General features: G+C 33.5%; 8 protein-coding genes across 10 annotated transcripts in view; 5 read left to right on the top strand and 3 right to left on the bottom strand.

The window, feature by feature from the left end:
* Window positions 1-2,160, top strand: part of LOC120278998 (formin-like protein 3) — a 13,806-nt gene extending 11,646 nt beyond the window's left edge. The window contains 5 exon segments of the mRNA XM_039285811.1: window positions 948-1,016; window positions 1,109-1,175; window positions 1,378-1,591; window positions 1,685-1,763; window positions 1,862-2,160. Of these exon segments, the coding sequence (XP_039141745.1) occupies window positions 948-1,016; window positions 1,109-1,175; window positions 1,378-1,547 (306 nt within the window). The 3' untranslated portion in view covers window positions 1,548-1,591; window positions 1,685-1,763; window positions 1,862-2,160.
* A 556-nt stretch (window positions 2,161-2,716) lies between these two features.
* LOC120278600 (protein MEI2-like 6) lies at window positions 2,717-4,784 on the top strand. Its single transcript, XM_039285345.1, has 5 exons — window positions 2,717-2,746; window positions 3,543-3,943; window positions 4,049-4,180; window positions 4,344-4,488; window positions 4,632-4,784. Exons 1-5 carry the CDS (start codon window positions 2,717-2,719, stop codon window positions 4,782-4,784), a joined length of 861 nt encoding a protein of 286 aa, XP_039141279.1.
* Window positions 4,785-26,241: 21,457 nt separating this feature from the next.
* Window positions 26,242-27,582, top strand: LOC120278599 (protein ANTAGONIST OF LIKE HETEROCHROMATIN PROTEIN 1-like). The gene is made up of 3 exons (XM_039285344.1): window positions 26,242-26,748; window positions 26,832-27,042; window positions 27,131-27,582. The coding sequence occupies exons 1-3, from the start codon at window positions 26,242-26,244 to the stop codon at window positions 27,580-27,582; spliced, it is 1,170 nt and encodes a 389-aa protein (XP_039141278.1).
* A 2,407-nt stretch (window positions 27,583-29,989) lies between these two features.
* LOC120278598 lies at window positions 29,990-31,010 on the top strand. Its single transcript, XM_039285343.1, has 2 exons — window positions 29,990-30,394; window positions 30,480-31,010. Exons 1-2 carry the CDS (start codon window positions 29,990-29,992, stop codon window positions 31,008-31,010), a joined length of 936 nt encoding a protein of 311 aa, XP_039141277.1.
* Window positions 31,011-35,525: 4,515 nt separating this feature from the next.
* Window positions 35,526-36,740, bottom strand: LOC120278597 (protein terminal ear1 homolog). Its single transcript, XM_039285342.1, has 4 exons — window positions 36,514-36,740; window positions 36,303-36,419; window positions 36,067-36,211; window positions 35,526-35,943 (listed from the first exon to the last, which is right to left on the bottom strand). The coding sequence occupies exons 1-4, from the start codon at window positions 36,738-36,740 to the stop codon at window positions 35,797-35,799; spliced, it is 636 nt and encodes a 211-aa protein (XP_039141276.1). The 3' UTR covers window positions 35,526-35,796.
* A 1,940-nt stretch (window positions 36,741-38,680) lies between these two features.
* Window positions 38,681-45,173, bottom strand: LOC120279315 (D-ribulose kinase). 3 transcript variants are annotated; one of them, XM_039286228.1, is made up of 9 exons: window positions 45,029-45,173; window positions 44,476-44,687; window positions 43,766-43,899; window positions 43,398-43,650; window positions 42,924-43,056; window positions 40,063-40,151; window positions 39,686-39,963; window positions 39,054-39,123; window positions 38,681-38,982 (listed from the first exon to the last, which is right to left on the bottom strand). In XM_039286228.1, the coding sequence occupies exons 1-9, from the start codon at window positions 45,081-45,083 to the stop codon at window positions 38,788-38,790; spliced, it is 1,419 nt and encodes a 472-aa protein (XP_039142162.1). In that variant the 5' UTR covers window positions 45,084-45,173; the 3' UTR covers window positions 38,681-38,787. The 3 variants fall into 3 exon arrangements, with proteins under 3 accessions (XP_039142162.1, XP_039142164.1, XP_039142163.1); XM_039286230.1 differs by lacking the exon at window positions 45,029-45,173 and having other exon boundaries at window positions 43,766-43,934; window positions 44,476-44,585; XM_039286229.1 differs by lacking the exon at window positions 45,029-45,173 and having other exon boundaries at window positions 43,766-43,903; window positions 44,476-44,576.
* A 2,117-nt stretch (window positions 45,174-47,290) lies between these two features.
* On the top strand, window positions 47,291-48,426 carry LOC120278596. The gene is made up of 2 exons (XM_039285341.1): window positions 47,291-47,722; window positions 47,860-48,426. The coding sequence occupies exons 1-2, from the start codon at window positions 47,291-47,293 to the stop codon at window positions 48,424-48,426; spliced, it is 999 nt and encodes a 332-aa protein (XP_039141275.1).
* Window positions 48,427-71,519: 23,093 nt separating this feature from the next.
* Window positions 71,520-71,601, bottom strand: part of LOC120278866 (protein SHORT INTERNODES-like) — a 1,125-nt gene continuing 1,043 nt past the window's right edge. The window contains exon 2 of the mRNA XM_039285610.1: window positions 71,520-71,601. This exon is cut by the window's right edge and continues 314 nt beyond it. Coding sequence (XP_039141544.1) covers window positions 71,593-71,601 — 9 coding nt within the window. The 3' untranslated portion in view covers window positions 71,520-71,592.

The raw sequence follows: 71,601 nt of genomic DNA, 5'->3' as shown, positions 1-71,601 counted from the left end.
ATCTGAATTTCTGCATGGTTTAATGGATATGCAATTTTAATTATAATTCAGTTACCAAGTTTAAGTGTGTCTTCGTCTGCAGAAGATTTTGATGGAGGAGTTCCTTCTGAGATGAAATGCACTTTAATTTTGTTGTTTTCTTGTAGCCTTTTTAACTCATAAATGTTTGCAAGAGTAAGTCCCATTATTGTAGGGGTTCCTATCATAAATTTGCAGTAATCTGGATGCTTCCTTTCATAGAATATCCAGTTTTTTACCATTGATGGTTCAAGGGGAGAAAGCTTTGCTGAAAGCTAGATAGTGGAGGGGGAGTGCTTGTAGAAGTGGAAGCTTCCTACAATATATAATTATTCGAGAGTTTAATCATGAAATAAGCTTTTTCACTGGATCTATTGCTTTAAGGTTGATCAAGAAAAGATTTGGGAATTTATTATATGCATGAAGGAAGAAAGGTGGATCTACTATACAAACTATAATAAGGCCTTTCAAGAAACAATCTGTTACTCCACAAAATTCATAATCACTTACCTGTAGACTCAATCTTCCCCAAATCCTACAACCCTGCTCAAAAATAGGCGAGCCTTCACTTTTTGAGTTTCTTGGGTGTTTGACAATCAAAACTCCATCTAAAGTGCAGGGAGCTTGATGGCTGCTTTACTGGTTAAGTGCGTGTTAGGATCCAATGTGGTTACTATTATACCCCCATTTGCTTACAGAACCTTTTTGTCACTTGATTTACGTTGGTGCTTCTAACGCTCTTATTTGCTATTGGAAAAGGTTCTGCATTCTCTGACAAACTGATTCTTGGATATCTTTCTGTGCCCGTGATTTTTTTTGCTAATTAGCTGTTTGGTGATGCACATTTCTTTTTTACTTGTTAGAGATTCTATGGGCCTTTGTTTTTTTTCTTTTTTGACAAAGTTGTGTTTGGACTATGCAATTTTTAGGCCTTGAAAAGTTTCCTTCATACAGCAGAGGCTGATGTTAGGTCTCTTATATCACTCTACTCTGAAGTGGTGAGTTTTGTCTTTTATTTATCACTGTTTAAACATTGTCTGGTCTGAATGCATCGGCTGCCATTTAAACTGAAAGCATTGTTGCCTTGCAGGGGAGGAATGCTGATTCTTTAGCTCAGTATTTTGGGGAAGACCCTGCACGATGTCCATTTGAGCAAGGTAGAGGTTCTTTTCTATGTTCTTTGTTTTGAATGTGTAGCCAGCTCCTTATGGTTTATAACTTTCATGATTTAGTTCCTTGGTATTTGTTAGCAATCTATCTATATGCTCCTATTATGGCAGTTTGGGAACTGCCCATTAATTCCTATTGATGGATGTTGTCTTTATTTGTTAATACGCTTTTTAACTGTGTATTCTGCAGTGACATCAATTTTGATCAATTTCGTGAATATGTTCAAAAAATCACGTGAAGAAAATGAGCGGCTTGCTGAAGCTGAGAAAAAGAAGTTGGAAAAAGAAGCCATGAAAGAAAAAGCAAACCCTTCTCTTAAAAAAGACAATGCTGATGCAAATTCAAATTTTCCAAGCTAGAAACCAGTACCATTTTCCAACTCAATTTGAGATAGCAACTCCAGGTATATGATAACGGCAAAAATAAGATGCTGTTTTTATACTGCCATTCATGTTGTTCCTTTACTGCATATTCCACCACCTTCATCTTTATTCAGAAAGCAGCAAAGTTTTGGCTTCGGTGGCTTGAGAACAAGTTGCATTGAATTAGAGTATGGAGGCTTCCTTTTAATGCTGGTACAATAATCTAAAAAAACCTTTTCTCCCTTAAGCTGATTGATTAGTGGAAATCATGACATTGAGAAATTATTGTTTCTATTTAACTTTGTTTGCAGGAAGGTTGGCCAAAGATAACCAAATTAGTCTAAAAGCCAATTCAACTGCTCAAAAGTTTATTCGTCAGCATCATATGTAAAAATTTTTATTTGTAGTTGTGATTTTGTATTCAGAATTAAAACATTCCCAAAAAAATTCATGTTGTTGTATATATTTCTATTATTGGCCTGATGCAGGTGGCCCCCTGTTTATTGGAGGGCTTCTTGTAAGCCAGGGAAAACAGAACAAGAACACAATTGCACTTTTTTTTTTTAATAATAAGTATAGGAATATATATTATACGACTATTTTAGTGAAAGTTGTAAATATATCTGTGAATTGGCCTGTAAATTTTTAGATTTAGTGGCGCCATGTGATAATTAAATGAGACAGAAAATTGCAAGATTTATCCTTTTCTGGATATTTTGTTTCCACTGTATGTTTTCTTGCAATCCATCTAGTGGTCCTATATTAGTTATTTACCTTGTCCTGCTTGCTTTATTTGCTTCAGGGATTTCAAAAAATTAAATTAAATTAAATTTAAAAATGGTTGTAAATTAGAACTCCAACAAATAAGTAATTCACACTTATTTATCATATTATTCAGAACAACCATATAATGGAGGACTATCATTTAAAGACGTCTATAGTTGTTGAATGACTATAATCTATTTATAAACAATATTAAATAGTACTAAATAATATTATATAGTATTGCACAATATCATATGTTTTACCTCTATATAATATAATATATAATATATAATATAGAGGAAAACTTTGGACTCAATTGTATTAAAAGATATTTTCACTTATACCCATCCATCTTCAAAATTTTTAAATACTTAAATTTATTTTTATTTCTAAATACAAACATGGAAAGACGTTCTTGGGGTCAAGCACAGGTGATATTGATACGATTATAGCTTGTCAGAAATTTTAAGTAATTTTTCTTATAATTTACTCCATAATTAATGGATAACCCAAAAAATAAAAACAATTAGAAAATATATATATATATTTGTTTTCATTATGAAATGCAACATACATGTGTCAAGTGTAGATTAAAATATTATTAATAAAATATTAAAATATTAAATTAAAATTAAAATTAAAAAAAAAATAGAAAATCAATACATAATCCACCATAAACCCAAATAGATTTCACTCTTGAGGGGTTGTCAAACACACAAAGGCAAAACCTGTGCTGAAAAGCCACAAATTGGTACAAGAAAGTCCCTTGCAATGATTCATCCACTCACCTACGGAAACCCTGCATGCCTTCCCATATCCAAGCATTCAATGGCAGAGCCAGGTGGAAGATCCTAAATCCTAATGATGGGATCTGCCGCCCTTCCCTTTCTCCTCTTGTCCCATCTCTCCCTTCCTCCATTTAATGCTTCTATATAACCTCTTCTCTTCTCTTCTCCCTCTGTCCAAGAAAAAAAAACATTCTCCACCTCCTCTGCTTCTTCTTCTTTTGTCTTCTTGTTTTTAATGGCTCCTTTAAACCCAAATGCTCCTTTTTACTTTCCATGCTACTACTACTCCTGCTACTCTTCTGCTCCATCACCACCACCTCCTCCTTTTCCTTTCTATTTTGATCACTCTCCTCCTCCTTTTACTGCCACTGCCACTGCCACTTCGGCTGCTTTCTTTTACTCTTATAGTTCTCTTCCAAATGTTTCTACTAACCTGCAGTGTTACTATGAAGCTCCTATTTATACAGTTCAGTCTCAAGTTAAGACTAAGCAGTGGATGTCCATGCCAGCTGCTTCTGGGTTTGAGGGGAGGGGGGAACCTTGGCTGCAGTTCCCTATCATTGAAAAGTATGAGCAAGATCATGCTGTGGAGAATTATGAAGGGAAGGAGAGTCATGCTGGGTTCTGTTATCCTAACCCTAAAGCAGTTATGAAAGGTGGTGATAATAATAGTTCTAGTGATTTGGTGAGTCTTAGAAGAGTTTGGATTCCCAAACATAGGTGGCAGAATAGGATGTTTGCTCTTCCTGCTGCTGATGTGTTTGAGTTCAAAGATAATGTTGATGTTGAGGATGAGGATAGGACCACTGTGATGATGAAAAACCTTCCCAACAAGCTCTTGTAATATTAGCTTCTCTTTCTTTAAGATTAATTCTCTAACCCTCTCTCTCTCTCTCTCTCTCTATATATATATATATATATATATGAACCTGATTGTTGTGACAGGAGGAACAAGCTATTGGAAATGCTTGATGAGCATTGTTGCCAAGAGAACCAGAAGATTAAAGAAGATGGTGGAGATGGCCATGACTCTATCCTCTCTGAGTTTGACTTCCTTTATCTTCCTATGGACTTTGAGTAAGCTTTCTTTCTTAATTAAGTTCAACATGAACCATGCATTCATGAGAACTAATGAATCAATATAGAAAAGAAATTCAAGTTTTTGTATCTATCTATGCATGAGATGTATTTGTGTGTATGTACACTGGTATGATGTATTGTTTTTGTATTGAATGAGTAGCAGTGGGAGCAACTTAGGCTATGCCTTTGTGAACTTCACAAGTGCGGCGGCAGCTCGCAGGCTGTACAGAGCGTACCAAAATAAAGCATGGGACACTGTGCTTGGCTCTCGCAAGATCTGTGAGGTTACCTACGCCCGGATTCAGGTACACTTTAGGGTTACAGTCCATACCTTCTGTACCAACTTTTGTTATATGAACCCTTTATTATATATATATATATATATATCAAGCTATTAATGATTGGATTTCACTTTCTGTTAATGATGTATGATCATGATGATAACCAGGGACTCTTACCACTTCAAAAGCGTTTCAAGAACTCAATATTCATTTGTGACAGTGATGACTACTTGCCGGTTTATTTCACACCATCTCGCAATGGAGACCGCCATTGTCAAACAGAAGAACATTTCATTGGGAGGAGAGTTTCTAGATGCTAAAATGTATATGTTTTTAGTTGTTTTATGCTGTTGCTGCTGATGATGATGATGATTAGCTTTCTCTTCTTCTATCTGTTTGCATTGCATGCATGCATGGGTGGATAGAATGAGAGAGAGTGTGTAACAAAGCTTATCTTGTAATGGAGAACTTTGTTTTGAACGAAATGAAACTTGGTGAATGCTTAAATGGTGTATATGATGATGGGTAGGGAGTGAGAGGTAGGGTGGGAGTAGGGACAGGATGGGGGTGTTGGAAAAAGGAGTGAGATGGTGGTCTGACATGAGTTGATGGAAACCTGGAGGCTGTTTAAGGACATTCCCTTAAATAGGAAGCAAAAGGTTGTGCTCTAGCACAGTACGTTTTAGCTGCCTTACTGCTATCTTGTTCTCTGAACCTTGACAATAGAGAAAAAGGTTGAAACTTGTTTGGATTTGAGAAAGCGGTGACGTGAGAAGATGGGACAATAAACATTCATGAGATCTATTATATATTTATATATGTCTTGATATGAGAGCGGTGTGCATACCCTTCATATATTATGTTTATACATGTATATTCTTCGGGTAGATGACCTATTATGCTTGAGAGTTCTTACTTATCTCAAGAATATCATTAAGAACATGAAGTGAGGGAAAAACAACGCCCAGCATCTTGTATGTTTACAATCATCATACCCTTATATGTTGTTTCAATGTGTGTGACTACTATATAAACATTGTTTTACTTGAGACTATAAGAATGGTGAGCCATTTTCTTATGTAAATGAAAAGGACCTGTTATGATTGGGAGCTTACTTAAGTATATATAATGCATTTCATTGAAAACATGAGGCAAGTGGAAATGACAAGCTCTTTTTGTATGTTTGCAATCGTCATATTCTATTTCTGTTGTTTTAATGGAAGTACCTAACTAAAGAGACCTAATATTTACGTGTCAGTTAACACAATTGTAAATATACTAATGATCAGTGAAAGCCTATGCAACCTAGAATTTGATTTAAGGTTAACTCATTGATTTGTGGGATTTCTTAATTATGTAACATTTATATAGGAAATATGTGTTGGGACCATTTGAACTCACAGGTCTCTCAATGAATCACAAGATGAAGTTGTTTATTTGAGTCTGGTCATACAAATGAAGTTGTTTATTTGAGTTCATTGGAGTTGCCACTGATATGCAATTCTCCATTCCAGATTTGTATAGCAAGTCAATTGCATGCTTGTGCTGAGAAACAAATAGACAATTATTGAATTGAGTTACCCCCAAACCAAAGATGTACTTCAATTGACTAAGATCAGTCATTTCAAATGTTCCATCATCTCCTCTTTGAATTCTCTTAACATCTTCTCAGATGAGCCCATATAAACAATATCATCGACGTATAAACACAACAACAGTATGTCAGCACTTTCTTGTGGCTTCTTATACACTGTTGGTTCATTGGCACTTCGTACCAGGCCCATCTGAGTGAATTGAGAATCAATGCGACTATACCAAGCTTTGGGAGCTTGGTGAAGTCCATATAAAGCTTTTCGAAGTTTGTATACATAGCTTTCTTTTCCTGTGATGATGCAACCTTCTGGTTGTTCAACGAACACATCTTCCTTTAATTCTTCATTCATAAATGTTGTCTTAATATCTAGTTGATATAATCTCCATCTTCTCTGTGTTCCTAGTGCCATGAAGAGACGTATGGTCTCAATTCGAGCAATGGGAGAGAAGATCTCATCAAAGTTTTCACCTTCACGTTGAGCATAGCCTTTTGCTACAATACGAGCCTTCCTTTTTAGCAAAGAAACATCTGGCTTAAATTTTGACTTAAATACCCATTTCAAACCAATTACTCTCTTCCCTTCTGGTAAAGAGGTGAGCTCCCAGGTTCGGTTTTTATGAACAACTTCCATCTCTTCGTTCATAGCTACAATTCACTCAGAATTTGTCTTTGCTTCTTTGAAAGTCATGGGATCTGTAGCTGTCAATGCAAAGGAACAAAAAGAGTATATTTCATTGAGATTTCGATACCTCGCCGGAGCTTCATCGTCTGAGGTTGTTTCAGTTGATATTCTGGGAGATGAGATGTTTTGAGGGTGAAGAATCTCTAATCGTTCATTCATTTCATATAACGGTGAGTATTTACTGATTTCATCACTTTCCATGTCAACAGCTGGCAAAAAGACTGATGCTGCTGAGTTGGATGATTTTGACCAATAAAAAAATTTGTCTTCAAAACATCGTACATTCCTGTTGATATGTACGCGCTTCGTATCTGGATCTATCACCCGATATGCCCTTGAACGAGTGCAGTAGTCAATCAAAACCCAGAGTTTGGATTTGGTGTCAAACTTTGTTCGATGTTGTGGGTCAACGAGACGATATGAGATGCATCCGAATACTCTGAGAAAGTCCACTCTCGGCCTTGACCCGATCAACGCTTCCGCTGGAGTTTTAGATTCAAGTGTATGAGTCAACGAGCGATTGAGGATGAATACGGCACTCGCCACCGCTTTTCCCCAGGACTTCGATGACATCCTGGCTTCTTGCAACATGGTATGAGCCATCTCAGTGATTGTTCTGTTCTTCCTCTCAGCCACCCCGTTTTGCTGAGGTGAACGAGAGGTTGTCAGTTGATGTAGAATGCCGGTGAGGTTGCAGTATTCTTTGAATTCTCTGGACACGAACTCACCTCCCTTATAAGTCCGGAGAGTTTTCAATGGAAGGGACAGCTGATTTTCAACTGAGGATTTGAAGGCCTTGAAATTTTGCAGTGCTTCAAACTTCTTTTGCAAAAAATAAACCCAGTTGTATCTAGAGTAGTCATCGGTGAGAAGAAAGAAATAAAGATTATCGCCAATGGTCGGAGTCTTCATAGGTCCCACTAAATCCGCATGGATCAATTCAAGTGGAGCTTTTGCACGAACTGAGTGTCATCTTGGAAACTCTTAATGTGATTGCTTTCCAAGTGAACAAGCTTCACAAGGAGCAACACTTCTAATGGATGGTGGTCCAAGCACCAGATGTTCTTCATTCATGTAAATGCTTCAGAGTTTTAAAGTTTACATTACCAAATCTCTTGTGCCAGAGATTTGTAACAGCTTCATCATCTTGAGCTACATGAGTATGGAGTACATCTTCAGCAGTTAATGGAAAGAGTTTATGCTTAGTCATACCAATTTGAGCTATTTTTTATTTTGTTATGGCATCCTTGATAATGCAATCTCCACCTAAAAATTCTACATCAAACCCAGAGTTCATTAGTTGTCCCACACTTAGCAAATTGTGTGCTAAGTTGGGAACAAATTGCACATTAGTTAGGATAGTTATCTTCCCAATTTGTGAGCCCAGGGACACTGATCCAATTCCTTCAACTTGGAGAGATTTTCTATCTCCAAGTCTTATGATCTGATTTGATGTAGGTTTTATAGACTAAAACATGGATTTATCTCCTGACATGTGGTTTGAACATCCACTGTCAATAAGACATGTCCTTCCTTCTTCTTTCATTGCACCATCTTTTGCCATAAAAACAACTCCTTCTTCATCTTTAACATCTTTCACTTCTTCTATTACATTGGCTTCTTTATTTCGAAACCAACACTGAACCTTGACATGTCCAAACCTTTTGCAGATAAAGCATTGAACTCCCTTGTAACTCTTGCTTCCTTCACTTGATCGGCCAGCTTTAGCAGTTATTCCGCGGCCTCTACCTCTTCCACGACCTCTAAAAGCTCCTCTCCCTCGACCTCTTGTGAGATTTGAAGAACTGCTTCCTGCTATTACTTCATATTTCACCTGGAGAGCTTTTATTTCTACATTATTTGCATACATGTCAAGTCGACCTTCATGACCTTTCAAAGAGCTACTTAGCTCATCAACTGCCATCTTGGACAGGTCTTTAGCTTCAACAATTGTGGACACAACATGAGAGTATCTAGATGTTAGGCTTCTTAATATTTTGTCAACGATTTTTTGCTCTTTGAACTTTTCGCCAAGTAACTATATTTGATACACTACAGTCAAGACACGGCTGATGTAGTCCTGCATAAACTCACCCTCCTTCATGCGAGTGTTCTCAAGTTCTTTCTTGTGAGTGTGAAACTTGGCTGTTGTGCTCTTTGAACATCCTTGGAACTCATTCTTCAAGATGTCCCATGCTTTCTTTGCATTCCTGGTTTGTGAGATGCGAATCAACACCTTCTTGTCTAAAGCTTTGTTGAATAAAGGACAAAGCTTTAGCATTCCTTTTGATGTTCTCGTCCAACTTGTGTCCATCTTCTTCATCCTCTTTATACCCTTTTTCAACTATGTTCCAAAGATCTTTGGATAGGAGCATAGTCTCCATCTTTAGACCCCAAAGGCTATAATCTTCACCATCAAAATAAGGAACATTTGAAGAAGAGCTTCCAGAGCTTCCACTGATTGCCATTGTTCTCTGATACCACTGTTAGGACTGTTTGAACTCACAAGTCTCTCAATGAATCACAAGATGATTTTCAGAGTTGAGATAACACTTAGATCATTGTTCTCATTCATAAATATTCAAGATCACTGATACATCATATAATAGAAGCATACACACCATAATAGTTTATTAAAGACACACTAACAAAACAAAAGCAATACAATAAGATTCAACTAGAACATTTCCAACTTGCTCTCAAACAAACATTGGCCTCTTCTCAGTCAATCAAGTTACTGTCCATGAAGTAACTAGACTCTATTGCCAACCAATATTCTGATCAAACTCCAACAATATGTTCATTAGTTTGATGTCATTTTTATTTATTGATCAACCATCAACAGAAATGTACAGCCTATATGTACTTGGAAAGCTTAAGATTAATTAGTCCCTGGAAAATTGAAGGAACAATTAGAGGAAAAAATGAGCCGATGTCGATTTCTTGTGTAATTTTGTGTCCACATGTTTTGACGACAATCACATGTTTTAAATAAATTCTAACTCAAATGTCACAATGGTACATTCGTGTGGAGAAATAATATAATTAAAAAAGCATGGCAAAGCTGGGTAAGGATATAACATCTTTTTGACAATTTGAGCGGGAATCATTAAATGAGAATCATCAAAGATACAACTTAAGAGGAGATGCTCACGCCATGGGATATCACTATGGCTCCAATTTAAGAATTTCGATAATAGTAAAGTAATGCCAATATTATGTGTCAGTTGCCATTATTTGTATGAGTTGGCATTAATTGACCATGTTTAGTAGGTGCCAAAGTTTTTCTTGGAGGATTATTGATGAAGTAGCAGAGTTTCCAAGTTGAAGAAATCATGTGGAGGCTTGACCAAATTAAAATCATGGGCTTTTCTGAGCAAAGGTTATATGTATATAGAATGGTTGCAAATCAAGCTGGAGACTATCTTTAAGAAGAGCTTAAATTGGCAGGTGGTAGCCTAGTTTGAAGTAATGAATATTTAAATGAAATCATCGTTGGTAAGTTAGTGAAGGCTACTTTTGGAAGGAGCTTCAAATTGTCAAACGGATCTCAAGTTTAAGTCATTTGCTATATGTGGAGGAGAATTTGAAGTTAAGGCTTAATTGAAGATTTGTATAAAGAGAAAGTTAAGTTTGGATTGAAGATTGATTATATAGAATGGTGATGATATTTATGGAAGAGATTTACAAAAGGCTAAATTAAGCGAGACTCAAATTACTCGAAGACCAAAGATTAATTGAAGATTAATTTAGATGACTAGATATTTTGTGAAGCCATCATTGGAATGCATTGGATATTTTTGAAGTTTGATTAAAACCAAATATGGTATGATTGAAGAGCGTTATGTTTGGGCATATGAGTAAAGATCTTGGTGAGGTTGTCACTTAATGGCGTAGGTGTTCTATTGGTTGTTGATTTGTCTGAGATCAAGAGGATTTGACAGTGTTAGACTCTAACTCAATCTGGAGGTTATAGAAGTGTCTTGAGGTTGTGTTACGACTTGAAGTTGTAACTCAGACCGTGTTAACAAGTGGACGAGGTTGCAAGTTGATTGCAACCTAGACCACTAGTTAACATTGGCTGAGTTATAATGCTAGATTTTGTATGTGCTAGGGTTGGAAACTGTGGAGAATCAAGACAAAAAAGAAAAGTTCAAGAGGCAGTACGGCGTGAAAGATTATATAAGTCTCAATCAAGGGTATAGAATGCAAAAGAGAGGCCTAAAGAGATAGGCTTGTGAGCATCGGTCAATCCTATGGGAGAAAACTTATTCTTTGAGGTATTCATGATACGATCTTGGATTTCATCGACGAGAGGTCGTATTGACGGGAGATTGGTTTAGGTGATCATTCAAAGGTAGGATCTTCGTTCACCATTGTCACTTGGTGAGGGTGTTTGTGTCACAGTTATATTGTTGTTATCTTTTCTAGTACGTTTAATCTTCGGGCTTGGCCCCGTAGATGTTGGCATATATTTGTGCCTTTTCTCTTGATTGTTGTGGATATATGTGATTGACTATTGAAAAATTACCAACCCACAACCCCTAATGAAACTAACAAAGAATAAATTTCAGATCTTGTTGGAAACCAGAATGAAGAAGTAAAGATTGAGAATTCAATTATATTTAAATTAATACATTTATAGACTTATACAGACTTGTTGCACGCATTCATGAAGGGTTCAATAGACACAATATTTCATTATATAACTAACACAATACTTCATGATTTAACTAACCAATAATTAACTCAGATACTAATTGTCAAATGCCACATCAGCTTACTCCAATAAAGTGAAAGGTTGCTATTCTTGAGATCTTTCAATCACATCCTTCAACATTCCCCCTTGATTGAAAGTCATAGAAACCCGCATTGATAAAAAAAGAATTTGCTTTTGAATTGTGTGGCATGCTTTCTCTCTTTTTCTTCTTGTTTTTCTCACACCTTTGTCTTTTTCTTCTTCCATCCTCATCATGATATTCTTCTGTACATTTTGTCTTAGAAGGCATTTGGCATGGTTGCTTCTTCAGTTTCATGTTGCATCTCCTCTAACTCTTCTTGAAAAGAACTCATTTTTGCTTGTTCATGAGGAATCTTGTTCAAACTAATCTCTTGACCCTGTGTTTATTTAGCATGCAAATCCCCCAAATCCTTAGCAGTTGAGAAATTGAGACTTTCCATGTTGGAAGCTTTAATGGAAAATACTCTATTTGTAGTCATTGGTACCTTAAATATTTGATTCCCATATTTTAACTCCTTGATATAGCATGCATCATTTGAAAACAATACTGAATAGCTATTGAGGATCAACTGTCTAACACTCAGTAAATTGTATGCAAGATTTGGTACAAATTGAACATGATGCAGAAGCTTTATCTTGCCGGGAGAAGTTGTAATTGCCACATTTTTTTCTCCTTTACTCTGTATTTCTTTATTATCACCTAATTTTATCGTCAACCCTTTGTTTTATCCAAATCTTTAAACAAATCATTGTTGCATGTCCTATGAATTGAACACCCACTATCAATTATCCATGCACTGTTTGTTGCTTCATCTGAGCCATATGAGCCATAAATAGATTAGCTTCTTTAGTTTCTTCATAATCTTCTGCCATATTGATTGCCTTGTTTTTATACCAACATTTCAGACTTAAGATGCCCAAATATTTTCTAGTTATAACACTGAATGCTCCTATTTTGATGTCTTTGATTAGTGAACTCCCTCCTTTGTAAATGCTTCTTTCACTTCTCATACCTCATCCTTTTCCTATCACATCAGTAAAGCCTTTGCCTTATCTTCTGCCAAATATCTTCTCAAGAGCTTTCAAATTAGATGCCTCTATCTTTACTTGAAATGCCTTTTCATCCATCGTCTCTGCAGAACGATTCATCCTTACTTCATGGGCTTGAAAAGAGCTACTAAATTCAGCAATTATCAACTTTGACAGGCCTTTAGATTCCTCAGTGCCTACCACAACATGATCAAAATGAGTGGATAAACTTCACAGTACCTTTTCAACCACCTTTTGATCTAAAATATCATCACCAAATGGCCACATCTGATTGATAATAGCAACCATTCTTGATATATAATCCTGCACCAATTCATTTTGTTTCATGTTCATAGTTTCAAACTCTTGCCTTAGATTTTGTAATTTCACTGTTATCACTTGAGAAGTCCCTTGATACTCATTCTGCAGAATGGTCCAAGCTTATTTGGAAGTTGTGGCAGCAGCAATTCTGGAGAAGATTACTTCATTCACTGCTTGTTGAATAAAAAATAATGCCTTTGAATCCATCTTCCGATTCTCCCTCAACCGAGTATCTTCATATGGGTTTTGATAGCCTTTCTCTACAAGTTCCCACAAATCTTGAGAAATGAATAAAGTTATCATTTTTATACTCCAATACTCATAGTGCTCTCCTTTGAAAATGGGAAGAGTGGGTAGAGAAACACCATTTGAAGCCATGAAATCTTAAACTTAACATGTAGCTCTGATACCACAATGTTGGAAACCAGAATGAAGAAGTAAAGATTGAAAATTCAATTATATTTAAATCAGTATATTTACAAACTTATATAGACTTGCTGCATCCATTCATGAAGTGGCCAATAGACATAATACAATAGACACAACACTACATGATCTATCTAACCAAAAACTAACTCAGTAATTAACTGTCAAATGCCACATTAGCTTACTCCACTAAAGTGAAAGGTTGCTATACTTGAAATCTTTTAATCATATCCTTCAACAGATCTATAATAAATGCAACATCTGATGGAACATTAAGATGAAGCATATGAGCTGGTTGAAAAGATGACATTAAACATGTAGAACTGGCAATAAAAAAAAAGCTATGCTATATAGACTACTATAATTTATGATACTAACACCAATGCACAATTGACTGTGCAAGCTATTGTCTTGACCACTAGGTAGGTAAACTGACATCTCCTAATTTAAAAAAATTAAAAAAGGACAAAAAATCTTGATTTGCTGAATGGCTTGGATCTTGATCATGATATTTTTTCCCATTAATTGTTTGCTCACTCTTGAGCATCTTCAATGGCTTTTTCTTTCTCTTACCTAGCCACACATTCCCCAGTTTTCTTATGACTTTTTTGTTAATATGATTATTTATTTATTTTTTCAATTCAAATTCAAACTTATCTTTTCTCTTTTCATTAACTCTTACTATTCAATGGATTTCTTCAAATCAACAGTGAAAAAAATTAGTTTATTTGGACTTATCCTAATCCAAGTCTTTTTGCCAAAATATTTTTTCCCTAAATTGTGCTATATTACTTTTTATCTTGAAAAATAAAATAAACTCATAATAAAGTATTATCTTTGACAAAAATGATTAAAATTGCATAAAAATATGAACCTATGCAACTTATTACAAAATCACATCTATCTTACTAATGACTTTGACATTATATAAGATTATTTTTTGTATGTATTTTTTATGTCTCATATTAAAGATTTTGTAATAAAAACAATCTACCAATTCTTTTTAGATTAGAAGATATTAGATTTCCTCTTATAATCAATTTTTAAAAAAAAAACTTAATTTTGAAAAAGAAAATAAAAATGATTTTGAGACAAAATCAAATATTGGATTATATTAGAAATAATATAAAGGAATTATTTGGATTAATGAATTTCTTAAACATTCTAGTGTTAAGCATTTAAATGTGTAATTTTAAATAGTTGTATGTTTGGATGAATCATTAGCAGGCGTGGTTGTGTTATTTGTTTGAGGTGTGTGCATAGTAAATCATTCATAAGTGGTAATTGGCACTAAGTGTTTAAGCTTAAAAACGAGTAATAAATCTTTTGGTACTATTAACAATTTGTGAAACATCAAAATTCCAAAGAACCCCAATAACTTATTCAGTGATGCTTGAAGGAGACCACTAGCTGTGAAGCTTCAAGCAAATTGAGAGATTCAAAGTCGAAGAAAAACTAAATAAAGACATCGTAATTTTATATAAGAATTTGTTAGAAAATTTTTTTCCCTCCAAGAGTATTTTGTCACAAAATTTTAATCAAAATGTGTTTCACCCAATGCTACAAAGTGCTCAACCTTCATGATATATATATATACAAGTTTTCTTCAAAAACGCTTTTTGTAAAATTAAAAAAAATCCAATGGAAACACTTTTGAAAACATAAATTTAATGTAAATTGAATAAATAAATTCAAACTTACAATGAAATGTGGATGCCGAATTCATAAGTGAATGCAAGTGGTGAAAAATATTAGAGTGAAAAGTCATCAATGATTTGCACTTACTTTATATGAATTTTAGCATCGGGATAATATTTTATCTCCCTCGCCATTTTTGGTTTTGAAAATTCTTGAAAATACAATCAAATATATATAAAATAATTTTGTAATCTTCTCACTAATTTGAGGGTTTGGTGGCCTAAGTTGATTCATTTCCCATGCAACCCAATTTGACACTAAGAAAATTAAAAGAAAAACTGGTCAATAGGTGACCATGATCAATATAAACTCTTCTTTAGTAATATAAAATGGTTTCTTATAATAGAATTATTTTAAACTAATAATTATTATGAATATAAACATTTGTAGCATAACCAATCACATTAAATTGAAATTATTTTTATACATTAAAATACAAAAAATATTTTTTTCATTCCCCTTGGCTCATTGTGCATAGAAGATAAACCATGAGTTTATAATTCTTTAAAAATATCTATACAATCAAAGACAAAATTATGAGCCAACAAATGTTAATAATAATGAACAAAATACGAAGATGAGAAGAATCTGATATATTAACATAATAAACCTGCAAAAATAAAATCAACCTATTTTTTTTTAGAAATAATAGGGAAAAGTTAGAAATCAAAATAATTGATTATCTTATTTCAAGAAAGTTGGGGAAAGCTTAGAGAAACCATCCCTTATCTTATTCATAAAGATAAAAAATTATGTACAAAAAAAATCGTGAAAAGTTCCATAGAGAAATGCTATATGTATACATAAATATGTTGCAATAGTTGAATTTTGCCAAGATATGAGAAAGACATGAAAAGACATTGATGCATGATAGGTATGAAGACTTAGTTTTGGAGAAAAGCAGCAAGGTGTGTAGCAACATAGAGGTACAAGGACGGAGATAATGTGTATGGTTTTGGTCCAATGACATTAATTAGGATTCACCAAAATTAAGAAACCCATTGCTTTGATACCATGTGAAAAATAAAATAAAGAGCAAAAATTAACCCATTGTTTATTAAAAAAATTGAATCATGGGTGAATAAGAAAAAAAAACTAATATACTAAATAAATCTTATTATTATACTTTATCATCATCCCTAACTGCAAATTTCTAAACTTTTTCTTTTTTCCCAATTTCTATCTTTCTTCATTACTTTTAATAGTAGTTTAAAGCAAAGATATGCTTAAATATTTAATCTCTTTTGAGAGGTGATATATGTCCATATTTTTAGGAATTGGGACCTCTTGACAACCTACTAATACAAGGAGTATATACTAGTTGCAACCATTTAATCCAAGAAAGCCATAATGCCTTCTATAGTCAAATTCTAATTCAAAATTTATTATCAAATCACGACCATGAAACATCAATGTAATAAATGCTCTATATGAATATCTTTAGAGAAAAGATAAGGCATGAGAAACATGTGTAAATTATATCTAATATCTTTAGCGTTCTATTTGATCCTGTTTGTAACTCTATTTTGAGCATCAACACTTGCTTTTGATGACAAAGTTGCCATCATATCCTTTTTTACCCTCTATTACAACTACATATACCTTTTTTCATTATCATTTTGTTCTTGCTCATGTGTAACACCATTTTTCCTAAAAGTTCAAAGAAAGCAAGGAAACAAATATCTATTCAAGAGATTCAATAATGGTTTTGAGAAGACTAGAGTTTTTAATTTCTAATTTGTTACTAATTTATATCTTTTTCCTCCTCTCTATATCAAAATTAATAGAATATGAATAAAAAATTATGTTAATCTATTAATGATGGTTAGGAGTTGCTTAGATCAATAATCCATAGCTTTGATACCATGTAAATAATAGAAGTAAAGGCCACTGAGTCCTTGTGATATATGCGTTGGACTTGATGGCCCTAAGAAAATTCTAGATGATTTGAACATCCTTACTTTATGGATAAATTCCTTTTGTTTATTGCCTTTTTTTTTGTTTAAAAAATATTATAGTTTAGCCGATGATATAAAATATAATCTTTTTAATTAGATGGCCAAAAAGAAAGCTTGTGAAAAAATAGTTTGTAAGATGATCAAGATGCTTAGCTCTGTTAAAGGTGATTAGTGTGTTGGTGTAGGAACATAATGTTGGGGGTGCTTATTAACTAGATCTAGATGCTAGCTTGATTGCCTTAGTTGTCAGCAACATTGACTACTTGCTTTAGTGTGTGTGCTAGAAAAGAGCTATAGAGTTGCTATTTATTAAAATCATATAAACAAAGTAACAAAAGAGAAGAACAAAGGCAACAAGATAAGAAGCTAAAGAAAAACAAAAACCAGGATATCTAAGAAAAGGTAGATTTAGAAATTAGAACCAGCATCTTTAATGGCTATCATCAACCATCTAGAAAGATCAAGGCCTTGATAATAGAGACAAAGACAATGATAATTTTTACCTTTAATAGCCAAGCAATTGGCCAATCTATTCCAAGCGTGAGGGATTACGATAAAGGTTGAATTGCTTATGTTATAATAATTTTTCATGGAAGTAACACTATCTGCATCTCCAGCTGATGTCGTTGTTGTTATGATCAAAGACTTGTTGAAGATATCTGCAATCTGCGAAAATTGAGCATATCCTAAAGCCCCAGGTTTCAGCAACTTTGAGCGCTATTTCTACAGCTCCAACTTCGGCTTCTAAAGCAGATCTGACTTCAATTATAATACAACCTGCAACAAGAATCTTCTGGTTTGAATTGATAATTACAAACCCAACTCCAATAAAATGATTAGAATGGACCCAAGAACCATCAGTAAAAAGATAAAAATCAGCGGAATTGGTGTTAAAGTGATTAAGAAGGAAGATCTCCCTTTGATAGCAAGCAGATTTGTTAAACTCCTGAACATGATCAAAGGCTTGTAAAGCAATCCGATGAGGATCCCTAAGATAACCTTTAAAGATGATGTTGCACCTTGATTTCCAAATGAACCAAGAAGCAGCAGTAATTAAAGAGGCAATACAATGATGTTTAGCATAAGAAGTATTATGTAGCCAAATTCCTGTGGAAATATTATCAAAATAATCATTTTGAGAATGTGTCCTCTCCTTGATGATATCGCAAACAATTTTAGTTTGGGTACATAAGTTGTAAATGTGGTTTATGTGCTTCCCTGCCAGCATCACACAAAGCACAATTTTCTTCAAAAATCAGATTATCGAATGAAGAAAACAACTGGTTTTCAACTTGTTGCGTAACAGAAGCCACATAAAAACTTTGATCTTGGAGAGGCTCTTAACCTCCAAAGATTGCTCTAACCTTGCCACTGATCATTAACATCATGACAAGAATTAATAGTATGATAAATTGAAGAGATCAAAGTGGCTTTACCAGAATTTGGTATCCAGACCCAAGAGTTAGAAGAATAAGGATTCACCTGGCCAGCTTGCCAATTGGAGAATTAAAATTGGAGCCAAAGAGATCATGAAGAGCTTTGAAATTCCAATTACCATCAATTAAGAAATCAGAAACTTGAAAATTAGAATCAACATAATCCACATTAAAGAAGGTAGGTTTAAAATTAATTGGAATTTCAAAGAACCAAGAATCATGTAAAACTGAGATGCAATTGGGATCAATGAAATTGAGCTAGAGCTGGGATTTGACCATGCTCATATTTTTGCAAAGAAACTTGAAAAACAAAGAGCATTTAGAGGGGATTTTAATATTCCAAGGATGAAAAAAGACATATTTGAAAATTAAAATATAAGTCCAAAGAGCATTCTCACAATTCAGAAATCCCAGTACATTTTTGGCCATGAAAGCAGCTTGCACACATTTCAAGTTTTTAATAGCCAAACCACCCTTAGCTTTACCAGTAGTAACTTTGTTCCAAGCGACAAGCTGAATGCCACTACGATTGCTATCTTTAGACCAAAGAAAATTTATGGCTGGCTTGTTAATGGAGTCAATCACTACAAGAGTTAAGATTTTTATAGACAACTTTTTTGTGTCACCCGGTTATTTTGCCACAGATATTAGGTATTTTGTGTCAAAAAAGGTAACATATACTATTGTTTAGCTTAATTGTGATAACTTATGTTTTTGTCACTATTATAGTGATAATTGTGACGATTTAGTATATATCACAATTAAATTGTCACTATTAATAAATTAACAGTGACAATTTCTTTTGCGTCCAATGTTCGTTTTTAAAAGCACACAAGATTTATGTCAAAAATTTCTTGATAAAAACAATGTGTAATTGTGACAAGAAATATCTTCATCACTATAATTTTTTATTTATTATGACGAAAGTGTTCTCTGTCACTTAACATATATTTTTTGTTACAACAATTTTGTCACAAAAAATTCAACCATTTAGTGTCTGCTAAATATTGCCACAAAAATTAAATTTCTTGATCATGTTATTGAGTTTTTTATGCTAAAAAAGTTAATTGACACAATAGTTTAGATTAGTTGAGACATCTAATTATTTTGTTACTATTACAATTTCGATTGTGACAATTTAGTATCCATCACAATTATACATCTTACCTTTTGTGTCAATAATTTCAGATACAAAAAAATTCAAATACGTAGTATATATAGTTGTAAAATTATATTGTTAATAAAATATTAAAAAGTCTATTTTATCCTACCCAATGTCAAATGCTATGTATAGATTTTTTAAGCAATTATATATAAAATTTAAAAGGTTTTTAAAATTAAAATTTAACATAACTTTATCGATCAAACAAAATTATTATTTATAAATACTTCAAAATAACCTATTGGATACTAAAAGATTTTGTTCTATTAAGCCAAAATATTAACCTATTAGAACATTTAAAAGTAACTATGCCAAAATACTAAATCATCATCATCGCATTGGTGTAGCCCCCCGTATCTACAATGCGAAGAAGAATATTCCATATACATATATATTCATCAATAATTTACCAAATAAAAAACTATTTTGCACATAAAATTACCAAAAGTAACCAAAAAAAATATTAAAAAACAGTAAAAGTATAGGCTTGGCTTTCTCCAATCTAGTTTTAATATACTAAGTAAATTATGCTTGTACTACAAGAATTACGACAATATGATATTTTTTTTCTGTAACTATCAATCATTTTGTCACAAATATGAAGTTTTTTGGGATAAAAAAAATTTAATTAACATTATTGTTTTAGTTAATTGTGATGATCTTTTTGTCACTAAAACTATTATAATTGCGATGATTTAGGATTTCTTACAATTACGTTGTCACTATTAATATACCTATAGTGCCATGAATGATATTTTCATTTGTTGTGATGAAAGTGTTCTTTGCCGCTGGTCATTGATCACATTTTTTATCACAAAAAATTCAACTATTAATATATAGTAAATATTGTCACAAAAAACCCTTAAGTATGTTTAACATATTTTAGGATCAAATTCGATATGTGTGTGTCTATATATATAAACATTTTTTTTAAAAAAAAACTATTCAAATTTTAAAAATATTTGTAAAAATATGAGATAAAAATCGATGTAAGAAAATATTCTCCAAATTCATTGTTTTGCAAGTTGTTATTGTTTACCCAATCCTCAAAATTGATATTTTAAAGGATAGAAAACAAGCTTTTATTTTAGTTTATACATAGGATTTATAGTATTAGAGAAGGATTTTAAAAATTAAAATTATATAGAGATTTACCAAATCTCACAAAACAAAATTTGGATAATATAATTTTTTTGAAAAATTAAAATTTAAAAAGTTATATGTCCTCAATGAAATCCTCCGAATCAAATGAAAGAGAACCGTTGCCATAGATCTCCGTAGGCACATAATTACTCGAGGAGGATTAAGGTGCCTTAACTAGCTCTTGATGTAAAGGCACATGTTATTGATGTCCACAAGATTTGCTTATTTTTCTTTTCTTAAATTCTTTTGCTTAGTTTATGCAATGGATAAGAGAATTATTTTTTTGTTTTATCTTTTTTAATCTTTGAAGCTAGGTTTATTGAATTTTTTTTTTTTCAATGATGATTGTTTATTAGTGTTTACTTTTTCGATACTTTGAATGTTAGGTTCAGGTTCATCATAGGAATATGTTATTTAGATTTTGATTATTTGATTTTTTTAATGATTTTTTATCTATTGAAAATCACAAAAGCAAAATGCAACATGGAACTTGTCTCAATTGAAAAGAAATAATGATATGAGAGGGTAATTAAATTAGAATTTTTTTAATTTTTAAAATTATTTCATTAGATTCATTTCCCCCCTAAATATGCAGAATAAGCATTAAGAAAAAGGAATAACATTAAATTCTCAACAAAGGAGTCAAATTCTAGCAGAAGTTGAGGCTAAAAAGCAAAAGAGAAGATTCAAATGCATAAAGGAGTACTTCATCTCCAAATTTAGGATAATTCTATAATCTTTTTATTTTTTTTAAAGGATAATTTTATAATTGTATTTTAATTATTAAAATTTTTGATTTTATATATTTAAATTTTAAATTTTGTATATTTTGATGATATTTATTTATTTATTTTTATATAATATTAGTTATTTTATTTTCTTGTGTGACAATATTTTTGCTACTAAAAATTTGTCTTGATGAAAGCATCTAAAATATAACTTTATATTAATCACAAATAATTTATTGTATTAGTGACGAAATTAGCGTAACATAATTTTTATTTTAGTGGCAATATTATTTTAAATTAATAATTTTATTTGTGACAATATAAACACATAACAATATCTCAAAGTAACATTACTGACGAAGTATTGGTCACCAATAAAAATATTTCTATTGACAAAAACATTTTGTCACTATTGTATTTTTTTCTATGTCAATAATATTGTCACAATAAAATAGATTATTGTGATGGCTTATTTGTCACAATTTAGAAATTTTCTTGTGTTGACAAAATTGACACAACATAATAAATTATTGTGACCACTTTATTCGTCACAATTAAATTTTTTTGTGTCAACAAAATTGACATAAATAAATAAGGTTATTGTAGCCATATCGCTTTATCACAATTATTAAATTTGTTAGTGTCGTAAAATTGGTCACAAAAATATAGAGTAAATGTGACCATTTGTCTAAAATGGTAACTCTTGTATTAGTATTGGAGGTATTTGTGACTGGAGGTGACGACTTCTAAAATTTGCTACTATTACTAATTATGACTAAAACTATTGCTTTTAGTGATAACTTTTGTTATCACTAAAAATAAAATTTGTTGTAGTGAATAATAGAATCAGGGATATGCTGGATAGCAAGAGTATAAGAAGGGATAGACATTAAAACATAATTAATGAGAATGACCCTTCCAGGCGTTGAAATATGTTGTTGCTTCCAAAAAGAGGTGATTCATAAAGTTTTAGAGACCATATGATTGAAGTTGTGAATGAAAAGTGTCCCAGGTGAAATTGCTACACCTAGATAGGTAAAATGGAAAGTTCTAGGATTGAAGTTGAGGGCTTTATAGATGCCCCTGGATTTCCTATTATGTAGCCAAAAAGGAAGGTAAACAGCAGACTTGTTATAATTGGGGTTTTGGCCTGTGAGATTGGAGTAAATGGAAAGACAAAGTTTGATATTTTTAGCAGTAGTAATGGAGGCTTTAGAAATAAGAATGAGATTGTATGCGTACATCAAATGGTTGAAATTATGAGTTAACCTATGATCAAAGCCAGGAATGAGTCTAAGGCCAAGAGCATGATTAAGGAAGAAACCGAAATAAAAAGATAGGAAGAAAGGAGGTCGCCTTGCCTAACACCCCTATAAGTAGTAATGAACCTAGAAGGATGACCATTAATAAGAAAGACAAAGGAAGAAGAGGAAATGAAAGCATAAATCCAAGACAACTAGATTGTGGGAATTTTCATTTTGGCTAAAGTAGCAAGAATAACTTTCCAGCTTATGGTATCATACGCTTTCTCTATGTTAACTTTGTGTGGTATTTCACCTGTTTAGTGTGTTGTTGCATGCAATTGCTTAAAGTCCATCATCATCCTTATTGTAAGTACTTGCGGAACCTTATACACAGTAACATCCCTAGCTAACATGTTATAGATGATGGAACTTATGTGCAATTGTATGAACACTTAAGCAAAAACCTAACAAACAACTTGAGCAAGAATTGAAGTAATAACCCAAGCAAGAAGCTGACCAAAGGCAACAAGAAGAAAAGTTAATAACCAAAGAAGTAAGGAAGCTTTCACAATAATTAGTATGTAAAATTCTGAAAATAGCAAAATAAAAATAAAAATAAAAATAATAAATAATAAATAATAAAAAAATAAAAAAATAATCCTAAACAAAAGGCTATCTAGCATGAGCTCATTTCACATAATGGTAAAGAAGTCACAAAATTATTTAGACAAAACTAAACAAGTGTCCTTTAAAAACAAATCAATTAGGAACTAAGATAAATAGATGCCTTCTAAAGTGATGGAAGGGTATAAATGATAGCAATAAATAACTGATTAAGTTTATAGGATGATGTATGTCAATATAATTAACTATTGAGGGGTATTAAAAAAATGACTGAGACAATAATATAAACAAGAAGGTGAAAATTACCATCTTCAAAAAATAATTTGACCAATAAGCAGAATGAGTTAAATATGTATAGATAGAAAACCAATCATGCATATCTTGGATACGTACAAAGTCACTCACGTTGAGTGGATAGATACCATAATAAGAGGAATATGTTGTTACACGTAGCGACGAAGTCCCGTAAGTAACATATAGGGCGTGTTTGGTTCGCCGAAGTGGAAGCTGAAGTGACTGAACTGGTGAGTTCCCAATGACTTCCTTGTGTTTGGTTCGCCGAAGTGGATTCCGAAATGTTGATTTCCCGACTTCCAAAACCAGCAACTTCCCCATATGACTTCGGCGAGAAAAATCCTGAAGTCAGGTTTGAACCATCTGACTTCCGTCACGTGGTCCCAAGTGCTTTTGCTTACAATCACCCTGCCTTTTCCCATTTCCCAGGCCACTTCACCCTGTCTTTTTCCCATCGACCCGTCTAGGGTTTGCTTCGCCATCTCTCCATCTTCCCTCTTCGGCCGCAACCCGGCCTCTTTCTCGTCGTCTACTTCGCCCCTTCATCTCCTCCGGGTGATTCCCCTCTTTTACTTCACCGTCTACAGGTCTCTCTCTCGCCGTCTACCAGTCTCTCTACCACCATCTACTTGGTAGCCATCTCTCTTCCCAACGGTTGTGAACGATGATGTTTATGTGGTTTTTTTTTCAGTTTTTCCCTTTCGTTTTCCTCGTGGTTTGTTGTAGTTTGTATTCAAGCTTCCATTCTTGTTATTTGGTACAGATCTGCATGAACATCATTTTTTTTTGGGTTTTATCATGCAATCTCCATACCATCGTTTTTCTCAATTGGTTTTCCGTTTAGTTTTTCTGAGGATGCGAACGTATCTGTATTTTTTCCTAGGTTTTATCTTCTGTCGTTCTTCTTGTTCCTTATAGATCTGCAAGAACATCAAAGGATTTTTTATTTTTTATTGCTTCTGGTCATCAAGTAATCACCTTACCATGGTTTTTTCCTCAGTTTTTTCTTTAAGTTTTTCTAAGGATGCGAATGTGTGTGTGTGTATTTTTTTAAGGGGGTTGTCTTGCCCCATTCTTTTGTTTTATAGATCTACAAGAACATCAATTTTTTCTGTTGTTCGATTCTAGGTTATTTATCATGTTACCTTCTTACCTTACCATCGTTTTTGCTCGTTTTGTTTTTTCTTTGATATGCCGTGTGTGTATTTTTCCAGGGTTTCATTCAACCGTTCTTCTTTTTCCTTAAAGATATACAACAACAATATTTTTTTTTTCTATTGATTCTAGTTTATTTGATATTGAAACCTCTGTATCATCATTTTAAATTTTGATTCAATTCTCTGTTGATCTTGATATGGCATAAATTTTCTACTTAGTTTTCTTATTTTACTAACTTGCAGTTGTTCACGGCATGTAATTTGCCATGTTTGATTTTGATTCAATTCTCTGTTTGATTTTCTACTTAGTTTTCTTATTTATCATGCTCTTATTTTTGTATGCCAATCATACCATGTTATTTCATTGTTGGCTTTTATTTTCATCTTCCTGATGTAACCATAGCATGTTCTAGCTTTGGTTTGAATTTTATTCTCAGCCTTTGTTTAATTTTGAAGATGCATTACATATTATCTAATTTATGCTCTTGTTTCTGTATGCCAATCACAGCATGTTATTTCATTGTTGGCTTTTATTTTTTCTTTCCTGATGTAACCATAGCATGTTCTAGCTTTGGTTTGAATTTTATTTTCAGCCTTTGTTTAATTTTGAAGATGCATTACATATTATCTGATTTATGCTCTTGTTTCTGTATGCCAATCATAGCATGTTATTTCATTATTGCCTTTTATTTTTTCTTTCCTAATGTAACCATAGCATGTTCTAGCTTTGGTTTGAATTTTATTCTCAGCCTTTGTTTAATTTTGAAGATGCATTACCTATTATCTGATTTATGCTCTTATTTTTGTATGCCAATCATAGCATGTTATTTCATTGTTGGCTTTTATTTTCATCTTCCTGATGTAACCATAGCATGTTCTAGCTTTGGTTTGAATTTTTATTCTCGACCTTTTGTTTAATTTTGAAGATACATTACATATTATCTGATTTATGCTCTTATTTTTGTATGCCAATCATAGCATGTTATTTCATTGTTGGCTTTTATTTTTATTTCCTGATGTAACCATAGCATGTTATAGCTTTGGTTTGAATTTTATTCTCAGCCTTTGTTAATTTTGAAGATGCATTACCTATTATCATATTTATGTTCTTATTTTTGTATGCCAATCATAGCATGTTATTTCATTGTTGGCTTTTATTTTCATCTTCCTGATGTAACCATAGCATGTTCTAGCTTTGGTTTGAATTTTATTCTCAGCCTTTGTTAATTTTGAAGATGCATTACCTATTATCTGATTTATGATCTTATTTTTGTATGCCAATCATACCATTTTAGTTTGTTCAAGAATTATTACTGTTTCCTGCTATATGTATCTTGATGCTAATACTTCTGAATTTTTTTCTCCCTTTCGAGTATCTCATGAATTGAATACTATGTGTCTGATCCATTGCATTAGGTATATACAATTACACTAAACTAGCCTTTTGCTTATTTTAGTAGCCACCAATTTATGAGTTCTATTTACTGAATTAAGTTAGTAGGTTAATGCCGAAATCAATAATGTCATCCTTATTACATAGATGGCTAGCTGGATTGATAACGAACGTGTGAGGCCATTGGTTGCGGCGTTCACTACCATTGTTGTGGTTGTCGCCTGCCTAATTGAGGAAATGAATCAAACTAGACGAGGGAGAAGTAAAGAACCATCTATATTTCGGGACCTAACTAGAAAAAATCATATAGAACGTGTTTTAAGGAGTGGCCGCGACTATTGTGTGAGTTACCTTAGGATGGATGTAGGTCCTTTTATGCATCTAGCGTCGATCATGCGTGACAAGCACCTCCTTCTCGACACACGTTATGTATCTGTCGAGGAACAGTTATCCATGTTCTTGCATATTGTTGGTCACAATACAAAAAATAGGACCATGAGGGTTGAATATGTCCGATCGGGTGAAACAATAAGTCGATATTTCAATAACGTACTCAAAGCTATTTGTGCCATTCGAGATGATTTCGTACATCCCCCTTGCGGAAATTGTCACTCGGAAATCGAATGTAACCCGAACTGGTACCCTTTTTTCAAAGTGAGTAAGCTTGACATATAAAATTTAATAATTTCCCCTTGAATCATTCGTTCCATGTTCCTTCATAAACTTTTGTCCTGTAGGACTGTATAGGTTTGCTAGACGGGACGCATATTGATGCGTCCATCTCCCCTCAAGAACTACCTTGGTTTCGTGGTCGAAAAGGCCCAACACAAAATGTCTTGGCTGTAGTGAACCCTGACTTGCAGTTCACTTATGTGTTGGCGGGTTGGGAAGGATCAGCCAATGACTTCACTGTCCTAAAAGATGCACTATCACGACCACAACCTGAAGGTTTAAAAATGATAAAAGGTAGGAAACCTTGCATTCTAGCAATTAAACTATTTCAAGATAGTCCACTTGACGAATACCATTCTTGTAGGAAAATATTATCTTGTAGACGCCGGTTATACCACAATGCAGGGTTTCATAGCACCTTATCGAGGTGTTAGGTACCACTTAAAAGAGCATAGTGGACGCGCTCCAACAAACCTCAAGGAATTGTTCAATCTTCAACACTCGATGCTTCGATCTCGAGTAGAGCGTGCTTTCGCAATCTTGAAGAACCATTTCAAAATCCTTACATCACATCCATTCTTCCCATTCAGGACACAAGTTAGGTTAGTTATTGCATGTTGCATATTGCATAACTACATAGCAGGTGTCGACCCAAATGATATACTCTTGGATGAAGGAATCACTCAACATGATGACCAAATTATGTCATCACAACCCCGATCACAACGAGAACAGCGAGAAGAAAATCGACAATGGATTGAACTTAGAGACAAGATAGCACATGACATGTGGGATCGATATAGTGGATTTGTGTGATCATTACTTATAGCTTATTATGGGTACTAGTAAGGACATCTTTATCGTTGCATGCTTTCTTGTTGCCAATTTGTTTTTTTCCCTTAACGTACAATGTCTGGACTACATGTTCTATTTAAATGCTTCACTTTTCCTTTCGTAGTTTATTTTGTTTATTCCTTGTATGTGTTTTTTCCTTTGAATCACTTGATATGTCTTGCTCTTTTTTTCAATGAATAATAATATCATAGGTGTGTTCTTTTCATGTTTCACTCGATTGCTGTTAATCATAGGTCTATTCTTTTCATGTTTCACTTGTTTGCTGTTAATCAATTCTGTAAACTATCATTATTTTCTTTTCATTAAACTTGATTTCTGAAATCTTATTTCATTGTGTTGTTAATATTGACCTATTGAGATGGTGCATTCTTTTTCATGTTTCACTCGATTGCACAATATCATAGGTGTGTTCTTTGCATGTTATTTCATTGTTTATCATGTTAATCAATTCTGTGAACTGTCATTATATTCTTCTCATTAAACTTGATTTCTGAAATCTTATTTGTTTATGTTGTTAATATTGACCTCTAGATTTCTTGATTCCTTGTATCCTCATTTTTTTCCCTGGATTCAGATGATGCATTCTTATTCATGTTTCACTCGATTGCACAATATCATAGGTATGTTCTTTGCATGGTATTTCATTGTTTATCATGTTAATCAATTCTGTGAACTGTCATTATATTCTTCTCATTAAACTTGAATTCTGAAATCTTATTTGTTTATGTTGTTAATATTGACCTCTAGATTTCTTGATTCCTTGTATCCTCATTTTTTTCCCTGGATTCAGATGATGCATTCTTTTTCATGTTTCACTCGATTGCACAATATCATAGGTATGTTCTTTGCATGGTATTTCATTGTTTATCATGTTAATCAATTCTGTGAACTGTCATTATATTCTTCTCATTAAACTTGAATTCGAAATCTTATTTGTTTATGTTGTTAATATTGACCTCTAGATTTCTTGATTCCTTGTATCCTCATTTTTTTCCCTCGGATTCGGATGATGCATTCTTTTTCATGTTTCACTCGATTGCACAATATCATAGGTATGTTCTTTGCATGGTATTTCATTGTTTATCATGTTAACAATTCTGTGAACTGTCATTATATTCTTCTCATTAAACTTGATTTCTGAAATCTTATTTGTTTATGTTGTTAATATTGACCTCTAGATTTCTTGATTCCTTGTATCCTCATTTTTTTCCCTGGATTCAAATGATGCATTCTTTTTCATGTTTCACTCGATTGCACAATATCATAGGTATGTTCTTTGCATGGTATTTCATTGTTTATCATGTTAATCAATTCTGTGAACTGTCATTATATTCTTCTCATTAAACTTGATTCTGAAATCTTATTTGTTTCTGTTGTTAATATTGACCTGTTGATTTCTTGATTCCTTGTATCCTCATTTTTTTCCCTGGATTCAGATGATGCATTCTTTTCATGTTTCACTCGATTGCACAATATCATAGGTCCGTTTCTTTTGCATGGTATTTCATTGTTTATCATGTTAATCAATTATGTGAACTGTCATTATATTCTTCTCATTAAACTTGATTTTTGAAATCTTATTTGTTTCTGTTGTTAATATTGACCTGTTGATTTCTTCATTCCTTGCATCCTCATTTTTTTCCCTAGATTCAGATGATGCATTCTTTTTCATGTTTCACTCGATTGCACAATATCATAGGTCTGTTCTTTGCATGTTATTCTTCTCATTAAACTTGATTTTTGAAATCTTGTTTGTTTCTGTTGTTAATATTGACTTGTTGATTTCTTGATTCCTTGTATACTCATATTTTTCCCTGGATTCAGATGATGCATTCTTTTTCATGTATAACAATATCATAGGTTTGTTCTTATCATGTTTCACTCGATTGATGTTAATCATAGGTCTGTTCTTTTCATGTTTCACTTGTTTGCTGTTAATCAATTCTGTAAATTGTCATTATATTGTTTTCATTATGCTTGATTTATGAAAACTTTCATATTGTGTTGTTACTATTGACCTGTTGATTTGTTTATTCCTTGTATCCTCATTTTTTTCCCCGGAAACAGTTGGTGCATTCCTTTTCATGTATAACAATATCATAAGTCTGTTCTTTTCATGTTTCACTTGATTTCTGAAATCATTCAAATTGTGTTCTTAATATTGACCTGCTGATCTCTTGATTCCTTGTATGCTCATTTTGTTTTCCCAGAATCTGTTGATGCATTCTTTTGCATGTATAAGAATATCATAGGTCTATTTGTTTCTTTATACCTGTTCTGTTGGTTTCCATGTTCACTTGTTTGCTGTTAATATGTTTTTAAAACTGTCATTATATTCTGATATGCATGTTTGAAGAATTTGATTCACATGTTCTTCACACCACTGTCAATTAGAATTTCAACGGCTGTGGAGGGTATCGAGCGTGTTTCTGAGAAATCATCATCAAGGGCATCTGGCATCAAGCGGGGTACACCTAATAAGAGATGGAAGGGCGAATACGATAGTTTTCTCATTCCACTTCTTGTTGAACAAGTCAAAAAAGGGATGAAATGCAACAAATCATTTAAACGAGCGGCATTTGTGTTTGCTGCTGTCGCCGTCAATTCTAGGTTCAATACTGACTTCAGTGCTGAGAACATTGAAAATCACTATCGAACATTGAAATCGCGATATGTTGAGATTAAAAAGGTGAGAGATCTCGGTGGGGTAGGTTGGAATGACACCACGAAGACCATCACACTTGATCCTATGGTTGCCCTGACCTACATCGAGGTAACATGATTCACTTTCCATGAAAACAATATTACAACCTATTCATGTACATGTGTACTTTGTAGTTAACGGCATTGTAATATAGGCTCACCCGACAGCCAAGGCTTTTATAAACAAACCAATTGAACATTATGAAGCATTGAGGATTATGTGTGGTGACGACAATGCGACTGGCGCGTATGTAACCTCTCTATACGCTGATTTCGGTGATAAATCAGAGGCTGAAGGCAATAATATGGAGAACTTTGATGAAGGCCCAGTTGAACTGCCAAGCGATGACGACGCTGATGTAAACTCTGCCCCGCCGGTTGTTGGTAGCCCCGCAACCTCATCTGCACAAAGGTCACAACGTTCAAGTAGGGGCTCAAAGAACCCTTCTATGATGGGTGATCTAATTATTGTGGTAGGCGAAATGGCAACTGCCATTAAGAACCCCACCCACTGGACGAAGCCCTTGTATGCAAAGGTTATGGAGGTTGACGGGTTTCAGAAGAAGGAACTCGTTCAGGTGTTTGAATATCTGCAGTTTCGTGAGAATGAGGCAAGAGGATTCCTAGTCAAAGATATGGAACTGAAGAAGGATTGGATCGAACAATTTCTGTCGAGGATGGATTGACCAGATCCTGCTTATTCTACCTACTTATTTCATTGCATGTCCCTGCATTTCATGCATCATAACTGACTCATGTTTTGTTATGGGGTGACCCAGCATGTGATATCTTGCTGTCGTTGCATCCGTTATGCATTTCATGTTGTTGACATTTGTATGTTGTCGAGACCTAGTTGTTTTTCTGTTGCTATGCCAGGTTTGGATATTTGTGTGTTTGTTACTAACATGGCTATCTTTCTTTTGTTTTTGTTCGTATTTCAGGTTATGGTATAATGGCAATGATGAAAGGCAAAGTGTGACATTGCACTGAGGCACACTCGCGTTTTATGGGACAAAAACCAGATTGGGGCGCTGGCGGGGCAAAATGACTGGCAGTTTCCCAGTCAATCTTTTGCAGCCATTGCGTATCTCATTTGGTAATTGGTTCCCTATGCGTTTTCCCGTTTCTAAATGTATGGGCCTATTTGTTTATATGAATATTTTTTTTTTAAATTGAATTATATAAGTGTGGCGAGGCAATTAGGAGGCACGTGCTGCCACCATTGCAGCCACCTTGTATAGTTTGTAGTCGCTTCGGTTGTTTTTACATAAACTACAATGCCAATGAATGTGCATATTGTCACTCTTGCTATTACCTAAGCCATGCCAAGAAGACAGGACTTGCTTCGGACACAAGGCAGACATGTAAGCAGATATTTGGCTAGCAGTAATGGATTTCATGAGAGACATTGCAGATTGTGATACTGAAGTTTTGCAGGTACATATATAGATGTGTGTGTTGTTGTAGTGCTTATTATATGTTTTATTTTGGATATTATCTGATTTTAATTGCAATTACACTTGTAGGAGATGTTTATGAGGCATGTGGATGGGTTCCATTGAGATACTACAAATACAGTTGTTGTAGTGCTTATTATATGTTCTATTCAAAAATCTAAGGCTGGAAAACTGGGTTCACAGTGCTTTTATTGTTGTCGCAAAACTTTTGAAAGCAAGACATTGCTGGGTGCATGTATTGATAGATACAAATTGTTATGTCTGTATGTTTTCACGCACCATCTGTTTGGTAACTATTTGAACAAATGATTGATCATACTGAATTTGTATGGCTTTTTAGTGAAGTATGTATGTTCTGAATTTCGTATTTTCTTAATTTGTATGGCTTTTTAGCAGCACAGCAGTTTGTTGTTGTGCTGCTAAAAAACACAGCAACAAACTATCAGTACCCTTGTTCATGCTATCCATAACCCAATCACTGCTTGCCTTGACTCTTGGTCGTGCCTCATCCAAAAGCTCCACCGTCACCACCTTCTCACCGGCGGCTGCCACCATTGCCACCTGAGCTATCTTAAGAGAAGCACCCTCAAGTTTAACAACAGGTGTTCTAAACTCCTCCACCATCTTCTTAACTTCATCAAGATGACTTCCTGACATGCTCTCTGCTGCCACCTTCCAGTTCAATGGATCTTTCATGCATACACTCACGTGTCCATTCCCATTTTCATGCACAATCCAGTCTATCATCGTACATGAAATGTTTTGAGTGTGGCCTGAAATCTTTTGGTTCTATTTTTCTTTTAATTTTTATGGGTTAGTTCATGATAATGTTGATTTTTTTTTGTCTTGGTGCATAGTAATGTATGGGTGATTGAAAAATATAAAGAAAAGTTTCAAAGATGATAATTAAGGATTGGTTTATTTTCTTACAAATCTACAGGATATAATGCAAGTATTTTTTTTTTTCATCACCATATGTAAATTTATTATATATATTTAAGTTGGTGATATTTTACAAAACTGGATATATAACTTGTACTTAGAAAAAATTTATTTGAAAGCAATTATAATTTAAAGATCATAATGTTAAAAAAAAAATTAGAAAAGTATAAGTCTTATACAGTAATACATGCCTTAATTATGGGTTATAAGAAAACAAACAAAATTAATTCAATTAAAAATGTATTAATAAAAATAACCAAATTTATCATTTAAATATGTTAATAGGCAAATGTTATATGAATAAAAATTAACCTATATAACAAATATGGGGTAACCTCACCTCTATACCGAAGTGGTGTTCATAACCCCACTTCGGTGTTACCAAACACAAAAAACTACTGAAGTGATGTATTCCAGGTTTTTATTTCCACCATCCAAACACCTGAAGTGGTTACTGAAATGGAGATTTCCCTCTCAACCAAACACATGGAAGTCAAGACTTCTGACTGAAATTCACACTTTCATTGAAGTGATGTTTTCAGACTTCCCCCACTTCGGTCACTCACTTCCTAACCAAACACACCCATAGTGTAGCACTCATAGGTAGCCAGATCTCCCTTGCTGAGCAAATAGGCATCCACATTGAGGGGAATATATTGTTAAAAGTATTTGGGAAATTCTCTTAATTAAACATCCAGTGTGAAATATGTAAATAGCAAATCATTCCAGCTGAGCAGATAAAGATCCACTCTAACAGTAGATGAGAAGACAATTGGTTAAACACATAGAACAAAATATATAAATAGAAAGTTACTGTCGCGAAGCTGATAGGCATATGTACAAAGGGAGTGTATTGTTATAATTATTGGAGAAATCTCTTAGTTATACACTTTGTGTGAAATGTATAAATAGCAGGTCATTCTTAGTTTAGCCGATTGACATCTATCTTAAGTGAATGTTTTGTTACAAGTAACTAGAAATCTCTTAGTTAGCACATAATGTGAAATATATGAATAGCAAGTCACTCTTGCTAAAAGGATAGACATTCATACAAAGGAGGATATATTGTTACAAATAACTAGAAAGTCTAGCTCTTAGTCAAACTCATAGTGTAAAATATGTAAGAAGCAAGTCACTCTTATTAATTAACTAAACATTCATATTGGGAATATATTATCATATAAGCAGTTGGGAAGCCCTTTAGTCAAACATGTAGTGTGAGCATTGGTAAGTAGCAAGTCACTCTCACTAAGCAAATAAGCATCCATACTAAATACTATAGGAAATGTAATTGTTACAAATATAAAAGAAAATTTTTGCCAAACATAAAATTGTAAGCAATCTAAATACTAAGTTACTTCTGTTAAGAAAATAGCTCTCCTCATCAAGTGGATATATAGTGCCACTACGTAAAAAAAAAAAACAAAACAAAAAACAAGACAAAACAAAACTACGACAATCTTCATCTCACTAGTTAGTTATTACAATGTTGCATGATTTCTTGTTGTGATCAACCTCATTAAATCAGCTACATTAATGAGGCTTGATACTAAAACCTTGTTGGGCAAAGTTGGAGCTTATCATTAATTATTATCAGCCCTATCAAGTAGTTGCTAGTTGAGGAAAATTCAAAAAAGGAAATTGGACAATATGAGGTTATTTCATAAAAATGTCATTTTCTCGCCTAAAACATAATAATCAGGCAGTCTGGATATTATTGAAAGTAAAAAAAAAGGCAAAATTCTGTAGGCCTTGTATAGGTATTAATCCAAAAATCATAGATCTTTATATTCTCTTGCACATGTCAACGGGCCTCAAATTTATTTTCCCTAAATAATCTAATAAATGCATATGAGAATAAAACTACCAATGGAGAAGACAAAAAAGAAGGAAAAAATATATATTAAATAAACTCAATTATTGAAATGTTGTTATATTGAGACTGAATCTAACATCAATTATTATTAATTAATAATAATATAAAATATTTTTAATAATATTGAAAATTTTATAATATTATTATCAAATTATAGATATTATTTCCAACTAATAATGATTTGATATATAAATCTTTCTAGCAATTTCTTTTTAACATAACCAATCACACTAGATGTAAACTTATTCTTAACATGCTTTGATACAAAGATATTTCAATTAATGTATGCTTTTGTCAGGTCATGTTATTTCATTATTCATGGTTTCCATCTTATCTTTGAGAAGAGGAACACAATATATTCTGAAGATATACCACGCGAAGGAACACAAAATATTTTTAACCCTTTTACTTACTAAGATATAATTAACATGAGTTACAATTTGCCCATTCTTCTCATTAGGATAACCAAACTAACTTCACATCGTTTTGCAGCTGTTTAATGTTATCTGGGGCATAAAAGTAGAGTAGCCGATTGTAAATAATAGCAATAACTATTACTATCGATCCACAACGTCAAGGGACATGCAAAACCAGATTAAACAAAATCCTTGATGTATTTATTTCTAATCAGGACATCCAATTTCTCTCTCATCTTTTGACTTTATGTTTACTAAACGTTTATGAAGACCCTTTCAGTACTTCAGAAATTTCTATATGACATAAACTCATGCATATGCACTTAATTAAATATATATATATATATATTATAGAGTAGGGTGATAATTCCCTCCCCCTCATGCCTGACATTGAAAACACTGAAGCTATAGCGCTGTAACATGAAAGAAAAGCTTAGGACATCTGCAGCATAAAAGTTGCATCAAACTCACTGCTTAAAACACAACAATAATTGAGAGAACATCCTCTTTTTTATTTAAATAAAACACAGTACAGTGCAAGAACTAGTGAAAACACACTGTTTACACCATATTCATTACCCTTAGATAAACAGTCTTATGGTCACGTCTACAAGTCAAATCATTCCTTTGAAAAGTTATCAACAGTAACAGCAAGGGAAATATGCAGTACTTGTTCTCAAGGCTATCACCTCCAAATTAAGGCCATGTCCTCCTGACTGACTTCCCACCTTCACCACACCAAACACTCATAACCTATTTTTATATTTTATATATATATTGTCTAGAGTTTCATGATTTTTCTCCCAATAAAGTGCTGCTTTGAATCACAAGAACCATTCCGACTTGGATTGAAGTAAACAGGGAGGTAGTCTTCATTATCACAAATGAAAACTGAATTCTTGAAACGTTTCTGAAGCGCTGGAAGTCCCTGCAAATAATCAGAAGAGTTGTTCCTCCATATCACACACACATGAACAAACAATTTTAACTAGATATAAAAATAGAAGGTTTAAGATGCAACATAACAAGATCAGAAAAACATAAACAAGACCTGAATCCTCGCATACGTAACCTCACAAATCTTCAGAGAACCATGCAATTGATTCCAACTTTTATTATGGAATGCATGGTGAAACCTACGAGCTGCCTTTGCACTGGTGAAGTTCACAAAAGCATACCCCAAGTTACTCCCACTCCTGTCCATTAATTCATTCAATGCAAAATATTTAAACTCGGATCTTATAAAAGAAACATGAAAAAAAGACATATATATATATATATATATACTTGAAGTCTATAGGGAGGTAGAGGAAGTTGAACTCAGAGGCTGTTGTTGAGTTCTCTTCAATAACCTTGTTCTCTTGAGCACAATGATCATCCAACATCTTCAACAAAGTACTCTTCCTGCCAAGTGTAATATAATTAATAAGAAAATGAAACAATAGATAGGACATGCTAATATGTATATATATTTGTATAGATATATATATATATATACATGAGTTTGTTGGGGAGGTTCTTTATCATAACAGTAGTTCTCTTCTCATCATCTTTATGATCATCTTTAAAATGGAACAACTCAAGATCATCTTGTGGCTTATGCTGGCCCTTAAGCTTGGAATTATTTCTACACTGTCTGTTCACAGAGGCATGAAAGAAGGTGATATTAGATGAAGGTGATAAAGTAGGGAAATAAACAGGAGCATTGGGATTAAGAGGAGCCATAGTTGACAAGCTTGTGTCTATTGGTAGTACTTATAGAGAAGCACATTAAATGGAACAAAAGGCAAGAAGGAAGTGCAGTGAGTGTTGATGGGAATGGATAGGGAGCATATCACATCAGTGGGATCTTTAAACTGGCTTCTCATTCAATGCTTGGATTCATTCCCCTCAGAACCATTCATAATGTTCTGCTTTTCTTTATATCCACGTGAAATCAAGTTACTAAAAAAAAATTTTTTAAAAAAAAAAAAGTCTAAAGTTGAGGCTTTTAACTTTTTTTAAATATAAAATAATAAAATTGGAACTTTGTTAAGTAGTTTTTTAATCTCCTTATTAATGTTATCTGTCATGGAGCTGTTGTTTCTTAAAATAATTTTTAAAAGTTTATTTCAAAAGTTTAACCCATCCCGAAATTTACAAAATTGTGAGATGTGAAAATTTAATATTTTTAGAATTTTTTTAATAACGTGACAAAATAGCACACATACAACTTATTTATAGCTCAAAGAGAAATGGCTTTAGAATTTTCTTATTCCAATCATTAGCTTTAAAGTTTTTTAAATTATTTTTTATGATTCTAAAAATTGATATTGTTATTATGCAAATGTCATGTTTCAGCTCTTTTTATATTTTATATTTTTTATATATTTTTTTAATATTTGTTTGAATTATTTTTAAATAAAAACTCTTGTAATTTTGAATTCTTTTCAAAACCAACCTCTTACATAAAAGATTGTACTAATAAACTAAAAAGCAATTGATGCATCACAAATTTTGGTGAGGTTGAAGAAATTTTGAAATTATTAAATAAACATTAATATTGGAAACAAGTTTTTTGCTCCTAAAATTTTAAAGTTGTATGTCCTCATAAGCAAGCTGTGTATGACCACATAATATCTTTAATTCATTTCCAAATAATTATAATTTCATGTTATGGCATGATGAATTTCTTGGAAATTATTTCTAGAAGTTCAAATTATACATATAATTAATGAATATATTGTTACCCTGAGATCACAAAATCTTGTTTGTCAGTAGAGCGTTAATGAGAATGATGAAACAGTGAAACCATTTTAAGCGGTGCTAGTTGGTTGATTGCTAGATAATGTTTAGACATTTAAAATGTTGCTTTTGTCTTTCCAATGAGCTTTTGAGCCTTAGATAGAGAGCCTATTGTTTAGCCCCTACCAACCATTGAATTATTGGGTTGGAAACTATACAAAACCAATCAGTTTTCCTCTTTTACCAATGCCCAACAGGATGACAATTAATTTTGATTCAGTTATTCTTTGACAAGCTAGTTTAAATATATAATATTAATATATTCTATTTCATATTGATATAATATATTTTAGGTACATTTTTAATTTTATTTAACTTTAAGTAAGCAAGGTTTAGTTACTCTCAAGTTTGGGAGTTAGCCAAAAAAAAAAACAAGTAGTGTATTGATAATTGATTAATTGGGTCCATTAAAATTTTTCACAGATAATAATAGGTTAAATTAATAGTGAAGACATATTTATGAGAGAGTAATGATTGTGTGTGAGTAGTCCCAGTGTCTTTATATGCGCAAATCATATACCCATTTGTTTTACTCCATAGAGATTTGTGCCTGCTTTGTCTTTCTTAGCGCCCTTAACAACTCATTTTAGAAAAACGAAGGCAAGCTGAAAATCTTTCACAAAATAACTTAATGAACAGTATTAAGCAAATAACTTTGCTTGTGCTGTCCGGAGGAGAAATAAAATAAAATAAAACTAGAAAAGAGGTATATAACTGACCAAATCAACGCCTTAATTTACCTAACATTGTCCCTCAGATAATTCACATTCAAATTAAGTATCAAGACTAATGATTAGTATCAAACGAAGACAAATTCCATTGAAGTTGCAATAGAATGTTACAGAGCAATATCATAACTATGGATAACATCATAATAGAAATTGAAAAAAATGAATTTCCATCACAACCTCAACCATTTCAACTTGTTGACTATTTAAAATTCAACATAATAACAGTTAAATAAATCATCGAAGCATCATTCAATGTTCTATTGGCATGCACCCTTAAGAGCTAACAATGCAGCTCCATAAGCAGCCTCTGTGTGCTCCGCTCGACGAACTGGGATCCCTAAAACTCTCTCCCTTATCTTTCTCCAGGCCTCATTCTTCGCTCCTCCCCCGGCTGTATATACTTCTTCCACCTCAGTAGCACCGAGCTCTTTCAGTAATCCAAAAGCTTTGGCCTAAGTTCCATTCATTTAAGAATGTAAGTTCTCATTACTCTTTCCTTAGAAAGCGACAATCGTTATTATACCTCAATCCGGGCAATGGACTCTAAAATCCCATGCAAGTAATGAACATCGTTCTCTGGTCGTGGATGCAACCTGTAATGGTTAAAGGCAAAGAAATTACGAAAGCTCTTTGCATCCAATTTTATTTTCAGAATACTTGAAGGTTAGAAAATTATAAATGCACAAGACTTCAAAAAAGTCCGGGTTGTTGTTGACAGTGATCCAAATGCCATGATTGATTTCTTTCAGAAAAGTATGATTCAATAATGGCCGAGTGAAATAATGTCTTACGGCAGCATCATAAATCTGCCTACTAAAACTGATTTCTTTCTGCCATACAGTACCGACAAGAGCAAACATTGGTAACTAATGCCTGGCATTTCTTTTTATCTCTAGAGGAAATCAGCCAATAATATGTCCTTGTGGATTGCCCAAACCTTCATATAAGAATCAAGGTTGAAATGCTGGTAAATTATTCAAATATTTGGTCATCCAACAGATACAAGATCAATAGAGTATGATATTTAACTAGTCTGAAGATCCTGATTTGTCATGCTCATGTTAAATTATGGGAGAACAAAAATCAAACTTTAGACTAGTACACTTGAGTATAATTTTCACAAGTTATTTTCTCTTGTTAGGAATGTAAAATTACCTTGGTTGCATGTTTGGGTCAGCAATTGGAAATCTTTCACCATATGCTGGTAAAGGATAATAATCCAAAGTAGAAGCTACCAAGGGATTTATTTGCTGACTCAGAAGTTCCAATTGGTCATCAGTGAAGATCTGCCTCAGAACAGCTCCTCCAGTATTCGAAGCACCACCAACAAGCCACTTATCATCAAGACGATGGCTGTATACACCAAATCTAGAGTCCTCAATTCGAGAAGTGCTAAGGAGTTTAATGGCAAGTGTCGAACCCAAGGATGTAACCTAGTCAAAGTTTATTATGAAGAAAAACCTGATGAAAATTGAAGACTTGAATATTGCTGTTTCAAGTTTAAGGATGATAACAATATGTTTGAAACTTACAGCTTTCCCTGGCAGAGTAGCGCCAGCTGCCAGAAAAGCAGCTATACTATCAGTCGTTCCTGTACAAACAACGCAATCCTTTGGAAAGCCTGGAAGAAAGAGCACAAAGAAAATCTAAAGGTCCATTGCAGAAAAAATAAAACAAGACCACAGATAAGGGACTGATTGAAGGCGCATTCAGCTGGGCATTTAAGAAGGCTGATAAGAGAATTAGGGAAGCCAAAAGCTCTATTGAATTTAAATTATGTGTTTAGGAATTAAAAAATAATAAAAATGCTATTCACCCAAACACACCATAAGCACAAACTAGGAAAAAAGATTGAAATAATTGAAAACAATCTTTCCAGCTCTAGAATTTGATAATTAGAAAAAAATCCAGGAAAATAGATGAGTGATGGCAACAATTGTTAAAGAGTGTGAGACATCAACAACAGTTGGAAGTAACAAACCTTAAGCATATGCTAAAGATGGGTTTCCCTCTGATAATTAAACATACATGATTTGCTCCACTCCTATCAGTAGTTACAAAATGATAAATCCTTAGAAAAAAATCAGCGAGAAACATAAAAATGTAATCAAAGACAAGAAGAAGCAAACAAGGAAATTACTGAACAGGCCATCCGTGTGTCCGCTGAGATGTTTGCACAAGCATAACATATTTGTGAACATGGTCAGGACATAATTGTAAAACTTACCCTTGGTAAACCTTGAATTTTCTTTTAAACCATGTAGTAAATTTCTTTTAAGTGAAGAACCTTTTTACAAAAAGGGTCATCTAGAACCCTAGATTGTTTTTTTCTCACCTCTTGTTGATTGCTGTTGCCTTTCTCATGGGCTCCTATTTGGCCATCTGGGGGTAAATCTTGTTGGCTGTGGCTTGCTTTAGATGTTTTAGTCTCATTCTTCATTTATTTTCCTGGTTTTGTATGTGATCTGTGGTTTGCGCCCAGCGATTGAACTTGTTGACTAGAGAAGTGGTTATTGGAGAAGAGGTTGACACTGCCAACCATGAGAACGCTATGTTAGAGCTTATTCAAAAGGTGGCGGGTTTTATGAGATGGCAAAGGCAGTGGACCTATTCAGGTTCAGGTGTGACAATAATGACGAGAATAATTAACGAAAATTTTCTAGTCTCTCGGATGTTTATGCAATCAGTGCATGCATATTTTAGATAATTGCCTAACATAAATTAGCATATGAGCCATAAGTTCTATCTGAATATTGCTGCTAAGGAATAGGTTAGGTGTACATTTCTTCCAATAGAAGCAAATGTGGCTAGTTGCCGCAAACGACATTATGTAATCCCTCCCAACCAACATGTTCAGTTAACCTTATTAGACCAAAATTATAATTTATCAAGAGCTACATTTTAAGAGATTACTCTCGCTGCAACATCAAGGACAACTAAAGCTTCTAGAATGTTCTACTCACATTAGTTCAAACATGCCTTTGAACTTTTATATCAAATTTTACCAACAGTAAACTAAGAACATGATTCTTGAAGATTTAAAAAATAAATAAATACATAAATGCAGAAACTATAAAATGTTTTTTTTTTTTTTTTTGTGAATTCCCACATGATGATGAAGCCGAGACAATTATTACCAGAAGTTCAGGAAGTGAATGAACAAGAAATAGCTCCAGCTAGTACAAAGTCAAGGATTTAGTATGACCTTTAAATTTGTTTGACTCAAACATGGTTGAAATTACTCAATAGGGACGCGAGGGTGGAAAATTACAAAATTACGATTCAACATTATATATTCGGATACTCCATCTCAAATGTGTGCTTTACACTTTTATATATATCTGACCAAACAAAATTTAAAAATAGTTTATAATAATTTCGAAAATAAAAAGTATAAAATGAGAAAAATCATTCCAGGGAGTCCCATGATATTGGAGTTAGCTAAAAACAACACAGAATTTTTGTTGTATTTACATATTTCACTAAGCATCTGTTTTATTTGTACAATCAGGATATTTAGTGCTAATTACAAAAACAAGTAGGTCATTTATAAATAGTCCATGTTCATTTCTTCATTTCTTAAAGAATAAAACTTATTAGAATTGTAAAAGTCATAAATATGTGGAAACTGGTTTTGGTGTGAGTACATGCGAACATGGATCTCAAACATAAGAAATTTCAGCTGCTGGAAATAATTATTAGTATGAACAATGAAAATGGATACTGAAAACAAAACTAGATATCTCAAGGATCAGATCATTATTAACTTGAGCGTAACCTTTCTATGGACACATATGCACAAAAGTAAATGTTCACTAAATAAAGTTTGCTTGGTTTGATTATTGAAATTAATTTTACGAGTACGTCAACCAGAAAGTCTAAACAGTCTCTGAACAAGCAAAAACTATGACCTGTGTTTGTTAGGGTGTGCATAACCCAAGTATAGCGCCTTCAACTCTAGCACAAGTGTCGACCCAAGTATGCAAGAAGAGAATGGGAGACGAGAAAAATAGGAAGCTTGTGGCTGATAGGGTTTCACACTGAAAAGAAAGAGCTAATGGCTTGGTAACCCGCCGGCAAAGTAGGGACCATTACTGCCCACCTAGAGGGTAGCGTGGTGCACACACACGTGTGGTATAGAAAGCACAGCCCATCATGGGCCCAAATGACTTATTCAAGAGGTCAAGCCAAAAAACACATATAAATGTGTGAACTATTTGTCCATTTTCCGACATCAGACAATCTTTGTAAGAGCAGAGGTTTTTCTTGGATTTTGTTGTAAGAAGTATCTGAGTCTGACCTAGTTCTCGCAAAGGGCCTGGGCCAGCCTAGTTCCAACAAAGCTAAGAAACTCACATTGATACTTCCATATGGGCAAAGGAAATGGACTCACCAAATTGTTTTCTCATATCTTCTTTTATAGATTCAATCGGAGTTCCAGGTGGTTTCACAGTGGGAAGTAAATAAGAGAATGGCTGAGAAACCAACCAACTTGGATAGGACTCAGTCTCTGGATCATATCCAACCTGTAACAAACAAGAAACTCTTAGTGCAAGCTTGCATAAAACGTGAAAACTATTTCGAGCATGAATGTTACATGTAATAATGAAGTAGCATTCTTTCCTAGCAACTATACTAGAAAGGTTCCCCATCCAAGATTGTATTCTACATGTAGAAAAAGTGGGTCTTCCGGCTAGACTAGTGGATTAGTATTTTGATGGTTAAGACTAATCATTTCAGAGAAGCTTGTAAATTAGCGTCTTAAATAGCATGATTTTTAAATTAGCATCTAACAAGAGGTTCGCATTCCTTATTACACTAATCTAAATAGCAGGTAAAACTGCAAGTAGAAAATTGGAAAAATTACCTTCAAAGCATTGTTGTAGTCACTCACTCCAAGCTTTCCATGAAGAAGCCACAACAGCCAATCTGATTGATGCATCAGTATAGCATTACCTTTATCTGAATTATGTGAATTCCACCATGAGACCAGCTTAGAGAGAGTGGATGATCCAGCACAAACAGTATGATTTTCAGGAGCAAGGGACGTGACGAATGGTAAAGCGTCAGGACAGCTTTCATTGTACAGAAATGGTTTACACAGTGGTTCTCCTGTAGTACTGTAATTATGGGATTAAGTTTATGTGAGAAACAAACCAAGTATAAGGCACAAACAAGTTGACTATAATGAAAGAACAAGATTTAGAAAAGACCTTTCGGAGGGGAGATAAACACCTGTCAATGATCAATGTTGTTGCTGAAGTTCCATCAATGGATATGGAGGAAATATATGGACAAAGTGTAGGAGGGAGATCTTCAAGTAGCGACAGAAGTGTTTCCTTCCACGAGCTTGCCCGATTCATGGCAACCTGCCTAGTAAACAGATGCTACTTTATAATTCTCTCTGAAAATGAACAACCAAGAAATTAAACAAGATCTAACCATAATTCCAGGAGCAAAACAAATCTGCACGAAAAAGACTGGGCTAAACAATAGGTTTAAGCAAATGGAGGAAAAAGTAATTGTGTACCGACTACCGTCACATTCATTTTCTTGAAGATGAACTAAAGACTTTGTTAATAAGAATGACAAGAATGACCAATGTTCAACAAAAAAGTTTACGAACTTTAGCAGCAGTAATATTTACAAAGTGAATAACATGTCTAAGATATGCAACATTCCTGGTAGCATTGAGAAAAGTCGCATCAACATGAAGATAATAATTGCAAAATGACACTACAAAGCCCACAAAAAGAAGGCATCAGTATCTGAATCCTTATGTTGTATTTTAAGTATGAAATATAATGTTAATCAGAAGAAAGGAGAAGCATGTTAGAACTTAATACATAGTAAAATCAACTCACAACTTGTTTTGATTTCTGAAAGTTGAACAAAACAATTTATCAAATGGAATCACAGTCCAAGTTCTCAAAATAAACTCTTACATTGGTTTGCCCATACGTCCTTTTCCCTTCAGAATGAACAATCCCTTGTTTATCTATAAGAGCATAACGAGCCCCAGACGTTCCAAAGTCAATCCCTAGGTAAAGCCTCTTCCTCCCTTGAAATTCTTCATCTAAAGAGCCTTTGCTACTCATTTTTACAACTGTATGCCTCTTGATTCTTGAAAGAAAATTTCTTGACAAACCACAACCTCCTGATATCAATTTGATAAAAAAAAAAAAAATCAAAACTGAATGAAATCCAAAGTATATGGCATACAAATCTAGGAAAAATTTCAACTTTTGTTCATCCAAAGCAGGTAAAAATAGAATTTCAGAATAACCACCATCTACGTCAACGATTGACCCTACTATCAGACAACAGAAGTTCAAAACGGATATAATCCAACAAGAATCCCTTGCAAACCAAGAAAAAATTCACTAAATGAGCAATCAGAGCAGCTGAATTGGAATCTCAAACCTCAATGATTGAAATATAGATTGAATTAAAACTAAATCAAAAAATCGCCAAGAAGAAGAGAATGAGGCATTCTACCATGACCGGAAAGAGCAAAAGAATGCGGCGCAGGAAGCAGCATGAGGGCCGTCATTGTTGAGCTGATGATGCTCTCGAGCTTCTCTCAAGTGTTGTTACGTTTCTCACGTTCGCGGTTCGTATTGTTAGAGAGATGAGGACGATGAGCTTTTGGTTTCAGCCTCACAATTTTCCATGTTTTGGAATTTTGCTCAAATACCCCTGAAAAACTTTTGGTTTATCATATACTCCCTCCACTTTATTTTAATTGTCACGACTCACGTATAACCTTTGGACAAGTATTAAGATTATTATTAAAATTTTTAAAATTAAAAAAAAAAATACTATATGATAAGACATTTTTACCTTTAAAGTTGTTTACTCCCATTAATGTGCACATATCTTTTTAAACAAGGAGAAGAGCAAAATTGGAAAATAATAATAATAAATGCTTATAAAACATTTAAATATAACAAGTAAATTGAAATTTTTTTCCACCAAATATAGCAATTAATAAAAAATGGAGTGAGTATAGAGATAACTTTTTTTTTGTTTAAGCCACCATATCGATTGATGAGCAGGTAAGGCACTTGACTCTATGTGAGAGATTGAGAATTTGATTTTTTTTTTCCAATATGTGTATTTAGAAAGACTTATCTATATTACAAAAATAATAATAATAATAAAATATTGAAAAAATTTGATGGGAGCCAGACAATTTATTAAATAGTTGAGACTAATTTAAGAGCTTAATCAAATTGTTTCATGTAGCATAAAGGGTGAAGAGGAAAATTTTTTGGGTTTTTTTTTAAATAATACAAAAAAATATTTACTAAATTACGCATATTTAAAATTATATACCAAAATACGCACGCCGGTGGAAAATGGGAAAACTTTCTCCGTTTTGAGCTTTTTTTTATTTTAAAATATAGAAACGAGAGAATTTCTCCAGTTTTCATTTTTTTTAATTAAAAAATTTTGAAAACGGGAGAAATTCTCCAGTTTTCAAAATCTTGTGATGTTTTTAGTAAAAAAATGAAAACGGAGATGAACTCCCGTTTTCCCAATTTTTTTTAATTTAAACAAAAACTCTTTAAAGATATTCTTTTTATATAATTAATTTTTTAATTAAAAAAATAATTGTTGATATATATATTTTAAAGTTTTATTTTAAAAAAAACTACGAATCCCGAAAAATATCAGAAATAAAACGATAAAAGTTGCACTGGTAATTAATTAGTATAAAATAGGATGGTTAAATCTACAACGGTAAGTACTTAGTATAAAGTAGGCCGATCAAACCTACAATGTTAATAATTAGCACAAATTAGGATTGTCAAACCTGCACCGGTTAATAATTACCACAAAGTAGGACAATAAAAAGTGCACCGGTCAATACTTACCACAAAGTAAGTCGGTGAAACCTGCACCGGTAAATAATTAGTACAAAGTAGGTCGGTTAAACCTGCACCGGTCAGTAATTAGTACAAAGTAGTTTAGTCAAACTTGTATCGGTAATTAATTAAGATAAAGTATGACGGTCAAACCTGCACCAGTTAGTGATTAGCACAAAGTACATTGGTCAAACCTGCACCGGTCAGTATTTAGTTCAACGTAAGTTGATCAAATCTGCACCGATCAGTAATTAGCACAAAGTAGGACAGTCAAACTTGCACTTGTCAGTAATTAGTACAAAGTATATCGGTCAAACCTACACCGGTCAGTAATTAACACAAAGTAAGACGGTCAAACCTGCACTGGTCAAATTCTTAGCACAAAGTAGGTCGGTCAAATCTGCACCAGTCAGTAATTAGTATAAAATAGATCGGTTAAAGCTGCACCGCCCAATGATTAGCACAAAATACACCAGTCAAACCTGCACCACTAAGTGATTAGCACAAAGTAGGACAGTCAAACCTGCACTAGTAAGCACAAAGTATGCCGGTCAAACCTGCACCACTCAGTGATTGATACAAAGTAGGACAGTCAAATCTACACCAGTCAGCACAAAGTATGTTGGCCAAACTTACACCACTCAGTGATTAGGACAAAGTAGGACGATCAAACTCGCACTGATCGATTACTTAGCACAAAGTAGGTTGGTCGAAACCCTCGCACTAATCGATGAATTAGGGACTGGTCAGAACTCGCAATGTTCATAAATGAAATTTTCAAAATTCGAGCTCTTTATATAAACCAACATTAGTAGCCCATTTTCACTCTTGCACACTATTTACTCTCTATCAACTCACTCACCCATACTTCTTCTTCTTGTCTTCAACAATGGCAGAGACTTCACTTGTATTGGTTTACTACAATGGTTCAATCACTGTTAGTGAAGACACAATTATATTTTCGTCAAAGGATCAATCATATTTTTATGTTGAAGACGACATCTCTTACGAAAATTTAAAGAGATCCATTGAAGAAAGTATTGAGACTACTGACAACCAAGGAGTTTCATGTATCAAATACCGGCTCCCAATTTCTTCAGGATCCGGTAAGATTTGCTATCGGTCATTCATATTACGTAATGACCGAGATGTTCAGATGATGTTTGACTACCACAAAAGAAATCCAGATATTGGCATTATTGAATTATACGTGGAGTTCAACACTGCAACTTTCGAGGGTGCTCCTTCCCAACAACAAATCTCCCCAAATGGCAAAGTTCAATGCAATATGAGACGGGAGAGGATTTCATCACCATGCCAAGTTAATGAACCTGAATAGCTCTCTACGGAGTGGAGGTCACAAGATGATCCACCGCCAATATTTATTTTAGTAATTCACAACATCTACAAGGCGGAACAAATTCTTTTCATGATATTCATAAAACTGAATTCAGTTAGTATGGGCGATCTAGTAAAGACGATGACGACAACAATGGTGACAGCTTTGGGGAAGACACTGAAGCAAGTGTTGATAACATTCAGTTAGAAGAATGTAATCTTGAAGACGTTCCAATGACCGGCCATAATTTCACGATGGCACCAATAGAGCCTCCAGCACATATGCTGACCCTTGATGTGGAAGCAATGTCCGCACAAGAATTTACGGAGTACCCTTTATTATATGCCGACACATTAAGTGGAGCAACGACAAATAAAGATCTGCATATAGACATGAGGTTTCGAAGTAAAGATGATGCTGTGACTGAAATTAAGCATTACTGCTTACTTAAATCCATCGAATACAAAGTTATCGAGTCCGATCCAACTCGATACTCCGATAAATGTAAGTCATATGGCGATGGGTGCAATTGGAGGGTTCGCGCATCCTACAGCAAGCGGAGACAGCTTTGGGAAATTACAAAGTACACTGGGCCTCACACGTGTTCATCATCAATGATCTCGCAGGATCATTCGAAGCTGGATTCAAACATGATTTGTCGCCAAATACAAGCACTAGTCCAATAGCAGCCAAGCATCAATATATCGATTTTAATAGCAGAGATCAAGAATCGATACGGATACACACCAACATATAGGAAAGTATGGACAGCTAAGCAAAAAACGGTTGAAGCAGCATTCGGCAATTGGGAGGAGTCCTACAATGAATTACCAAGATGGCTATCAGTGTTGCAACAGTTTGTTCCTGGGACAATAGATGATCTTGAGACCCAGCCAGCATATGATGGACCTTATCTGGTACGTGATACTCGAATCTTTCATAGTCGCTTAAATTGTGATTTATGTCGCAATGAAAGACATAGTCGCTTAAATTATCCCAACATTGCCGATTCAAGTAGTCAGTCGTAATTTACTCTAAATGTCTTTTTTGTTGTAATGTTTTAATTATGTAAGCCTTCGATATAATTATAACATGCAATGACTTATTATTAAAGCCTTTTGTTAAAGCATATGAAGAAAAAACAAATGCAAATAAAAAGTAACTTTCAAAAAATACACAACATAGAACACCAAGAAAAAAAATACTACATATGGTTTTGCGCACACAATAAAGAAAAACAACAACTAATATAAGAGTCTACTCTACCGTCTACGCTGCCACCTCTCAGTAAAACATTGAGGTGGATGAATATCTCTGTCAGGCAGTCCCCGTGGCCTAGGTCTTCGTGCTTGCTCAGCTGGCGGGTCGTCATCAGATGATTCATCCAAATCGTATATTGCTGAGGCTTGAGTGTGGAGGTTCGCAGCAAAATACGAAGGGTTTGGGGGTGATTCCCAGTTTTGTTGCCGAAATGAAGTTGAACGACTAGATTGTTCGCATTCCATAGGTGGATGAGGTTGATACTCAAATAAATTCCGCACAAAGTCCATCCCGAAATCAACCGAGTATTTGCTGGGCTCAACTAGAGGAAATCCATGGAGATGAGATGATCGAGTAACGTTGATATCATCTGATGAGTGAAATGACCGGTACCCTTCGTAATGTGGGTGTCGAGGAATATGTACCTCGTCGTGTTCGGCCTGAGAACTATGCTGACGAAGTTTTCATACAGGAGGACTCAGTCGTGGTACATCTACAACTACTGTTGGAAACGCTCTGAGAAGCGTTGAAAGAGTGTTCCCTCTCGTACGAGGATCCAACATGTCCTGATCTGTCGATAAAAATAGTATGGTGTTAGTAGTATACCAGTTATAATATTCCAACGACATTGCGTTATTCCCGGCAGGAACATGAAGGCTAAGGCAACGTGAGCTATATCTCTCTAGTATCCAGTCCATCTTCTGTACATCAATGCCCAATCTGTGTCAATTTTGCTACGAAGATCATGATCATGGGTCGGTCCAATATTGCAAACTGGATCGAGAGGAACACCTTAGGCGAAGACAAATTATCTTGTCACTCGATTTGTTTGGTGCCACTCAACAACTTCGAAGTAAATCAATGATGTACACGCAGTCCATAAAGGTCTGTCTGCGAAAATGTCTTGTGGCACTTGTGCGATTATCTCGTTCGAATCGTAAGGCCGCCATATAAACTTTTCAAAATTGTTTACCAGATAATCAACGATTATTAATACTTAAAATATGTGCATGAAATATCAGTTTTTTTAACAACATTACCTGTTGCATCTCCAACCGATATAGTAACTATCTATATATCTTCACATTGTGCTTGTTGATGCGGCTATCATCATTCACTTCAATGTGCGCCCACCTAGAAATTGAGAATGAATTATAATTTCAATGTATTATTATTAAGTGTAAAATGAATCATCAATTTAATTTGCTCTCACCTACGAGCCAGAGGAAAGGATACGATAGCACAGGTTCGAGGGGATATACTTGAAATCATGTGCCATTCCCATGATTGAAGTAATATCATAGATCCACTGATATTTTTCATATCCTTGTTCGATGCACAGCATAAAGACCTGTACATGGTTGCTAGACATGCTGAACCCCAACTGTATCTTCCTGCTTCTGTAAAATCCCTCAGAAGCGGTAACCACTTCAGATGAACCCTGTTCTGAGACATATCTGGCATGAGGACACAACCGATAAGCCTTAGGATATAGGCGCGTGCATAACATTCTATCTGTCGTTGACTTGCATCATATGGCAACATGCCAAATGTTTCCTCAAGCCACGTTAAAGTTATACTCTGACCTTTCATTTGCTCCGCCGGTGGGATCACTCCGAGCAACTCTGCACAAACAGCACTTTCTAAGCCGGAAGTCTACCCAATGACTTCGTGGCCGTTAATAGGTAAGCCCAGTAATAGCGCCACATCTTCCAACGTGATTGTTGTCTCACCGCATGTAAGGTGGAATGTGTGTGTTTCAGTCCACCATCTCTCCACTAATGCGCTCACAAGAGCGGCATCAATTCGAAAATTAAGAATTTGAGCCCCATGATGGAACCCGGCTTCTCTTATAAGACCTATGATTTCTGGAGGAGGCTCTACAATAGACACATGTCTACACCTAAGAACCCGATCAGGCTGTAGAAAGTTATAAATTAATCAATTTCATATTAAATGGAAAAATAAAATAAGTTGACTTGAAAAAAATATATGACACGAAAAAATCACAAATCCGAACATATGTCATCGAAAAATTAAATATGATTGAAGAGTAAACCATAAACATTGGTGTGTTATTTGTGTAATACATCATATATCTAACCTAATAATATAATTATTAATGCGATTAATAATTATGAAATAATACAATTATTAATATAAACTAATGACTTAATATAATTTTTAATAAAAATTAACCTAATAATATGCTAGGTTATCTAAATAAACATGCTTCGGCCATAATATAACAATTACTAATACAATAAAAAATTAAACCTAATAATATACTAGGTTATCTAAAATAATGACTTAATACAATTATTGATAAAAAATAACTGAATAATATATTAGGTTATCTAAATAAACATTCTTCGGGGTTAATACAATAATTAATTATGACATAATACAATTATTAATAATAAACAAAATTACCTAAAAATATAATGGGTTATCTAATTAAACATGATTGGGGTGCTAATAAGATAATTATTAATACGATTAATAATTATGACATAATACAATTATTAATATAAAATAATGACTTAATATAATTATTAATAATAAACAAAATAACCGAATAATATACTAGGTTATCTAAATAAATATTCTTCGAAGTTAATATAACAATTATTAATACAATAATTAATTATGACATAATAAAATTATTCATAAAACCTAATGACATAATACGATTATTAATAATAAAAAATTACCCTAAAAATATAGTGGGTTATCTAATAAACATAATTGGGGCGCTAATAAGATAATTATTAATACGATTAATAATTATGATATAATACAATCATTAATATGAAATAATGACTTAATACAATTATTAATAAAAAAATAATCGAATAATATACTAGGTTATCTAAGTAAACATGCTTCGAGGTTAATATAACAATTATTAATACAATAATTAATTATGATATAATACAATTAATAATAAAAAATTACCCTAAAAATATAGTGCGTTATCTAATTAAACATGCTTCGGCCGCTAATAAGATAATTATTAATATGATTAATAATTATAACATAAAAAAATTATGATGTGAAATTAATGTCTTAATATAATTATTAATAAATAATTAATTTCAACGTTATCTAAGGTAGTGTTTGGATAGTGGGATATATATATAATATTCCATGGATGGGAGATATCCATGGATGGGAATATCCATGTTTAAGTGTTTGGTTGGAGGGATTTAATAGTAAGAATAAAGATTGTTTGGTGTTTGGTTAGAGGGATAAGGATATGTAAATATTTGGATATCCATTTTTAAGTATGTATTTGATTTAAATAACGGATATTAATAGATAAATTTTTTATTTATTTAGCATGAAATATTTTTAATGGATTATTAATTAATAACATAATAAACGGAAACTATTATGAATAACTAGAAACTGCAGCGGAAACTATTATGAATAACCATAATAACCAAAAGGTTAAAAACTAAGAATGTACTTTCAAATTATCATTAAAAAATATTTTTAAATTGTTTAATTTAATTTAATTTAATTAATGGATGATTTTTTTAATTTATTTAAATTTAAATATTTTAGGAAGTATTTAAATAACAGATAATTAATAAAAATATATTTTATTTATTTAGTTTAAATTATTTTAATGGATTATTAATGAATGACATATTTATTTATTATTTAAGTTAATTTTTTAGTTGAAGTTAATTAGTTTAAAATATTTAGAGAGATGGAAATAGATGAGAGAAGGAGAGAGAGAAAGGGATGAGATGGTGGGATGAGTGGCGTCCCACCAATTGGTGGGACGCCACTCATCCCATTTTTCAGGGATGGGGGACATCCCCATCTAGTCCCATCCAGGAAACTAAACACCCGGATGGGGTTGTAGCCCTGGATATCCCATCCCTATCCTGGGATATCCAGGGCACCAAACACTACCTAAGTATACAAAAATATTACATTTTCCGACAAAATGGATGAAATGTGATCACTCTGTAATCTTAAGAACGCCATCGAAAATTATCAACAAAAATCCCGTACACGTGTAAGTATAAAACACCCAAACAATTAGAACTTGAAATAAGATTAAAATGGGAGAAAATAAGAATGGAAGAGAAGATAGTATGAAGTGGGAAGTGGGTATTATATAAGAAAAAATAATAATAAAATAATTCAACGGATAAAAAATATCCGTTACTAAAGTGGCTTTTTTTTTTGCTTTTTTAAAAATGCAGAGGTGAAAGCCTGATAATGTGAACGGTTGTTTAGCTTTAATAAGGTATAAATATCAAAATGGCCCCTCTATTTTACGTTTTCCGCCCTTTTAGTCTCTAATATAAAATCCGCCATTTTGGTACTCGTATTTGCATATTTTTATCTTTTTGCTCCCTTTAATTGACGGATCTGCAGTTTTGGTCCCTCCAATTCATTAGCTGGAAGGACCAAAAGGGCAGATCCGTCAATTAGAGGGACCAAAAAGACAGAAATGTGAAAACACGAGAACCAAAAAGGCGGATTTTATATTAGAGGGACTAAAATGACGGAAAACACAAAAATAGAGAGACCATTTTGATATTTAGACCTTTTTAATAATAATAAAACTAAACAACCGTTTGAGCTTTTTTTTAATTAAAAAAATTGGGAAAACGGGAGTTCATCTCCCGGTTTCATTTGTTTATTAAAAAAATTACAAAATATTGAACACGGGAGAAACTCTCCTGTTTTCTATATTTTTAAAATAAAAAAAATAAAAAAAAAGCTGAAAACGGGGAAGTTTTCCCATTTTCCACCAACTTGCGTATTTTAGTGAATAATCCCAAACATGCGTAGTTTAGTAAATATTTGTTTTATTGTAATATTTAAAAAAAAGCCAAAATTTTTGCCTTCTTGGGATTTCACTTCTTAAATAAGAAAAAAATGAGGTAGTAGGGTGGTTCTCTTTCTCTAATTGGGTAAAAAATTAAAATAGTAGCTAGAAAATATTGATAGTGAAAAACAAAAAAATAACTTTTGTTTTGTTTTTAAGTTGTTAAAAAGACAAGAGGAAAAAAAAAAAAAATTGGGTCTTAAGATATGGGTCTTTTTAAACTTATAATATTTGCATAATTACCCACTGTCTTCTCATAAAAATGTGTTGTTATTATATATTGACCAACATTTTCTAAATTAGCAGGGTCAATTTAATAATTTTCTTATATATATATATACACTATTTCTAATTCTAAAATTTTTATGGGGTCATTTGACCCCCACAGTTCTCTATATGTCTCTGTCCCCGAAATATGGTATATCATTTGACGAGAGGATGTTTAAAAATATGAACATATATTTACGTATACAGTAAAATCTCGATTAATGAATGTCTGATAAATTAATAACTTCAATTAAATAAATTTTTTTTTATTCCCGTCTTAAACCAATATGTTAAATTAATAATTTCGTTAAATTTCAAAGATAAAAATTTTATTATAACTCTTTAGGACTTAATGAAAATGTAAATTAATATTCTAAAATATAAAACTAAAAAGTGATGACTTTTTATAAAATTTGCCTTCAAATGTACTTAAGACTTTGCTTTACATATCATCCTCCGGCCATTAAATTGAAAACTATATTTGAGGTATACTTATAACTTATGTACAATAGTTTAAATGATATTCATAGTCATTCCCAAAATTTACTTATTTATTTATTTATTTATTTATTTATGTTTATGTGAATACCTCATTTGGCTGTTAGACATTAGATTATCTGTTTTGCTTAGTCATTCTTGATTTTCCTCCTTCAAATCATTCTTTTTTTCCTCCTACAATGCAAAACAACAAGATTGGGAGTAAAATTAATTCAAAATTATTCACATTCTAATAATCATGAGTAAAAAAATTCAATCTCATTGAGTGAAATTATACTTATTAGTTATGGCTTTTGAAATTCTTATAGGAATTTCGACCACATTTTTTTATTTTTAAATTTTGGTTAAAAATGCAAAAAGTCCCCCTTAGAAATATTTTTTTTATACTCGTTTGGCCACATTTATGTTATACTCATTAGTTACTATCTTAGTTATGAAGGGTATTTTTCGTTACAATGGGAAAGGTGAAATCATTATTTTAAACATTATTTAGAAAATATTTGTTATTTTCAAATGCTATATTAGAGTTAAATACTTAAAATAGACATTTGATTTAATTTCAATAACCGATATGAATATCCAAGTAACTAATTACAATCAACTAATGTTTTCTTTGAAAATTTTATGAGAATATTTATTAAATTGTTTGAGATAGAGATTTTATTATTGAGCTAAATAAATTTGATTTAGGTAACACTTAAAAAAAATTTATGATTTTAATATTTGAGCTTTCTATTAGTCCGTATTAAAGAAGGTTTATGTGGTGATATTTTATTTTTATTTTTATAAAGTGAACAAGCCATTCTATACATGCTCTTTTATTGTTAGACTTAATTCTCCTGCATGTTTGTAAAATATCTTACCATTTAGCTATTATATTGGTGAATATTAAAGTGTTTAGTGAAAGATTGTGGATTATTATGTGAGTTGTATTAGTGGTTTGAAATAATTTTGAAGGATCATTTTACATGGGCTTAATTAATAACAGAGATGAAAACGATTTTTTTATATTAAAATTAAATTTTCTAATTAATTATAATTTTTCATTAATATTTATTAATTTTAAAATTAATTACTAAATATGGTCAATCAAGTAATTAAATTGTTAGTGGGATAACTTTGTACTACCAGTGCCACGTGGTAACCAAGTCGCTAAGGTAACACATACTAGCAACAAAATCATAATTTGTATTACCCTCATTAAAAAAAATCAACTTAATTTTTTTTTAAAAAAAATGCATTTACCTTAATTTTTTAAAATCCCTCTTTTCCTCGGGTCAATGAAGGTAAATGGAGGATGTTTTGGTTGGTGAGTAATTAACCTTCTTTAACCAAACGCCCATGGTTTCTATCTCACAAACCCATCTTATAAAATTTAATTATTTAAACAAATATACATATAATTATTTTTTTAATTAATATTAATAAATATCTATTATTGATTAAAAGTATTCTAATTTAATAATCTTAAAATTTAATTAACATTAATTGAGTAAAAATAAGATGCAAAAACTTTCCTCATAATCAATTTTCAAATAGAATTATAATAGTATGTATAATGTACACATATTTCATATCAATTTTTTTATATTTTGATTGATGAAACTCTTGTAATTATGGATTATAATTATATTTTGAGTTTTGTGGGATAAATGAGAGATTTAAGTCAAAGTGAACCTAAAAATAAAGTTTAGAAGAAAAAAAAAAATGACTTTATGAAGTTATTTTGAAATTTAGAATAGAAGATATTTAAGCTTAAGCATAAAGTATGGGCACGCCGTATGGGATGAGAATACTCTCGAGCAGGGTATTGGTTGAGGTAACAACTTTATAGTTATCTTTAAATTTGTTCTATTTGGGAGTTTTGTTTATAAATACAAGTAGGATTATAAAACTTAGTTTTGATTTTAGATTTTAGTTTGTTTGAAATTAAAAGAAGAAGTGTAATTTTTAATATTTTCTATAAAAGGAACCAACATTTTTATCTTTCTCTTCTCCATGTTTTCTTCGAGCACTATGTGCAACTAAACTCTCTTTTGGAGTTCAAGGACAATTAAAATTTCATTCTCTAAAAATTGTGAGATCCAATTATTTTTCATTTACTATTTTGCAGTTAATGCAAGAGGTTCATTGCTCAATCATCAAAATTAATTTATTACCACATAGAACATTAAAATCTGTAATTATTTAATTGTTCTAATAATTAGTGGAGAAATGAAAGTGTTCAATACATAGTATTCTACTCAGATTATGTGGATATATAACAATATCAGTAGATTAAATCCTAAGAGCCCGTTTAGTATCCTTTATTGATAAGAAAAAATAGTCAAAGATAAGTTGTTAGAGCTCATTAATAAGTATAACCGACTTAATTCTATAAATCAATACTCAAATTATAGCATGGGTTGAATATTATTCATTATTATTGAACTCCATTAACTTGTATTTTTATTTATTTACTTCGTTTTTATTTTAAGTGGAAATTGCAAAAAAAAAAAACCCTAAGTTTGCCATATTGCCAAAAAAACCCCCTTAATTTTGCAATCCCCAAAACCCCCTTCCTTTTACATTACATGATTTTGAAACCCCCAAAGTATGTAACGGCGGTTAACGGAGTGATTTTTAAATTTTATAGACGAAAATGCCCTTGCACGGGAAGTCATGGCTGCAGCCATTTCGGCGGTGTGAGAGGAAGAGGGGGGATTCTTAGGGCTACAGCCATTTGAGCCGTTTGCTTGTCTTCTCTCAACTCGCGTCTCCAGCCATTTTTGCACATCCTCTGTAAAATTCAGCTTTTCATTTTCCACCGGTGTCTCGAAGGAGAAGTCCCGCGCAAGTATTCGGCATTTCATCAGTTTGCAATCTAAGGTATTGATTATGGTTTTATGTTAACTATTCTGTTACAAAGAAACATTTTTCGGTTTTGTTTTGTGATTTTGTTTTTATTGGAAGGCATTGAAGCTTGCAAGGGGATTTATCGGCTGGGGTTTTGTTAGTCTGCAAGAAGATTTCTCGGCTAGGGTTTTGTTTTGTTTTACATTTTCGTCTATGTACACGATCGAAATAGTTTTTCGATTGTTGTGATTTGTGTAATGTTTATAATGTACGTTTCCCCTTTCAATTGATATGGTTGCAGTTGTACAAATGAGGTCTCCGTTTAAAGAATGAGCTTTTACTGTTTAAGTTTTATCGTCTCCGTTTAAATATTGGCATCCCTATTTAATAATATAGGTCTCTGTTTAACAAGTGATATCACTGTTTAAGAATTGAGAGTTTACCGTCTAACAACTTATATTTTCGCCTTAACAATTTGTGAATACGGCTACTGAATGTGTTGTTATTGTCGCAGGCTTCTGATTATGGCTGTCAATCTAGTTAATGGGCGATACTACTTGACAACGGTAGTGGAGACCGTGGCTGAATTGAAAGTTCACATGATCCCTCGACACTGGGAAATCATCTGAAGGACACTGTTTGCAGCATTCACTGAGTTGGAAGCTGTATTCCAAGAGCTGGCCCTTCTTGATTCTCTGTTGTAAAGGTACGATAGCCGCACCAATAAATTCAGGATCGGGGAAAGTATGCTGACTTTCAGGCCTGAAGATGTGGCTCTCGTTCTTGGTTTGCGTTATGATGGAGACGCAGTCGTGTTTCAGAAGAAGAAAACACGCTCAGCTTTCGAAAAGAGGTATTTATCCAAAACCTACAAGAGACACAGAGACTCCATCAGGAGCACTCTTCAGCAACTCGTTGGACAGAGGGGAGAAGAAGAAAATTTTGTGAAACTACTGATTATGTCGATGATCTACTTGGAATGGAGCGATACGTATGGGCGCAGGCGACACACAAGTGGCTTATGGAGGACATTCCACAAGTAGCCGCTCGAGTGCAAGCTAGATGCGCGGGGAAGAAGACCAACACAGGGTATATCAAGGGTTGCACGGTCGCGCTTAACATCTGGTTTTACGAGCTGACCGAAACCGGAAAGAAAGTCCGTTTCTGCAAGATCCCAAGGATGCTGTGCTACGGTAAAAATACTTACCGGAAGCAAGCGACGATAGAAACCAGTTTGTCATCTCTCGAATGAAAAGAGGTAATAAATCATGAACAATGTGTTTAATAGTAGATGTTAATGTTTAAACATATTATTTTCCGTTTAACTATGTTCATTTACCGTTTAAAACATATTTTTCAATGTTTAAAACTTTTGTTCTCTGTTTACGTTTATGCTATAATGTTTAAATATATAAGTTCAATGTTTAACTATAGTTTTTATTGTTTAAACTGAATGATTTCGCTAAATTGTTTGGTTTACACATGTTAGTTTCCTCAGCTGATTCCGGCGCATGCTGATGAAGATATATTTGTTCGGGCCAACCGTCGGTTCGCTGCTATTGCTCCGGAACCACTTGCTCGAAGGCAAGATGAGAGGGTAACCTCTTCCGTGCGCGCTCGACGTCGTTCTCCTACTTCCAGCTCAAAACGCGCATGCATTCCTCGACGCCGGAGAAGCCCTCCCTTACCCTGCCAGATTGCAACACCCCCACTGACGATAACATCAACAATCTCCCCGATCATAGCAGCCCCCTCGACCGTGGCAGTGCCCCCGACGGCACTAGGCGAGGATGTCACTTCAACTCTTCTGCAGGTTTGCCAGATATTGATGACCGAGTTCCCTCGGCTTGTCTCTCGGGTTGAGGCATTGGAAGGCCGGTCACAATCGACTGCATCATCCCTCCAAACAAATGAAGCACCTGGGATAGACACTGCGTTGGATTTCGATAACGACGACATCATCGGGGAGGCCATTCGAAAATGGCCTCATTCGAAGAGGCTTGCGAAAAAGAGGAAAACAATAATGTCTTCGTCTCCACCGCCGGCTGATGATGAAATAATAGCAGCACCATCGGCGGCTGATGGTGTTACTGCTGATAACATGGCCGTCACGGTGGAGGAGATCGCAGATGATGTTGTCATTGCCGCGGTTGATAAGATCAATGACTCTGTCATGAACCCGGTGGAACGGGCGGCTGACAGTGCGGCATCAAAGATGGACACAATCCCTGAAGAACAAGAACCAGCTGACATCGTGTCTCCCATTGATGCTGTTGCCGTGGCCACAGTTGAGAAGGTTGTTGACTCTATTATCAACGAAATCATAGTCAGGGTGGAACCAACGGCAGACACAATCTCACAACAACAAGAAGCATGTAAGGATATGTCTCCGCTTGATGCTGCTGTCGTGCCCGCATCGAAGGAAGATGATGCTGGTGCTAAACACCGACAACCGTCAACAACAGTGCCGCATGATGATCCCAAAACAGCTGTTGACGAGGGTCAAGGGAATGCCGCCGAAATGACGACGAGAGAGAAGATCAATGCCAATCAAAAATTAGAAGAAGTTCGGAAAGTCTTTATTCTCAAGAAGAAAAAATACGTTGGCCAATCGAGCCTCAACAAAAACGAACAGGAATTGATAAGGCTCTTCCTCAACTGCCCTATGGACAAGTAAGTTTGAAGTTTTTATGGTATTGTTTAAACTATTACATGTTACCCTTTAAGTTATATATTTAATGTTTAACTATTCCAGATAGAATTTAAACTATTATATTTTACCATTTAATTTATATAGTTAACGTTTAAATATTCGACATAGAATTTAAACGGTTGATGTATCAGTTAAATATTTACAATATTGTTTACGTATCTCTGTTACCGTTTAATCGCAGCACTATCGTATGGAAGAATAACTCTGTCAGCCTTACACGGTCCAGGTTATTCGATCTCCTTGAGGGGAAGGAGATGGGCGCAGACGATGTGATGGACGCTTTCTTATGTATAATCCAGAATTTGCTGACGATAGTGCCATATCATTACAAGAAGGGCGCCTCCATCACATGACCACTGGCGTTGTTTATGTCAATGCAGGAAGACGCACATCATACCACTATGGCTATGATCGGAGATGCCGCGCGCAACTTGCATGATGTTAAAATTATCATCCTTGACAATGACAAACAAGAATACAGACATTATTCTTCATGCCAAAGCAAGGAATACGATAAAGACGCACTAGACATGGTAAGTGCTTTAATAATTTGTGTTTGAGTCATAGTGTTTGGTAAATAACCAGTATTCTAATATCAACTTGTATACCTCCACAGCGGAACCTATTCGACCTTTGTATCGACATGGAGTTCGGCGAGTCGGCGACCGCAAAGTACCCACTTGTTCATGGCACTGAAACCCCACGACAAAAACAAGGAAGTGTCGACTGCATTGTCTATGTGATGCGGTTTATCGAGCAGTTACTCGCAGATGAGAAACTACGGCTACCGCAGACGGGCGTCCCTTATCTGCGATTAAAGTATGTTTCCCGCATACTTAAGGTGGGGAGGGCAGCCAGCATCACTGCCAAAGGGGAGTGTTCGAAAGCGGGTTCATAGAATACGTTGTCTTAGTTTCAAATGTAAACCAGTTTAAATTCAATTCATTGTTTTCGAAGAACATGACAAATTTTGTCAATGTAAATTTACATGTATCTATATTTATATACTTGAATCTTTCTTTAACTTTCCAGTATCATTGTTTAATTTTAAGTTTAATTGTTTAACTATCAATGTCATTGTTTAAATATCCATGCTACAGTTTAAGAAGAACTAGTCAATTGTAAAAATAACTATTTAACGTTTAAAATAATAATGTCTCAATTTAAATACATGTGTTAACTGTAAGAATAAGGTTTTCTCTGTTTAAAAATAAAAAGTTGGCACACAATTAAGTTTGTTTCTTTTTAAAAATCAGTTGTTTTACAATGGCTAATCGGCGACAGTTTCATTGCAAGATCTGCGATTGTGACCGGAGCCGTGGCAGCGGCTGCAACTTAACTCGCGGACCTTAAAGGCTTGTGACTCGATCCTTTTTCGCCTAGGACGCCCAGGTTGCCTTCTCATCACAGGCGGTCGCAGACGCAGTTCACGATTTCTGTCCGTAGTCTTGTCATCGTCGGGTATGGGGAATATAGCTTCCTTATATGCCAGCTTGTAATTGTCGACGGTGAAGTAGCCGCTAATAAATTGATGAACGTTAGTGTCTGTCTGCATTATTGCAGCGTAAGCGTGTTTGCACGGGATACCATAAACTTGTCACCTACGACATGAGCATGTTCTGATGGCAAGATCTACGGAGTAGCTGCACTAGTCAATAACTTCATAACGATCATCGACACAATGACTAACACGAAGATTTCGGCTATCCTCCACAAGTATCTCCACCTTCGAATGTATGTCCGGGCACAAGTAGGTCTTCCATTAGTTCACTTGCTCACGGCGGTTGCATAACATGCGCATCAACTTGAACATGTACAGCGTACAACACAAATCTCAAACAAGGTTAAGCGAAGACATTGATATTTAAACATAAACACATTTTCTTAAACAGTATTATCATAAATTAAACAATGATGTAGATGGTTAAACGCAGAGAAATATATTTGAATATTTTTAAACTATTTGAAAGGATAATATGAATTCTTAAGTAAAAATGAACATTCGAATACCTTATGGAGTCGACCATCTTCGTTACTGGCAAATGCGGAGCTTCTTTGATACAAGCATTGAACGACTCCGCCACATTAGAATACATCTTACCCCAACGTTCTCCTCTGAACAGATAATTGGACCAATGTGGCATATCCGATTTATTAATCAACCAGTGATGAGCTTCGGGTGATGTGGCTTGCAGTTCATTCACGGTATCATCAAAATCTTTAGCCGTGGATGCCCACGCAATACGAAAGTATATAGACCAGCACTCATCTCTCAATGCATTCCCTAGTCTGACGTTGGCTTTCATGAAATTGGCCTCCAAGTGTCGAATACAGTATGCATGTGGGGAAGAAGGAAAGACTCTCTCAATAGCGTTCACAAGGCCCTTGGACCTGTCCGAGATGAATGTAATTATCTCATGATAATCTCCTTCCTCGTATAAAGCATCACCTAACTTGGATATGAAACAAGTCCAATTGGCATCGGTCTCATTGTCGACAATACCAAAGCGACGTGGAAGAAACCATTATTTCCATCTTTGCCTGGAGCACCCAGTAGAGTACTTCGATACTTTCTAAGGAGGTGGTTACCATCGACAAACAGCAGCGGCCTGCAAGCCTTCTTGAATCCGGCAATACACGCTCTGAAAGAAAAGAATGCACGTTTAAATCGCTCACCGTCTCTTTCCACAATCGCAATGCTGCCGGGGTTTGTCTCAACCACCTTATTCATGTACCAAAACAACAAATCATAGCTGCAGATGTCACTGCCGTCGAGCACCACCCGGGTATGCTCTTTTCCCAACCAATCCTGCTTGTATGGAATGTGGACACCATGTTCCTGTGTCATGTCCTTCTGAATGTCGATGGCTTTGTACAAGGGCCGGTCTTTGTGTTTCTGAATCACCCGTGCGCTTACCCATTTTTTGGACGCTTTCGGGTGTGAGGCCGATCCCACTCCACCACCGCAAGTGTGTGACGGGTTCATTGTCTTTATTCTGAAAGTATTTTTATTATATTCTTTTGATGCATGAAGGCGCCATTGACAACCAACGGTAGCACATTCCACAGTCACCCGGTGTTTCTCGTTCTTTATGAATTTGAAGTCGAAATTCCGTTTGATTGCAAAATTTCGAAGTGCATCCCTGAAATGTTCAACGCCTTCAAAACGTTGTCCGATATCCAACGACAACACTTCATAATGATTTAGCTGAGGAAGGAAGACATCCTACACCGTCAGGTTCGCCATGGGGTTGACCGAGAACACTCGCAGAATCCGAATTCCTGCCAACACTTCAGTTTAAACGAAACCATCCATAAGTTAAACAGAGACATAACGTGCTTAAAGAGTTACAAAATGAAGATGAAATTTAATTGCAAACAGAATATATTTAAACAGAGCCTGTCAAACTTAAACCGTAATGAACTTATACAACTAGATAAACATAAAAGAGAATAATCTTACAACGGGAAAAACTTGTTTTCAGTAGGATTCCACAATGCCACATCGTCTTTCTCCACAACAAGATTGACTACAGAGCATTTGAAGATCGAGTGAACGTGACACATCCACTAGAAATCGACATCGTTTTCTATTGGACAAGCCGTTTTATACCCGTCGGGTGTGATAAACTTCACCCTCACACGGGAAACATCGAGACCCTATCGCTCACATATCTCAGCTAACACCGACTCCCAAGAAGTCAGCGCCATGAACATTAGCACTCTTTCCTCCCCGTTATATCTAGCAATACCACAAAAACTATCCATAATATAACTACTGAACTCAAATCAAACAAAACAAATGAGAAGAAGAAGAAGAAGAAGAAGAAGAAGAAGTAGATGATGTAAAGAGCCTTCTAAAATGTGTTTCACAAAAAAGTACGCAATTGTATGCATAAAGTCAGACATGATGTGATTGGGCGGTATTTTTCCCACCATTTTAAAGGGCAAAAAAAGTATTTCATTACATGGACCCATTTGAAGTGACCGACAAGGGTTAATCCCTAGAGACAATCATTGCTGGCTCCTTGGCTCGTAGTTCTTCTTCGTTTTCCACCATTGTCGCTTTCCACCATAGTCTCGAAGTTTTTCTTCGCTTGTAAGGACGATGCTGCAGTGTGAAGTCCTTGCAAGCGACCGGTCGACTGCAAGCAAGAAGCGGCGAGAAGTAAGCAAGTGACGATAGAAGCCAACTTGTCATCGCTCAAAAGAAAGTACTCCACTTATAATGATTCTCTCTGTTTAAATATCAATCTTTAATGTTTAACAAATATGATTCACTGTTTAACATATTGGTTCACTATTTAAAATTATTTTATATAGTTTAAACAAATATGTAAACCGTTTAAATATTATCATTTCACTGTTTAACAGTATATGTTATTGTTTAAATTGAATGCTTTTACTAACATTGTGTTCACTGACAGAGCCTCCATGAAGAGAACACTTGAGCAGCTTGCTTGTTCACTGCTTAAATTAAATGTTGTTACTGACATTATGTCGTTTAAACCAATATGTAAACCGTTTAAATATTTTCATTTAACTGTTTTAAACTATATGTGATTGTTTAAATTGAATGCTTTCTGCGACATCGTGTTGAAGATGGATATTTCTCCAAAACATTGTGTTACAGGCATTCCATCAATCCTCTTGGGTATCTCATGGGTCTCTGTTTAAACGTCAACCTTTTTACGTTTAAACAATTATATATATTCTTTAAACAATCGGTTCACTGTTTAAATAATTTGTATATCGTTTAAACATATTTAATTTTTTGTTTAAACCGTTGTCACTGTTTAAACATATTTATTTTTTGTTTAAACACCGTTGTCACTATTTAAGTAGTAAGGCGATTTTGTTTAACATTTTGTTTGTTTACAATGCCTTTTTTGTTTCTAAAAATGTTTAAATATCAAAAGTTGACACTCAAATAAGTTTGTTTTATTTATAATATTTAAACATTAACAATGGCCTCTGATTAAATATCAAAAGTTCACACTCAGATACGTTTGCTTCATTTTAAATAAAATATTTACAACATTTACAACATTTACAATGTCTTCACGGACATCGGACACTTGCGAGTCTATCCTAGTTCGTCTATTAAGATTTCGGCTTTCCTCAACAAGTATCTGTACCTTCGAATGCTCACGGCGGTTGCATAACATGCGCATCAACTTGAACCTATACAACGTACGATACGAACAGTTAAAAAAGGTAGTTAAACAATTAAACAAAGACAATAATATTTGCACATTAAGGAATTTTTTTTAAACGCTGAGAACAATTCTCGAGTGATAAATATCAATTTCGTTTTAAAGTATGTGTCGTGGTCACCCTCTCCGGAGAATTCTCTGCAATCAAGCAATGCGTGAAAACTTTCTTGTCTTGATCAAGTCAAAATGCCCGCTTAATTGCTTGCAAATCATACTCCGCATTCAGGCAATTAGGCGGGCTTTCTGACTTGAACATGAAAAGAAAGTTTAACTTGTTGCGTGATCGATTCTCTAGAAGAGGATGATCACGACAAATCCTTTAAATGAATATTCTGGACACATGAAGATGAAACTCATCCGAGAAGAAGCATAGGACGAGGAGGAGGGGGTGTTCAGGGGAAGTGGTCTTCCTTCTCATTTGTGGTGTGATGTCCGTAAGCCGGTTGACGCTTCAGATTAGAGAAAAAAATGGAAACACACGGGGGACCGAGCTTTTCTCATTAACGAGATAGAATTTAATGCCGCCATTAATTCTTGTGCATGGGATACCATAAATTTGTCATTGGCCACCTGGCAACACTTCAGTTTAAACGGAACAGAAAATATTTTAAGCAGAGACATAAAATGTTTAAATGATACATTACAATGTTAAACGGTAATGCAAATAGTTAAATACTGACAAATAAATTAAACGAAGAAGACAATTGTTAAATATAAAAATAATGTATTTAAACAGAGACAGACGACATTAAATGGTAATCAACTTATACAACTAGATAAACATAAAAGAGAAGAATCTTACAACGAGAAAAACTCATTTTCAGTAGGATTCGACAATGACACAGCGTCTGTCTCGACAAGATCGACAATGACACATCCGCTGGAAGTTAACCTCGTTTTCTATTGGACAAACCGTTTTATATCCATCAGATGTGATAAATTTCACCCTGACACGGGGAACATCAAGACCCAATCGCTCACGTATCTCAGCTAAGGTAACACCAATTCCCAAGGAGTCAGCGCCATGAACAATAGCCCTCGAATCGAAGAAATTTTAACCTTATCAAGAAACCGGCAGAATTCAAATATAACAAACCAAATGAGGAGAATAAGAAAAAGAAACAGAAGATGTGATGAGCCTTCTAAACTTTATTTGACAAAAGGCAACAAAAAAAATGCAAAATTGTATGTATAAAGATTGGACATGATGTGAGTGGCCATTTTTTCTCGCCATTTTCAAGGGCAAAAATGAAATTTCATAATATGGTCGCATTTCAAGTGAACGGTAGGAGGTAAAATGGAAGTTAAACAATAACGGAAGGGTTGTCCGAGGTTTGCCAAAATTGGAGTGGCTGTTTTGGAATTTTTGAAATTCAAGAGGGGTAAACAGTAATTATCCCTTATTTTAACTTTAGTTCAAGCCTTCTTTTCTTTTTTATTTTCTTAACTTTATAAATAGTAAGTTTTACCCATTTTTATGGATTCGACCATTCTTACCATTATACACATTTTATTTATGTTAATAGAGTAATATTTTTTTTTTTGTTGGATTCAACACATACAAGATTTTGGCATCCACTATTAATAGTTTAGATTCCCAAAATCTTAAGGGTATCAAATCCAACAAAATTAATCTTGCTATATATTAACATAATAGTGAGAAGTGTTGAATCCATAATGATTGTTACTGGAGGTGGACATGGGTCGGGCTGGGTCGAGTCTAGGCTGGACTAGACTCAAATATACAACCCATATATTCGGGCTGGGCTGGGTCAGGCCATGTTCGGGCCAAATTGTTTTGATCCAAACCCGACCCAAAAAATAAATAATTTTTTTATGAAATAATTGAAATAACTAAATAAAACTACTACTACAACCCCTAAAATTTTTTCAAACATTTTAAAAAAAAATACAACACAAGTATTATAAATGTTTACTCTTTTCAAGTCTATTACTATTATATATATATATATATAATTATATATATTATAAATAATATATGATATATATTATTTATTTATTCGGGTCAGGTCGGATCGGATCGGGTCAAAATTCATCTGACCCAAACCCAGCCCAAAATTCAATCGGGCCAAAACATTTGAGCCCAACCCAGTTTTTGGGGCCAACTTTCTAAACCCAGGCCCTGTATTTTTTGGGCTAGGTTCGGGCCAGCTCATGGGTCGCCTGGCCCATGTCCACCACTAATTGTTACAGCTTACTTCTTTAATAAATTTAAGAAAATAAAACAAAAAAAGGGGTTTGAAATTGAAGTTAATATAAAACAAATCAAATAAATAAGAATACAAGTTAATGAAATTCAATAATAATGAATATCCATCACAAGGTGTAAGATTTGAGTATTAATTCATTGAATTAATCATTGACACAAAGATAGCCTCTTTTATTTCTTAATATTAGGTATAATTTTTTAAACAATCTCTTTATTTTTTTAAACTAATCATTTTTGGTCTCTTATTTTAAATTGAAACTTTTTAGTCCCTCTACTAGCTGTGCTAGTCAAAGATTCAAAGAATTACACCTTATGATTATTAGCAAGTTCTGACAACTTATTTCTCTTTATCTCGATAACCTTTTGATTATCAATCATGTTAAAAGTTTATTTCATACAAATAACATTATTACTTACCAAGAAGAAAAAAGAAAACACACACTAGATATGAATGAGATTATCTAAATCAATATAGAAGTATATAGTTTTGGCATCTCTATGATTGTTGGCATAGAAAAATACCAATATAAAATGGATTTCGCGAAAACCTAAAGATAATCTTTAAGTGATGTTTGGTTACTCCAGGAATCTAGACCTTATAATGGTAAAGATCATCTCGTTTTTGGTTTCTTATGATGGAAATACTACATTCCTGAAATTTGATAACTTTAGCAATAATGCTAGTAATGTAATAACAAACTCAATAGGTTGTAATCTAAAAATATTCCAAGAATCTAGACCTTATAATGGTAAAGATCATCTCATTTGGTTTCTTATGATGAAATTACTACATTCTAACTTTAGTAATAACCAACTAAATAGGTGGTAATCTAATATTTCACATAGAATATAAATTTTTTCTTTTCCTTATTTTGTCTTTTTTTTTTTTTTTTTACTAAAATGACTTTCAAATTCATTAAAATTTGAAATGTCAACTTGTTAAAAATTTAAAAATAAGATATATTCTTTTTTTCTTTCCAAACTCTAACCTCCCAGACTTTTTTTTTTCAAACCCTACGTTTTAAAAAATATACAACTTTCATTAATTTTGATTCTAATTAACTTGGTTTTAATAAAGAGGTGGCTAGCTAAGATATGAAAAATAAATCATTAAATGCAAGTTTGTGGATATAATATATATATATATATATACAATATGTTTTTTGGAACATCCCCAAAAAATGAATCTAGGGATGTCCCCATAACAACCGTTAGATCACTCATCTAACGACTGCTATTTTATTACTAATACTGGAGATGGGATTAATAATACTAACCCCAACTCGAGAGGTTATATTTATAATAAAACAACAATCGTTAGCTGATAATCTAACGATTGTTGTAATGTGTCTCTAGATTACCGATCCTTATATATATATATATATATATAATAAACAACTTCTGAAATAGGATGAATTTTGATAATATTTATTGCATAATGATATTATAATAAAATAATAGTTATTAATATATGATTACTAACTCACTAAATGTAGTAATGTCAACCAAACAAATATACCATATAACACTATCAACATGATTTTGGAATCAATGATCATACTCGATAATAGAAATATAATAAGTTATGTAGCCTCATTTTTTAATAACTTTTAATAATAAAAACTACAAAATAGTGGATACACAACGTGATAAAATGTACTAGAATAATTTTTCAAACTTCACTAGAATAATTTTTCAAACTTCACGTTTTTGGTAGCTTTACTCAATATCTAGATAGGACAAAATAGAATATGGCTAGATATAACAAAATAATTTTATTATTTATATATACATTTATAATAGATATTGGAAAAACAAAACACGACGTTGCGTATGGCTCATATATTTTAGCGAAAAGATTTCATTGTCCTTTGTTGAAGATACAATTAAATAGGTGGGGGAGACAAAAACGATATCTCAAAGTATAATATAAGGGTAATTTTGTAATATGTACTAGGTGGAGTAAAATTTGGATATTATAAATACCAATATAATGTAAATTATATAGCGAATGAAAACTATTATATAGACTGATTATGAAACCTCATAAATAGTGAATATTCTAGATTCCTTTTATTTTTCTTTTTTTTCTCTTCAATTTTCTTTGCATATTTCTCAACACACAAAATAACCCTACATCCATGTAATAAATAAACAAACAATGGTATATGTTACATCCATGTAATAAATAAACAAACAATGGTATCTATTACGCTAGAAGTAATAAATAAAAAAAAACACTGAATTATTTCAAAGATTGGGGTGAAGATAAACAAACCATTTTCAATATCCATGTACCTACATAAAAGATAATTTAAAAAAAAAAAATTACTAACCTTTACATTTGTTATTTGTTAAATGCAAATCTAATAAATTAACATGTATTAAAATATGAAACACTGAAATATATTAGTGTATATAAGAATAAATACAAGACATGGAACTCTCATGTTGTTAAGTTTTTGAATTTTAAAAAATTTGTTTGATTGACATTTAAGAGTGAGCATTTACACTTTTCACCTGAAAACAAATATGTTTTGTAAGAAAAGGTCATATAAACACATCCAAGATTCAAATTCAACCAATATGAATCCACTTTCTCAAAAGAATAACCTAAAAAATAAAGTAATCATGATCTAAAAACCCTAGGTCATAGCACCTGTTCTCATTAAAGACCAAAACAATAGCCTACACAAGCATGGAGAATATTTATGTAACTTCCTTTTGTTTGTTCCCAGAGTTACTCTTTGTAATCAGATATTGCAAGATTTTAATAATGAAAATTAAAACAAATTGGTTATTGAATGAAGAAGAAAATGCAACATAAATTGGAGCCATGCCAGCAGTAATATATCCAGAGTTCATCACCATCACTAGAAATTTATGAAGACATTAATGCATGCATTGCCTAGAAATCAACCAGTCAGCTTTGTTTAATGCAAAGCCAAGAAAAACAAGCAAAAAAACAAACATTCTGCAAAGATAATAATACCATGCAGTTAGTATATCATTCAGTCACCAAAAAATCATGCTTTGGATGTTTATGCTTTGAAGCATCATCAGCAAATTAGAATTCATGATTATGAAAGGGAGATGATGAGCAAAACCAATTCAACACAATTGAAATAATCAAACATTGAAATGTTGCCTGGAAAAAACAAATATATATCAATGTGAATTTTCTCAAAAAAAGTAAGAAGCTGAGAAGATACTTAAGATTTTTGCTACAGAAAAAAACAAACATTTAGCTAAGCTTTTAACAACTTCCAAAGTGTTAATAATGCATGCATGACTTTAAGAAATGTGCATTGGATTGTGTAATAACGCAGTGGATGCGCTGTGCTTGCCTGAAGAAGAGGAAGTAGAAGAAGATCAAATCCCAACTTCCACAGGTGACGTCTGACAATGAAGGAAATAGTACAAAGATAACTTACCCGATAAGATGTTTTGAAAACTTCTAAGCCACTGAATATATATTTTAAGTAGAATCAAAACAAAGATTTGAAAATGAGCAATATAAAATGAAATCAATCCTGAAAACCAGTAATCTCAACTGAAAAAGGAAAAAAAAAGAAAAAAAAACTTCAACATGTCAACTCAAGCATGCATGCAGTTGGAGAATTGATATTGTGTCCACATTTTCCTACAAGTGCAAGATTAGGGAAAATGATTGAATAGAATAAGAATATAGAGAGAATAGAAGAAAAAAAAAATAGTATTTTAGAAAACCAAGACAGCAGGCAAAAGCAAAGAGAATGGGCATATCATTAGGCTAATTTAATCTTCTTGGTTTCAGGCAAGAGTGACATCCATCATTCATCATTCACCAAAAACTAATGCCAAATATAGATATGTACACCCATAAATTATACTAACTGGTGTGCAAAACAAGAGAATTGAAAAAGCAGAAAGAAAGATGGAAGTTTCTTGGGTTTTGAACTGGGGAAGAAAAAGGAAAATGCCATGCAAAAGTGTATTCTAAGGTCT

The sequence above is a fragment of the Dioscorea cayenensis genome, chromosome 16 (assembly GCF_009730915.1).
Source record: "Dioscorea cayenensis subsp. rotundata cultivar TDr96_F1 chromosome 16, TDr96_F1_v2_PseudoChromosome.rev07_lg8_w22 25.fasta, whole genome shotgun sequence".
Taxonomy (NCBI): Eukaryota; Viridiplantae; Streptophyta; class Magnoliopsida; order Dioscoreales; family Dioscoreaceae; genus Dioscorea; species Dioscorea cayenensis.
Note: the sequence above shows the minus strand (reverse complement) of the source record. Positions and strands in the feature narration are given on the sequence as shown.

What these genes read in the sequence shown, in the direction of transcription:
- LOC120278600 (XM_039285345.1), top strand. Translation starts at nt 2,717, where the DNA reads ATGGAAAGACGTTCTTGGGGTCAAGCACAG. An exon ending in GTTCTTGGGGTCAAGCACAG is followed by an intron (nt 2,747 to 3,542) that starts GTGATATTGATA and finishes ACTAACCTGCAG; the next exon opens with TGTTACTATGAAGCTCCTAT. An exon ending in TTACCTACGCCCGGATTCAG is followed by an intron (nt 4,489 to 4,631) that starts GTACACTTTAGG and finishes GATGATAACCAG; the next exon opens with GGACTCTTACCACTTCAAAA.
- LOC120278599 (XM_039285344.1), top strand. Translation starts at nt 26,242, where the DNA reads ATGGCTAGCTGGATTGATAACGAACGTGTGAGGCCATTGGTTGCGGCG. An exon ending in ACTGGTACCCTTTTTTCAAA is followed by an intron (nt 26,749 to 26,831) that starts GTGAGTAAGCTT and finishes TTTGTCCTGTAG; the next exon opens with GACTGTATAGGTTTGCTAGA. An exon ending in ATCACGACCACAACCTGAAG is followed by an intron (nt 27,043 to 27,130) that starts GTTTAAAAATGA and finishes CCATTCTTGTAG; the next exon opens with GAAAATATTATCTTGTAGAC.
- LOC120278598 (XM_039285343.1), top strand. Translation starts at nt 29,990, where the DNA reads ATGTTCTTCACACCACTGTCAATTAGAATTTCAACGGCTGTGGAGGGT. An exon ending in TTGCCCTGACCTACATCGAG is followed by an intron (nt 30,395 to 30,479) that starts GTAACATGATTC and finishes ATTGTAATATAG; the next exon opens with GCTCACCCGACAGCCAAGGC.
- LOC120278597 (XM_039285342.1), bottom strand. Translation starts at nt 36,740, where the DNA reads ATGGCTCCTCTTAATCCCAATGCTCCTGTTTATTTCCCTACTTTATCA. An exon ending in AACCTCCCCAACAAACTCAT is followed by an intron (nt 36,420 to 36,513) that starts GTATATATATAT and finishes TACACTTGGCAG; the next exon opens with GAAGAGTACTTTGTTGAAGA. An exon ending in TACCTCCCTATAGACTTCAA is followed by an intron (nt 36,212 to 36,302) that starts GTATATATATAT and finishes ATTAATGGACAG; the next exon opens with GAGTGGGAGTAACTTGGGGT.
- LOC120279315 (XM_039286228.1), bottom strand. Translation starts at nt 45,083, where the DNA reads ATGACGGCCCTCATGCTGCTTCCTGCGCCGCATTCTTTTGCTCTTTCC. An exon ending in TTTTGCTCTTTCCGGTCATG is followed by an intron (nt 44,688 to 45,028) that starts GTAGAATGCCTC and finishes AATTGATATCAG; the next exon opens with GAGGTTGTGGTTTGTCAAGA. An exon ending in AGTCCATTGCCCGGATTGAG is followed by an intron (nt 38,983 to 39,053) that starts GTATAATAACGA and finishes AATGGAACTTAG; the next exon opens with GCCAAAGCTTTTGGATTACT.
- LOC120278596 (XM_039285341.1), top strand. Translation starts at nt 47,291, where the DNA reads ATGGCAGAGACTTCACTTGTATTGGTTTACTACAATGGTTCAATCACT. An exon ending in GGATTTCATCACCATGCCAA is followed by an intron (nt 47,723 to 47,859) that starts GTTAATGAACCT and finishes GAATTCAGTTAG; the next exon opens with TATGGGCGATCTAGTAAAGA.